This window comes from Neolamprologus brichardi, chromosome 7 (assembly GCF_056152115.1).
Source record: "Neolamprologus brichardi isolate AB-2024 chromosome 7, ASM5615211v1, whole genome shotgun sequence".
NCBI classification, from domain to species: domain Eukaryota; kingdom Metazoa; phylum Chordata; class Actinopteri; order Cichliformes; family Cichlidae; genus Neolamprologus; species Neolamprologus brichardi.
Window position 1 is genome coordinate 26,086,161 of NC_142110.1, and position 71,446 is coordinate 26,157,606.

The 71,446-nt window shown below is 38.8% G+C and overlaps 4 protein-coding genes across 11 annotated transcripts; 2 read left to right on the top strand and 2 right to left on the bottom strand.

Moving 5' to 3' along the window:
• Positions 1-782: 782 nt before the first annotated feature.
• ric8a (RIC8 guanine nucleotide exchange factor A) lies at positions 783-21,601 on the bottom strand. The gene is made up of 14 exons (XM_006782260.3): positions 21,221-21,601; positions 15,671-15,718; positions 12,684-12,897; positions 11,605-11,756; positions 11,420-11,500; positions 10,751-10,850; positions 10,244-10,431; positions 10,023-10,117; positions 9,768-9,918; positions 9,406-9,501; positions 9,166-9,310; positions 6,762-6,906; positions 5,860-5,979; positions 783-4,261 (listed from the first exon to the last, which is right to left on the bottom strand). Exons 1-14 carry the CDS (start codon positions 21,311-21,313, stop codon positions 4,120-4,122), a joined length of 1,770 nt encoding a protein of 589 aa, XP_006782323.1. The 5' UTR covers positions 21,314-21,601; the 3' UTR covers positions 783-4,119.
• A 1,299-nt stretch (positions 21,602-22,900) lies between these two features.
• ppp6r3 (protein phosphatase 6, regulatory subunit 3) lies at positions 22,901-45,566 on the top strand. 8 transcript variants are annotated; one of them, XM_087843373.1, is made up of 26 exons: positions 22,901-23,125; positions 25,804-25,975; positions 26,129-26,362; positions 27,117-27,303; positions 27,452-27,589; positions 27,824-27,889; positions 28,318-28,430; positions 29,574-29,687; positions 29,982-30,108; positions 30,318-30,470; positions 31,604-31,753; positions 31,879-31,943; positions 32,048-32,163; positions 32,604-32,689; positions 33,257-33,343; positions 33,902-33,999; positions 36,046-36,100; positions 36,482-36,612; positions 37,655-37,770; positions 38,368-38,560; positions 38,690-38,787; positions 39,002-39,197; positions 40,186-40,203; positions 42,381-42,488; positions 43,426-43,500; positions 43,640-45,566. In XM_087843373.1, exons 3-26 carry the CDS (start codon positions 26,136-26,138, stop codon positions 43,689-43,691), a joined length of 2,769 nt encoding a protein of 922 aa, XP_087699499.1. In that variant the 5' UTR covers positions 22,901-23,125; positions 25,804-25,975; positions 26,129-26,135; the 3' UTR covers positions 43,692-45,566. The 8 variants fall into 8 exon arrangements, with proteins under 8 accessions (XP_087699499.1, XP_087699503.1, XP_087699505.1 ...); XM_087843377.1 differs by having other exon boundaries at positions 33,920-33,999; XM_087843379.1 differs by having other exon boundaries at positions 33,953-33,999.
• A 2,040-nt stretch (positions 45,567-47,606) lies between these two features.
• Positions 47,607-51,788, top strand: tmem170a (transmembrane protein 170A). Its single transcript, XM_006782258.3, has 3 exons — positions 47,607-47,877; positions 48,496-48,666; positions 50,501-51,788. Exons 1-3 carry the CDS (start codon positions 47,763-47,765, stop codon positions 50,629-50,631), a joined length of 417 nt encoding a protein of 138 aa, XP_006782321.1. The 5' UTR covers positions 47,607-47,762; the 3' UTR covers positions 50,632-51,788.
• Positions 51,789-59,191: 7,403 nt separating this feature from the next.
• Positions 59,192-61,077, bottom strand: cox8b (cytochrome c oxidase subunit 8B). The gene is made up of 2 exons (XM_087843381.1): positions 60,868-61,077; positions 59,192-59,474 (listed from the first exon to the last, which is right to left on the bottom strand). The coding sequence occupies exons 1-2, from the start codon at positions 60,973-60,975 to the stop codon at positions 59,379-59,381; spliced, it is 204 nt and encodes a 67-aa protein (XP_087699507.1). The 5' UTR covers positions 60,976-61,077; the 3' UTR covers positions 59,192-59,378.
• Between the last annotated feature and the right edge of the window lie 10,369 nt (positions 61,078-71,446).

The window sequence follows — 71,446 nt, forward strand, 5'->3', positions numbered from 1 at the left end:
ATCCCTCCTGATGAAGAACGATCTCCAGATGACCAAAGGGAATTATTGACTGGCTTGCTCAAAGCCCTGATTTGAACCCTATTAAAAAATCTGTCAGGTGAAGTGAAGACCAAGGTTCATGCCAGGAGACCATCAAACCTGGAGGCAATTTGTCAAAGAAGAATGATCAGGTGACATGTGAGACTTGCTGAGAACTACAACAAATGACTGCAGACTGTTATCCAGCAAAAACAATACACAACTGACTATTAGCATCAGGAGGGCTAATCATTTTGACCCTGGCAGTTTTGTTTCTAAACTAATGTAAGCATCCATAATAAGACCTTTGAAAAAGTTGTGTTACAAATACCATGCTCTGTTTAACAGCTCTTGGGGAATACTTTTAAAATTTTCATAGTGCAACTAATAATTTTGTCCTCATCTGTAGCTGTTGGAACAAAAGCAGAATACAAACGAGGAAACAAAAACATCTGAAGAAATAAAAGGAAAACATCAGCAGCACATCAGTGTTTGCTTGACAGTGAACAAAGACTGGTTGTGTTGTTTGTTACTTACGATGAACCCTGGATGAAATCATAGTTCTATACTGTGTATAGCACACAGAGCCTCTCCCTGCCTGAGCCTGACACATGAAGACATACATCCAGGTTGGCACCCAGCATCATCTGCACCCTCTCTTTGCAGCCCTTCCACCATCTTCTTGAGCGGTCAATTCAATTATCTCCTCCCTCTTTTTACTTGAAATTATTACAATAACCACAAGAGAATGAAGATGTGGGAACTTTTGGTCATTTAAACACATTTAATGTAGTTTGCAGTCCACGATAAAATTATCAGCTATACAAGAACAATAGAAAGGAGTATACATATAGTGTTTCAGACTACACTCTGCATTAGAATATTTCACCTTTAATTGATAGGATGATGTCTGCAGTTCATTTCAAGTCTAAAAATAAAATATCTGGAGGACATTATTAAAACGAATGGGCATCTAAAAGTCATTCAGATTTTTTCAAAAATATAGCTGAGTCCACCATCAAAAATTGAACAGCTGCTCTTTTACTTTCATACATTGCTATTCTACTGCTCTAAAGAAAAAACTGATACATCATGTCCTCACAAAGAGCAAGAGCGTTCTGTAAAATTCTCCTACAATGTTCAACTTCAAATAAGAGAGACTAGTTTTAATTATGAAGACAGTTTTTCTGCAACAGGTCTCTTGATTGTCATGAGTAGCACTAACTTGGATGGAGGTTCTGGAAAATATGTGATACTTTTGAGTTTATATCAAATTCTTTGCACTTGTAGGAGACCTCACAATGTCAACAAATCAATTACAACAAATCACGGACCCTTTGTACATGTAGAGGTTCTAGCAGGTTCAGGGAAAGTCAGCAGTGGATGGGAATGAGACAAAAACTACCCTGTGCCCTGTAAACAACAGTCACAATGTGGAACCCAGTATTTGTCAGGAAAAAAACAAAACAATTTCAGCTTTATGAAATCTAAATAGACATCTTCATTCTTAACATTCAGAACTATTACAGGGAACCATGCGTTGTCATGACAGTAATATTTCTGATTTGCACAATGGTTACATTTTCTTTACCTGAAATCTGCAGGTTTTCAGTTTGGTTGAAACAAGCTTGTAATGACTGTATAGCTGAGATCTGTGTTTTTCAACCCTGAAGGTTTCATGTGGCTAGTTATTGTACTTATGGGCATTCAGAAATATATTTATGGCTGCATGTTGTATTTATGAAGGCTCAAAAAAGCTGGAAAATAATGAAGTAAAACATCCAACCATCTATATGTATTTTGAAGACTTATAATTTGAACATTTTTTTCATCACTTTTTTTCATATACAAAAGTCCACTGATTGTGATGGGTTCAGATGGGTCCTGGTGCAAATAAGAAGGAAGATCTCTGAGAGGAAGGAAGATCATTCTTTGATATTTAGGAGCCGACTAAGATAAATATAGTATCCTAAAAAAAATTGATCCCTAAAAAACATAAAACAGCAAAACCTACATATAACTTGAATCCAATCATTCCTCATTCCATATCCTTCCCACATATTTCTTCTTTTTCTCTGCTCCTCTACTTTGACGTCGTCACAGTCGCCATCTGCCTCCTTCTCACTTAGTATCCTCCTCTCTCACACCAACCCTCTGCATGTCCTCCTTCACTACATCCATGATTCTCCTCTCTGTCTTTTCTTCCTGCCTGGCAGCAGCATATTATACATCCTTTGTCCAATGTATCTACTGTCCTCCTCCTTAACATCTCTGACACCATCTCAGCCTACTTTGTTTCCAAAAGCTCAACCTAAGCTGTCCCTCTGATGTATTATTTTCTGTTCTTGTCCATGCTGGTCACTGATAATGAAAACAGCTGCACCTCCTGCTTTTTTTAGTAGGTGCCTCCCTCTACAAGTCATATATCATAAGAGGTCTCCTTACCATCTAAACCTTGCTCTCTTGCTGCCATGTGTCTCTCACAAATCACCCCTGACACTCATTTCCACTCACTCCACCCTGCCTTGACTCTCTTCTTCACCTCTCATACACTGTGGGGTGTTTATCCCAATTATTTAAACTCATTTACCTATAGTACCTCTGCTCCTTGCAGGATCACTTGTCTTCCTCACAATCTCTCTCTCTCTCTCTCTCTCTCTCTCTCTCTCTCTCTCTCTCTCTCTCTCTCTCTCTCTCTCTCTCTCATTCTTCTCTCCAGAGCATACCTCCACATCTCCAGGTTACCTTCCATCTGCTCTCCGTTCTCTCATAACATCATAGTCCACAGAGACTGCTGCCTGGCCTCTGTGGACTGTAGATCCCTAATGCAATCCCCACCTTGAACCCATCTTACACTAATACTGCACACCTTCCCTACCACTCCTGTGTGCCTCTTCACACTGCGTCTTATGCTTTCTTCAGAGCCACAAACACACAGTGCAGCTCCATCTTACCTGCTCTATACTTCTCCATCAAAACTCTAAAGAAATAAAATATGGCATCTGTAGTGCTCTCTGTATGAAGCTGAACTGGTCCTTGCTGCCACATCTCCTCTCAGCCTAGCTTCAACAACTCTCTTCCATATTTTCATGGTATTTTCAGCTTTACCAATCTGTACTTAGGACAGCTCTGCACATTACTCTTGTTATTGAAATCAGGACTTGTATGCTACTTGTCCATCCCTCAGGCATCCTACCACTATCCAGTCCACTGCCCTCTCTCCCTGACATCTCCAAACCTCCACAGGTATGTTATCTGGACCATCTGCCTTTCTATGCTTCATCCTCTTCATAGCTGCCCTTTCCTTCCTCCTTTCTAATCCTTTACACTTCCTGATTCACCAACTCACTTCTGTCCTTTCTCATTTTCTTCATTGATGAGCTTCTCCTTCCTGAACACATTCTCTTCATTACATTTCCATCACTATCTTTACTCACCCAAACCTGCTTCCTATCTTTTCTAACTCAATCTCTCCAAATACCCGTCTGCCAGTTTCCCTCACCACTACAGCTGTGCTTTCCCAGTCAACTACCAACACTTCCTACCACCTGTATCAACTCAGCCTTGAACACTGTACATCATTCTTCCTTCTTCAGCTTCCACCACCTAAACCTCTCCCCTGACTTCACTCACTTCCTGTTGATCATGCCCACAGCCATACTACAAACTACCATCTGATGCTGGCTAGCTACATTGTCCCCTGACATCTTTCCCTTATATAAAGTGTTTAAGGAATTTTCTCTTCCACTTGTTGGCAGTTAAGTGCTTCATAACACAACCTAGTAATTAAATTTTTATATTTTATTGAACATAAATAACTTGGATGAAAAAACTATTCCTATTAAAATAATCATCCTTGTAAAATTATCTGAATTCTGTAGTTGGTTTATGATCAGTTAAGTGGCTTCCTGTGTACCAGTTATGCCAAGCTGTGTTTTTGACTAAACAATACTTTTTTACTTGACTAAACAAATTAACATTTTCTTTCCTCTCCAATTAAAATGGGTAAAATGCAACAAAATTATACTTATGATATATGAATCGCTTAAATAGTGACACAGATTTTTTTAGGATTGTCATGGATGGAATTCGTTTCCTTCTTCAGTTTTCATCCTCACTGTCTAAATTAGGAGGGTCTTCTGACTGGAGCAGTGGCTTGTTGGTCACTTTATGGAGATCCTCTGTAGTCATCTCTGTCATTGTCCCATCCATACCGAGCTGCATGGGCTGTATTAAATGGTTTCTGCAGGATAAGTATTATAACAGAAATAAATATATACAGTGGGTAAACTAAGCACTGAAAACATTGCCAATTTTCTAAGTAAATATATTTCTAAAGGTGCTATGGACATGGAAAAAGTATTCAACACGTTTCCTAAAATTTATTTAATCTGTTCAAAAGCCTTTGATGATGATAACATCTTCAAGTGTGGAGCAACTAGTCATCTGTATTGCTCAGGTGTGATTTTGGCCCATTCTTCCACACAAACAGTCTGTGGGCCCCTTCTATACACTCTGAGCTTTAGTTCTTTCCATAGACCTTCACTTGGATTTGGGCATTTCTAGCAGCTTTTTTCTCCCTTTCTCTGAAGCAAATTGAAAGTTTCCTTGGCTGAGTGTTTGGGATCTTTGTCTTGCTGAAACATCTGCCCTTCATCATCTTCATCATCCTGGAAGATGTTTTTTTAAATCAAGAATGTCTTGGTACATTTTCCATTTATCCTTGATTCAATTATGTGAAGCGTGCCAGTGCTACACAATGTTGTTCCCACCTTCAAACTTCACTGTTAGTATATCTACAGTGCTTTACACCATATCTGGAGGTACACACCATACCTCCAGATATGGTGTGTATTATGGCATCCAAAGAGTTCAAATTTCTCCCAGTATTAAACAGCCTTGTCTAAATGTTCTTCTGCACTTCAACATGCTTTCTCTTCAGCTGCGGAGTCTTACATGGTGAGAGTGCATACAGGCCATGGCAGTTGAGTGCATTACTTATTGTTTTCTCTGAAACAATTGTACCTGCTGATTCCAGGTCTTTCTGTAGCTCTCTACAATTGCTCCATGGCTCTTGAACAACTCTTCTGATAATTGTTTTCATGCCTCTGTCTGAAATCTTGTGGGGAACACCTGGCTGATTATGGTAAAATGATGTTCTTTCCACTTCCCGATGTTGGCACCAGCAGTGCTCACTGGAGCCTTCAGTGAAATTCTTCTGTATCCAGTGTCATCAGTATGTTTCACAACAATAAGGCTGCAAAGGTCTTGAGAGAGCTCACTGGTTTATCCATAATGATAAACCAGTGAGGCATTTTTATAAGCCATCAGTTGGGACTAATTTGAACTAAGTGGCAGGATTGTTTTCAAGTTACTGATAATTTCAGCTGGTGTCAAGACTTTCTATGCCTTTTTGCACGTCCTTTTCTTCATGTGTTTAATACTTTTTTCGTGTGTCATTTCTCATTATCACACATAATTTAATTGATGGACATCTATGGTTTGGTTTCTTTGCATGTGTGAACTGGATGAGTTTTTACCAACATCTGGTGCAAATTTCACGTCAATAGCACCTTTAGTAAAATAATTACTTAGAAAATCGGTGACATGTTCACACTTATTTCACTGTGATGATATTAATGATTACTGCAAAATATTCTCAACAATCATATTTTAGATATAAGTGTTCATCTCAACCAAATATATTACATTAACCTGGTACTTTTTAGGCATTTCAGAGCTGAACTTTTACATATTACACCATAGCATTAAAGGCTTCTGTTGAAGACAACAACTTGACCAGTGCAGGTTATTTGTGTGATTGTGTGTGCTTTTAGTGACCTTGACAGTTTGTCAAACATGTGGACCAATTTCATGGCTTCATATTCCTTTTGCTCCTCTGTCATTCCTTCCATGGGATTGGGCTGCTCCTCTTCTACAACTCCTGTTATTGGGTTGATTCTGCAGGGAAACAGAAATATATTTTCTAAATGCGTATAACAAACAAACAAAGATGTAAAATGAATTCAGCTGAGGTAGGGGTGGGTTTGATTATCGATTTATCGATTAAAATCAATTCTGGCTTAGATAACGTCATATCGATTCATTAAAATCCTGAATTGATTTTAATCTCAGGTTAAACCTCACAAGATTTCTACAACCACCAAACAGCTAAAACAGTAAATGAGAGCAGGTACACGGATTCTGCACAAAGACGTAAACACAAAACGCGGACCCAACGCATCCGTATCAGTGAGATGTCGCCTTTCTCACACGACGGCACGTACGCGTACGCGGACACGCCGTCGGGGCTGAAAGCCGACAGCTCACTGATTTTGAAGCGTCGGTGAGCGCTTTGTGTTTACGTCCTTTTTGCGCTCGATTTTCGATATTCAGCTTCCATCATTTAATCCTCGCCTCTCTCTTCACATACTTCCTCTTCTTGATTTCATAGTCATCCTACAGACTACAATCTGGTGTTGCCTAGCTACATTCTGTTCCCTTCACCTGCATGTCCAATGAAGTCTGCTCTAATCACCACTCTCTCCCTCCCGTGGTACACTCTCTACCACTTCATCCAACTTCCTCCAGAATTCCCCGTGATGCACACACGCTGACAACATTCAATACCCCCCCCCCCCCCCTTCGATTTCCAGCTACAACTTATGATCCTCCTTAAGTTGTTAAAAATGCAAAGTAGAAATTTTGATAAGGAGTTGACATAGTGTTCTGTTGGTACTGACTGGGCTTTGGCCTCTCTGTACTCTTCTGTCTCAGAGTCCTCATCCTCGGAGTAGATTCCAGGGTCTTTACCTCCTCTAAGCAGTCCTCTGGCAGCCAGCAGGCCTGCAGCATTACCATATCCAGTATACTTAATGAACCTTGAAACTTGAAAGAGAGCATATTACTGTTAAAATGGCAGCATTCTAACACAATAAAAAGAGCAATGAAATTAGGATCATTTATGCACCTAACGACCTCAAAATAAGCTGATATTTTTTGTCTAAGAGATGCTTCATACTATAAAAACTGGCCTCCAAAGTCTATCGGAGCAGGTTCAAAGTTGGCTCTTTTTAAGTCACCTTAATTTTTCCAGCATTTATGAATTCTCATAACTTCATAAGTACAGCAAATAGCTACGTGACATTTTTATGGATGAACTTTAGTTTCTACTAAAAAATTCAACCAAATCAATTTTACATCTAAAAATGTCCAAGTCTTTAGAAACAAAACTTTTTATATATTTACAACAGTGCGAAAAATGTTTGCCCCCTTCCTGTTTTCCCGTATGTTTGTTACATTGAAATGTTTCAGATCATCAAACAAATTTAAATAGCAGACAAAGACAAGACAAGGAAACACAAAATGCAGTTTCTAAATGAAGGTGTTTATAATTAAGGGTTAAAAAAAATCCAGACCCACTTGGCCCTGAGTGAAAAAGTGAATCCTGAAAGAGGATGTCTGGCTATCTGTTCACCACCTCAAGCTGAAGTGCACTTGGGTTCTGCCTCAGCCTCAGTCTCATACCTCAGACGATTTATAATCTTATTGGGTGAAACACACCATGCAATATGGAAGGTCTCCCTTTACCTACATTCCTTTTAATTGAGAAACGTAGGGTGCTACAGAGGGTGGTGAAGGCTGCACAGAGAGTTGTCGGAGGCAGCCTCCCAACCATCACAGACATATACACCTCAAGATGCAGGAAGAGGGCCACCTGTATCATGAAGGACCCCACTCACCCAGCACACACACTCTTTGTCCCGCTCCCCTCAGGCAGGAGGCTGAGGAGCATTAAATGCGAAACCACCAGACTGAGAAACAGCTTCATTCCAGATGCTGTGAGACTTCTCAATGCATAAATGGACAAGAACTGAATATTGTAGCACCTTAATCACTACTGACACTTACTGACACTGTCATTTAATCAATGCTGGTCATCATGCCCTTTTGCTGCTAAAGTATTTATACCTACATTCTATATCCATACTCCATACTGGTACTCAGGTTGTTGCACTCTATTTATCAAATTATTTATCGTGTTATTCTATTATTCTAAAAAAACAACTATTTATTTATTACTTTTTTAAAAATTCTATTTCTTCGTTATTCTGTTTCTTTTCGCTCTAGGACCGTGTGTACATCATTTCGTTCCACCTCATGTAAACATGTGATGCAAATGACAATAAAGCTCCTTGAATCCTTGATTTGTGATTACTCTGTATTAAAAGAATCTTCCAAAATAACATTTTTATGTACAGCTATTTTGAGCGTTCAGTCCTTTGTTTGAGAATCTCTTAAATTTAGTTAGTGTCAGTTACTCGTTCTGTCTGTTTCCACTGTTTCCATCAGATGGCATGCAACTGTCCTTTCTATTGTTGAAAATTTAGCAAAAAAAATACTGTTTAACAAAGACTTTGTTCTTAACATCTAGAAATATTATAAGATGCCAACACTGTTCGTAGTTGTTAACGTATTCACGATCTTGAAGGTAGTTTTATTTTCTTTGCAGACAACCTGGTGGGTTTCAGCTTAATTTGAAACAGCTGTTTCCAGGGACGGTCTTGCTAGTTTAAAAAGTTCCATAAACCTTCTCTGTTGTCAGTAATGTTGCCGGCTCAGCTGGACCTTTCAAAGAGTTTCTGTGTAGTCAGGATATGATCACATTATGTTTGTTGCAAGCTAGTTCTTGCTGCAAGGTGTTTAATTATTACAGTTACATGTATATACTTTTGCCATGGCAGATCTCTGCAAAAAGTTGTCTTGTTGCACATATCCTCACAGACAGGCTATGACTCTTCCAATTATATTAATTTATATTAAATATACAAGCTTAACAAACTTGCTTTGATGCATTCTTGGTTATCATGACAGAACATGTTGATCATCAAAGATTTGCTAAAGTTAGTGCACAACAAAAAGTTAACTGAATTTTTTTTTTCTCATATTTGACTAATTTTAGATGAAATGACCCAGTACACTCACTCCAGGATTCAGGAGGAGCTACTCAGGAATTTGTGGTTTTAAAGGTTCAATGTGAACTTGTTTTTTTCTGGAGAGAAGATGGAGTGACTTTAACATCACCTGTGTACCTTAGTGATTGCTTCCCTCTCATCAAAAAAGTGAGTTTGCATCACTCTCTCTCACCACTTTCTTTGCAGAGAACAAAGAGGAATTCAGCCGCACAGTCCTTGACGTCAGTGTCAATGTGGGTCATAAGGCGGACTATTTTATTCCTCAGCGTGTTGCCCACCTCTGGCCTGTTTTTCACATCACGTAGTGGTGGCAGCACCTAAAACACAACCCACACATAAACATATAAACATATAAGAGCAATCGCAATAGCTAAAATGTTCAGAGATAATCTCTGTAAGATGAATAACTGACTTTTGACCTGAGGAACTTCCTGGTCTCTCTGTGGATACGGGCACTCTCGGTCAACAAGTTCAGTGATGGAAGAAGGGTCTCCTTCAGCTTATGACCCTTTGAGACAGACAGACAAGCAAACTTGTCAGTTGTAGGAAAGCAGCTAAAATGTGGATTATTAGAGCACATTTTAAACAACCGGTTTGAGACTTTTCAAATGTAATGATCTACAATGTGGATCTGAGGACAGCAAATGAGACACGCTCAGCCTGGTTTGTTATGAATTTATGTCAGATATACTTTAGTGCACCTCACCTTTTATTTCATATTACCTGTTTAGAGGTAATGAACCACCAACAGCATGTACTTGTGGCTCGTCTTACCCGGTCAAGTCTTTTCTCCATGAATTTTAGCAGCATGTTCACAGCATCCATGTTGACACCCATATATTCAATGGAACCTTGCTGCACCTTGGGCATCAATAATACATCCAAACAAGGCAGAGGGAGGTTACCTAGTAAATTCACAATATGGCTGAAAAAAGAAAGCACAAAGGAATGAAGGGCGTGGCGTCACAGGGGATCAATGACTATATAAATCAAGTTACCAGAGAACAGAGAATCAGACTGTTGTGTTACCTGTGAAACTCTTCAGTCCGCTCCTCTCCATCAGCATGGCTCATTAGACAGTGCCTCAGTATGGCTCCCAAATGTCTGTACACAGCTGCCTCTTCCTTCACATATACATCAGACACAAGTTGTTCACCAGTCATGAAGAGAACTCTCATCTTTGTTTGAATTTACAACAAAATGTTTAAATCTTGTGAATCGCTCCTAATTAATCTAATTTGCTTCGTTACCTCATCAACTTTGCGTCTGTTTATGTCAAACGTGATGTTGAATAGTATTTTCAGTATCTCCATAGCTAGTTCTGTCTGCTGCCGGCTCAGTGGGGGCAGCTCTTCGGTCGGGATGCCTTCAAATCCTGCTCTTGCTGTCTCCAGGGTCCCTGAGCAGCATAGACCCAGTGTGGCTTCCAAGTGGTTTCCTTGAATTACAGACAAGACACAAGTTATCAACAGGTTCTTTAGGTTTGCTTAATTGTACCATGTCTTTACAAAATTTACTTCATCTGGATGCTTTTCTGATAATGTTTGTTTGTTTTGTTTTGTTTTACCTTTTTTTTTTTTTTTTAATGAAATGAAAATAAAATGAATGGGCTTTTGAACTTTAGTCAGCTTCAGATCTGACTCCATCTTTTGAGCTAAGGTCCACCTCTCATATATTTTTTTTCCATATTCATCCAACAAAGAAACAACCAAAGCTAAACCAATCACACAACATCCTTGGAAAAGGTAACAAATCACCTAGAAGGCTGACACCATGAAGCTCCTGAGCCAGCTGTGCCCTGACATCCACTCTTAGGGCAGTCAGCAGGAAGGTTAGGCGCAAGTCAAAGAAACGTACCTGGGAAGAGAAACCTTATTTTGAAATCAGCTAGAATGCATATGTTGCATTCTAGCAAATATTCAGTAACAAATACGCTTCAAAAACTACATCTGCCAGCTATAGTACTCCTTTAAAAACACAATAAAGAAACATTTACATTACAGTTGTCATAGTGCTTGGTCTCTGACCCAGAGACTAAATTTTGACTTATCATGATTACTCTGGTTTGGTCTTGATGTTCTTAGTCTCTGCTTTAGAGCTTCTCTGTGTCTTTCCTCAGTTTGCCTTCAAGCTTCATTTTACTTATTGTGCTTTTGTATTCCAGGTTTTGTAGTGATTGTTTGTTTTGATTCCTGGAGCTTCTGGCTACCTCTGCTTTCCCTGTATTTCCCATTAAGTCTGTGTTGGTGTAACATGGCCCTTGTTAGCTACTTCCTGTTTATTCTGATAGTGTCTTCATGGTGCTGTGTTTTTTCTTTGATTCCCAGTGCTGCCATTTTTGTTTGACTCTACAGTGAACACAACAAATAATTCTACATTTGGAAAATCTCACATTAAACAGCTATCTGTCTGAGTAATGGTCATACCTCATAGTTCCAAGTAGGATCATGACACTGTTTCAATCTCTCTGCCACACCTTTAATCAGCTGCAGATCTGCTGCTACCATCTGACATCAACCCAGTGACAGAAATCCATCAGTCAGATTTTATAGATTATCACCAACCACATAAAATGTGTTAATCTGAGGAATGCAATGCACAGCAGACTGACCTGTCCTGTCTCATTGTGCAGCAGGATGTTGCAGATGGACTTGAGTGCCTCAACAATCACTTCCTGGTCAGGATTTTCTGAAGGAGGGGAAGATTCCTTCAGTACTTTACTACATAGTCCCGTCTCTTCCTCGTCTCCTCCCGCATCCTCTTCTAAGAAAAGAAAGATTTGCAATTTTGTTTAGCTTGGTCTGCCAACAACATAAACTCCCTTTAGCTAATCCATGATGTTTATTGACGGAGGAGAAAGATTATAAAGTATATGTCATGATCCTGGGTCTTTTGACCCAGCGTTTTGTGTTTTCTATTATTGTGATGTATTTTGGTTCTGGTTTTCTTGCTCTTTGGTTTTTGGTTCTGTTCTTCCTCAGTTTAGTGTTTAGTCATTTCTGCCTGCGTATTCCTCTGTGTCAAGTCCGTGTTTCTTACTCTGTGTCTTTGCAAGTGTGAGTTCTTTTTTTATTTTGTAGGTCTGTGTCTCTCGTCAGTGTTTCTAGTTTCGCTTCCTCTTGTCTTGTTATGTCCAATTACTCCCAGCCGTGTCTCCCTCCTGTTTCTCATGTGCATTGCTGGTTCATCTGCGTAATCTCCATCCGTCATTCTGTGTTCTTCTTACTTTAATTAAAAAATTCACTCTCTAACCATCAGTTTTTCGTGGTTGCACAGAGGTGCCAATCTATTTGTCCTCTTGTGTGACTGAGGCCCCTAAGCTACAGAGGGTCTGTCTGTTCATATACTGTATGTATTGAAGCATATTCATGGAAAGTTGATGGCAAAAAAGGGTGGTAGAATATGCAAGCAACAAGGATGAGAGCCTTGACAGAACTGTCACAAAAAGCTAATTCAGGAACAGTAGTTATTATACCTACGTAGGTTTCCTAAGTAAAGTCTATGTTTCTGAATTGATGAAACTGAGAGTGAAAATGGAATTTAACTGTTAGATCTTCAAAATCAAAACAAGTCTTCATAACAATATATTTGGAATTACATCTTTGAATTCTCAAAACCTAAAATATAATCCTTTCTTGCTCTGGAAAGATGATGCAAAAAAAAGGATTGATACCTAGCAATATTAATTACCTTGGCCATCCACTGACTGGCTGTGGGCAGGTGTGGTAGCACTGTCCACAGCAATGCTAGCATAGCGGGCAAGAGTGGACATGGCGAATTGGTTGGTGAATGGGTCCAGGCAATTTTTATCTCTGGACAGGATTCGAACCGTTTCCAGACAGGCCAGCAGACAGGAAGGCTGCAACTCCCGGTCCAGGAAACCGAGCACTAACTCCCCCAGATGCTGCGTTGCACATATACATATATATATATTCATGGAGGAACAGTAAAAACAGAACAGAACAGAAAAGCCATGCAACAGAACTTTAGCTTCACCTTAAATAAACCTAAACCTTTAGCACTGAACAAACTCACCTTTCTTTTCCACCTTAACAATCAACTACAGTTCCTGTTTGGGTCTGTTTCCTACTGGATGAAAATCTTCCTTTTATAGGAATAAAGCTGTTCTTCTATTTATCAGAGAGGAAAACACTTTGGAAAACAAAGTGTGGTTTCCAAAACCAGACACATAAGTATTTTCTCAAACAGAATCTAAATCATGCTGTTTAAAAACATTTTCAGATGCTTTTTTAAAGGATAAAGCTGCTAAATGCAGAAATATTGGTTTGTTTAAGTACATTTTTAGATATTTACTGCTTTCTGAATGAATTGCAGGTGCATTAGATACAAAATCACAATAAAACTAATCAATAAATGTTCTAACTTAATCAGTTCAAAGATTGACTTTCATCAATACTGAATAAACTGTATGAGGTTTAGGCCATGAATGAATTTGCAGCAATATATTTAATGATAAACCAGATTTCTTTTTTCTAATCTTCAGAACTGCTTCTTTCTCAGTAGTTTTTGTTCTTGTGTTATGTATCATCAGAATATCTTCTTAGAATCAAAACTAATATGCCAGCATGATTAGTGTTCAAGCAAATGAATAAATCAAATGTCTTCATTTCATAATTCCCATTGGATTCCATTAAACTATTGCCATTGTGATCTCACACCTCTTTATAGTTTTCTTTAAACCTTTGAACTGATTAAGTTATCCTGGATTTACTCCAACATTATATAATACATCACTTACTCGAGTATTCTAATATAACATTAAGAAAATGTTAGAACAGGTAAACATTTAACTATTCATTTTACAACAGAATCAACCTATAAGAGCTGGTTTTCCATTTCCTATTCTGTTTATCCTGAGCTTACTGCAGGGAAAAGGCCATGTGATTCATCCCCTGTTGAGCACTAGTGGCAATAATCTTAATATTAATTGCCAGACAGATTTATTTGACAGACAGACAAAAATCCCCATTCCCAAGAATTCTGTTATAAATAGTTCAGTACGTGTAAGAAATTTCCAACAAATTTTCACCAGACGTGTGTGAGCTGAGGAAACAGCAGCCTTCGGGGTTGAAAAATGAATCCGGCATGTTTGTACCTTAAATTAAAAATGACTGCTATGCTAAAACAACAGACTGTAAGCCTTCCACTTGGATTCTGTTTGTATTTATTTCTGTATGTGCTGTAGGTGTTATTGTGCTAAGTAGTCGAGTCAGAGATGGAAAAAAACACTAACAGTCTGTGACTAGTCTGCAGCTCTCATTTGACAGGAAGGTAAACTGGCTTAAATGATGGAGTAATACCAGGGTTTGGGGGTTTTGTTGGGTTTTTTTTTTTTTTTTGACATGTTACTCATTTTTAAGTGTTTTACAACAAGTAAAACTGTTGTGTATAGACCTGTGTATATACATGTACATATTATGAGGCCTGGCTCTCCTGAAACAGTATGGTGGAAGCACTGATATATTCTTCCTGTGAACAGCAGCAAACAAACAAGAATATGTTTCTTTGTAACTTTGGCAAACAATATATAGAAAATCACATTTAGCATTTTAGCATATCTTGTCTGGCAAATAATTCTGGAAATATTTATTACATCGTACATACTGGTTTGGACACAAAGTGTATGCCCCTTCAGTAATGTACCTGTGACAGCCAGTGAGCTTGCCTTGGTTTTTTGGTTTCTTGTTGCCTGTCTCTTTCCGGTATCAGGTAGGTGGAGCTGACCCAATTATAGATGCAGCACACCTGAGAAGGCCAGTCCCCTTGCATTATAAAGCCACTTTGACTGAATCTCCAGCTCTCCCTGTCTTTTGAACACTGAAACAAGCTCCAACTCCCTCAGCCTCCCCGACACCAGCAAACAGTGTGTACAGATCATAGATGAAACACAATGACTTCAGTCACAGTTACCTTGAGAAATCAAAGAGCAGTGAATACTGTCCAAATCTGACAGCATTTTGTTAGGCCAGTGTTTATGAACCTTCAACTGACGTAACAAGAGCAACCCTATCAACTTCACAATTCTGGGATGTAATCTATTCACAGCTGGCCAATCACTGCAATTTAAGAGCAGATCATTACTTTTCCTCTGGTTAAACACACAGATCCTTACAAGCATTTGACAATCCCTGAGAAGTAAATCACTCCCACTGTCCTTTTCATCTCATGAATTATTTATATCCTATAATGAATTCTTAACAGGACCCCATCCAGAAAGAGTCACAAGTTGAAGATAAACTGTGGGTTCAAGGTTTCTAATGGAAAAGCACAACATGGTGTTCATTGGTTATTCATACCTTTTGTAACTTTCCTTCCTAAAACAGGCGAGTATACAAAGGAAAGCATAAAGCATGTTGGTACAGCCAAAGAAATGATTAGTCTCTAATTTTTATGGTCGTTTAATTTTAATGGAAAGGGAGAAATATTAACCAAAAACAGCACAGTGTTATTTTATATCCTTAGCCATTTTTTTTTTCAGATGAAACTGAATTACACAGAAGAGCAAAGCTCAGAACATAAAAAAAAAAATGTAAACAGACTGAAAAGGACAAGCTGAAGTATTTCGATCCAGATGATCCCCTGCTGAACTGATCAGTTCAGCAGGGGATCAATTAATTATTTGCCCTATGTGTATAAATAGGAAATGTTATAAATACCTCTCTGTCCTTCTGCTCATCCCTGTTGAATGTAAAGCACTGGTTCATCTGAAGAAAAGAGAAATACAAAGCACAAAAAAAGGAGTCAGTGGATAGAAAAAGCAGACAGGTTTACGTTATTTGTACCAATAAGTAGTTGTGTTTGCAGTAATTGAGCCATCCATTCTCCTATGTACATCTCTCAGCTACAAGTAAGAAGATATGTCTTAGGGTCTTCTAATATTGTTTAATCTTGATCTTGCAATGTAAAGTGACTTGAGTTAACTTTTGTTTTGAACTGGCAATATATCAACAGAAATGAACTGAATAATCATAATACAAAATAGAGTGAAAAAACAAAATTATCCACATCGCATCATTTGAAATGTGACAGCCAGTGTGCTTGCCTTGTTTTCTTGTTGCTTGTTTCTTTCAGGTATCTAGTAGGTGGAGCTGACCCAATTTCAGCACACCTGAGAAATCCAGTCCCCGGTGTATTATAAAGGAACTCTGACTGAACCTCTGGGTCGTTTCATTATCTGAATCTTAATGAACACCGTTTTCTGTATGAGAGCTTTCTAACGTTAGTAATCATATTTTGTCTTAGATATTTTAATTGAAGATAGGCTTCAAATGACAAAAACAGCATGCTATCATCCATCCATCAATGCATGCAGAACATTAACGCATGCATAAGCCTTCCAAAAGACATCTCTCCAGTGTGTCATATCTCTGTGTAGCTCTTCAGTCATGCAGGTCACGGTAGTCTTAAATGCTTGAAAAAAATAGGCAGATCGACTTCAGTTTGTAAAGACACCTCTCATCAAAGACGTGTCTTCAGTTACAAAGTTACAAAGGTCCTTTCTATTGATTTGTTGTCTGAATTTACACAATTATCACAGATTACAAATGAGAATGTGAGCAACTTCCTTTCAGATGTTGTTAGTTTATATACAAATAGCCTCAGTACCAGATAAGCTGAGTCTCACCGTAGCTGTCTTTTGATGCTGACATCAAAAGAAACATGTCCATCACACATGCTGAAGTAGTCTGACCATTTACTAAAAATTAATCCACATCATTCACTTAATTCAAATACCGAGTTCTGAATTAAGGAAAATAAACATAAGTTATACCCATTATTTCATTAATGTCCCTACTAATATTTATGGTAATGCAAATTCCCACAACTCCCAGAAGGCTGGATAAACTAGAGCAGACTAACTCAAGTCTACAACTCAGAATATGGCAGTGTCCTGTAACAACCACTAAGCTTCTGATCTGTACGAGCTCTTTGGTGAAGTAGGATTTAACTGGCCTGTCGCTAACTCTATTTGTGTATAAGAAAATCTAATCCTATTGCCTTTGAGATTAACTCCTACACAGTCTCCGTGCTGAGGAAGCCATGAAGCATGGTGCACCTGGGGTTTGCAGAATGTAACAAAACTCATGTGACTTCATATACATATAACATGTAGTTTCAACTATCATTTCTAACATTAACTGACCTGGATAGACACCAAGCTCAGTTACATGGTAACACTGATACTCTTGTGTTTGTGACAGTGTGGTTAGCTTCAGCTGGCTCAGGAGAGCTGAGATCAAGCTGGAAGCCACTGTAGTCTGCATATATATGAGTATATATATAAATATGTGTGTATATATATATACATATATATACACACACACATATATATACATGATGTGCTTTGACTTTGTAATGCTCAAAATTAATAAAATCAAGTTAAAACTGAGGATTATCTAAAAACTTCAGCTAGGGTTTGAACGTTTGCAACCATTGTGCCAAAAACAAAAGAAATTAGTGTATACTTGTTGACACTCAAACAGCAGGAGATAGATATACAAAGTTATTATAGTATTTCCAAGGATAAAGAACTGGACTGACAAGTATCATAAAGAAATGTAAAGAGAGCTGCACAGTACAGAGCAAGTTTTGCAGAGGTAGGAAGAAAAAGATTTCAAAGACTCTGGAAACAAAACTAGTGAGAGATGTTTTTAAAAACCACAGAACAACTTTCAAAACACTGGTGAGTGATTGACCAAAACCATGAATTGTAGTATCAAAGAAGACCATCACAGGAACGAACTGTGAGACTGCAAACTAAGAAAAACTCCACTTCTGCAGAAGTGTCAACTTCAAGGCAGACTGATGTATGCTAAGGACAACCTGGAGAAAGATTATGCATCTGAAGGTGTGCCTTTTGGTCAGATGAGACTAAAGTAGAGCTCTTTGGCCATAAAGATGCTGCTTATGTTTGGAGAAATAAGGGTGAGGTGTACAACCCAAAGAACACGCAGTGGTGGAAGTATCATTCTTTGGGGATGCATCAGTTCGTCTGGACCTGGGAATGTTACGAAGGCAGAATCATGAAGAAAGAAGGATATTTGAAGATTTTGAAAGAAGTATTCAGCAGCAAAATTGGTTCTGGGTCATTGTTTTATCTTCCAGCATGACAACAACCCCAAACATGCATCACTCTTGGTGAAGAACAATCTCCAGAAGACCAAAATGAACACTGACTCAGGAATTCAAGCCCTCAGTGGTAAATCAGAGTGGCTGTAGCTCAGGAGGTAGAGTGGGTCATCTACTGATAGGTGTGAATGGGTGAATAAGGCATGTTGTGTAAAGCACCGAGTGCTCTGGGAGAATAGAAAAGCACTATACATGAATCAGTCCACCTGTTCAGTCCAATCCCATTGACAAAATCAGTGGGGTGACCTGAAGACCAAAGACCATGCCAACAAACAAATCTGGAGAGCCTGACAGATTTGCCAAAGAAGAATGGGCTGGGATTGATCAGTGTGCAAAGTAAAATATTGTAAGCATGCCAAATAAAAACAAGGATGTTTGGAAAAGCTATGTTATAAATTAATTACACTGAACAGTATACACTGGGCTATGACTGTGTGTACTTTAGGTCCTTTAGCTTGTACTCTTTTTGTGCTTCCATACAATTAGAGGCTAACAAAACACTATATCTTCGAACAGTGGTAGGGAACTCCAGGCCTCGAGAGCCAGTGTCCTGCAGGTTTTAGATATCACCCTGGGTCAACACACCTAAATCAAATGATTAGTTCATTACCAGGCCTCTGAAGAACTTCAAGACATTTTGATCAGGTAATTTAGCCATTTAAACTCTAACTTAATAATGTACGTAGAGTACAAAGTAGTTACCTAAAATAACTAATCTAAAAAGTAATGATAATCCTGAAAGTTATAGATAAAATATGAATTCATATCATCAGTCTTAGAGTAACCTTATGGTTTATGGGAAGTAGTATAATATGTTATGATAAGCTTGAATTTAAAATGGAAATAAAATATCTGTAATATCACTAAACATTGCAGCTGAAATCTTTGACATTTTACTGGATGTACCTCAGCACTGATCTTAAACATGATCTCATTATCTTCGAGTAACTGCTTCTGCTTCTCTGTCCTCTTTTTTTCTCTGTATCTAAGCGATGAATCCATTAATTACATTAATTTAAAAACTCCCACAGCGCTCTTTCCCATTACTCTTCAGTGTCCTGACACTGACTCCTTTCCAAGGTGTATCAGAGTTACAAGGAAATCACACATGTTAGAAAAACTGAAAGAGCACAGTGAAATAAAGAAACCTCTCTAGATGGCTTGAGTTACGACATATGTACATGTCAGATTCTGCAAGAAATTAGGATTTAATCTCAGAACAAACACCCTGGAAATTCTGGAGAGATTATATGCCTTGACTGGCTAAGGAAAGCTTTGGTGTCCCCCTGGAAAATTATGGCTGGCTGAGGAGAGGGATGTCTGGGCTTTTTTTCTTAGACTGCTGGCCTAGTGACACAAACCTGGATTAGTGGCAGAAAATGGATGCAATGGATGTAGATATTTGTGACAAAACTAACTTGCATTTCCCATTTCTATTTTTACAATCAGTGGCTCACATTAATTAAAAAAAAATATTTTCAACAAATATTCCTTTCTTTTCTTTTTACATTTCTTTCTGATTTTCTACCACATTATGAAACTGACTTGCCTGCAATTCAAACTGTGTCAGGCTCATCTCTTTGCATGTTGGTGATCACATAATAAAACTTGGAACTAAACTACCACAGAAGTTCAAAGGGTTAAGAGGGAATTAATAGGCAGCTAAATAAATTACACTTACTGTCAACTTATGCCACATCGTCATTATTATTGAAATTATTATTTTGGTGCAATGAATGTCTCAACTTTGGGATAAATAAAGCATGTTTTATCCTATCTAATATTCATTTATTATTTATTAAGTAATTTAGGTAATTTATGATATGGGTGGTTCTACCAATTTCCCAGCAACAACAGCAGATCCCACAATACTTGAATAATGTTGAGGTCCGGGCTCTGGGGAGGCCAATCCACATCCAGTGGAATTTGTGACGGCATTTCAGTGTGTCTTATATCCAGGTATGCCTTTAATGCATTGTCAGCACATTCACTTTATCATTGAAAAAGTGAAAAATTAAGCCACTAGCACACACTTTCCAGATGCTGTTGCACTGTGGATCCAAATCTGATGGCACTCCTTTTATTGCATTCATAAATGAATTCATAAATGAATTTTGACAAGATCGCAGCACCACTGGCTGAAATCAGCCCGAAACCATAACATGCCTCCTCCACATTTTACCAGTGACTATAGACACTCACTGTACCTTTGTTGCAGCTCTCTCCTGACATCCTCTATACACACTGGCAATGTTTTGAACCAAAGATATCTACTTTGGATTCATCACTCAATAAGACCTGTTGCTACTGATTTTCAGTCCAGTTTTTGTGTAGTTTGGTGTAAGAATGCGTTGTTGACAGCGATTGAGACTAAAATGGCATATCTGAGACCATTTCTTTGGTAAACAGTAGATGGATCAAGGGTCAGATGCATCTCTCAGGTATGTGTCATGTTTATAGAATCAGCTAAAGAAACGGGAATGTGTTTTTACAACAGGCTATTTGTAACAAAGTTCCCAGTGATACAATTTATATTTCGATCTTTAAGTTCTCGTTTATTCCAGACACAGTACTGGTTCATCCCTTAAGTTAGATTTTTTGAATGACTTGAATGACTCATGGGTCAGTGCTCAGCTTGAATGACTCATGGGTCAGTGCTCAGTTGCTTAACCATCAAAAACACATTGCTGTCAGGTCAAAAATCTGTCAGGTACAAGGACTGGGCTGAAAATGAGTGAAAAGCAGCGAATTCCAAAGAAGAACTTTGAAAGACCCAGAGAAAGCCTTGAGAACTGTTGCTTAACATCCCTTTAAAATTACGAGGAAATCTGGCTCCGTGAAAGCAAAACATGAAGAAGAAGAAGGGGTGGCTCAATACACAATATCGTATAGGCTATTTATAAGGTGTACAATGCAGCGTTAAACCCCATTTAATATAGTAAAGGTTCTACTTTTGAAGACAGTTCTGATTTGGCAATTATTTCAGGATCATCATCTGAATGGAAAGCATTTCATAAACTCAAACAGCTGTTCTACAACGAACTGATTCCTCCCGATGTTGCAGGGCTGGTGTTTACCTGCTTGTTGTAGCTCTGTAAAGCCGTCAGAGCCGAGTCTTGGTCGCCCGTCTCCATCTCCTCTATAACGGCACTTAAATCCATGTTCATCATCACTGAGCTAGCTGCTGCTGCTGCTGATGATGATGATGAGGATGTCTGTATGTTTGTTCCCCGGACTGCGGATTCACGTTATGCTCCGTTACCTCTGACGGATGAAAGCATGACGTCTGAATCCCGACGATCCGATGAGAAGCGATTAGCGAAAGGGGATTTGTGCCAGCCAAGTGCTGCGTTTAGAGTCCCAAGAAAAGTCGGGAGAAATAAAATTTGTGATTATTACTATGCATACATCACTATATATGCATAGTCTAACGACTGTAAAAGAACGCTCCTCTCTCAGACTGCGGGCTGCTTGTGGTGTTCATCAGAGTTTCTAAAAGCAGTTTTGGAGGCAGATCCTTCAGCTTGAAGTGAAACTGTGAAGTGCGGCACACGTTAGACAAATGCGGGTCGGTGAGACTGAAACATCTTTCAGTAACTATTCTTTCATCAAATCGAAGCTCAATGTGCTGGCTCAAAATTGTTGCAATTAATTGCAACATAAAGTAAGCCATCAACGACACTGTTGGATGCCCCCATAGTTAGTAGCGTTTCAATAAAAAGAATAGAAAGAAAGGAGTGAAAATAAAATTTGAACTAGTGATATTTATTATTATTCTATACATGAGCAGTGAAATTGAGGAATTTGCAGTGCTTCAATAACGTAGACCTTTTTGAAGCCACAAAACAACTGAGAATGAATTCCACATACATTGTATTTTGAATTGATGTATCACTGATGCCATTTTAAAAAGCCCAAAAGTTTCGATTATCCTTTAAAAGGACAAACGGCCTTTGTGTGCAAGATTTTCCAATCGGTAACCTGAGCGATAGTGAGCAAGTCAGTGCAAACATGTGAGAAAAAAAACTCAATATCAAACCGACTCTGAGCTGTTCCACAGTCCTCACTAATGTGGCAGTAACAAGCAACTTGAGAAGTTCGGTGCTCTCTCCTGTAGCCAGTCCAGTGAATTGAAAGTTGAGCAGAATCTTCTTTTTACTGATAATTCAATTTAATAACACACGATAATAGCACATTAATAAGTGCTGCTCATATGCCATTCTCTGATATACTATTTAAACTGACATCATAAAGTGTTTTGAGGTTACTGTTGTTGTTGTTGTTAACTGTCGCCATGTAAATAAAATTACACTAATTACACATACCTAAAAGATAAACACACGTTCGCTTTAGGTAACGAGGGTCTGCGCTCTTTACACTACCGCCATCAACTGGGCGTTTCTCGAACGAGACGTGGGCGTGCGTGTACGCGACTTAGTGTGCTCGATTTAAAATTCAAAGCAAACGCGCGTGCGGAGTGAAGGTTTTATGTTACCCGTAGTTTACCAAAATACAGTTGTCAAGTAGATGAATTACACTACATTAAACCTTCAATTTGTTGTGTTACCACATGAGTCTAACTGTTTTGCTTAAAATTTGATAAACAGTATAAACCCCGTTCTTCCGGGACAGTATACATATACTCTGTGTAAATGACGTCTTGACGAGACACGCACCTTGTCCAATAAAAGCTTACGACCTTGTTTGAGCGACAGGATTCGCAACCAATAGTTTTGCGGAAATTGTTTGATTGACAAACATTGCAGCTGGAGTGGGGGAAGGGGTCGATGAAGTTGACGGAACCGCCATCTTGAAAAGTGCTCTCCGAAGATCTACATTTTCGCGCCTGTTAGAAACAGTTTTAAACGCTTTATTTTCCTTGCCAAAATTTCATCTTAGCTCTGTCTTAGTATCGCTAAGGTCCGAGGCTAATGTTAAGATAAGCTACATGCTGGAGAGTCGGTGTTTACCCTTGTCTATTGGTAGGTACAATTGCAAGCTCATACACTTGGTGCTGAAGAGACGATTAGCCAGCAGTCTTTAGATAGCCGGCTAACGTTAGCTGGCTAGCAAAGAGCATACTTGGCCATCTTATCACTGCGCTGTCAGGCTGTGGTTTTTCAAGCTAAGAGGAGGCTAACGTTAACATGGCACATTAGTGTTTTAAGGTACCTCGGAATCATATTTTGATTTTATTGTCAAACCTGTCAGCCAGTTAATATTACCCTCATATGTGACATATATTAGGGTAATTGATTGAGTTCGATAATACGGGGTTAGCTAACAATAGCTAGTGACGTTCCTTGTACCGGTGTGTTGTCTTTAACGCCTGCACTGTTAGTGGTAGATAGGTTTGGGCCTTAGGATGTAAACGAACTGGTAATGACGTGAATTAAAAAGGCTGCTGTTTTGATTCGTTTTTAGCCGAAATTAAAGCTAACCGTTAACTTTGCCTTCGAAGGTTGGTTAGCTGAAATTAAATACAGCTAATAACGATTGCGTTAAATGACTGCCTTTACACATACTTAAGGATATAATAGTTGTTTTTTTTTTAAAGTGCTCAGTCTGTTGGTTCGGAACACATAGTCAAGCCCAGATGAACCAGGTGATTCTGGGTGAATACTATGTATTACCACCCAGCTAAAATGTGATATCTTATTGCATGTGTATAGTTGCACTACATAGGCCTGAAATGTAGGTAGAGTTGGTATTTAGATTGATTTTATTACGGGCTCGTAATGTTTATGTGCCTACGGTATTTTTATTATTTTCGCTCTATGGCGTGTTTTCAGCTGTTTTTGGGAGTGATCGTTTTATCAAAATATAGGCGTTTTATAGTGTGAATGTAGTGCAGTTTTTGTGTCAGTTACATTGCTGAGTTAACACAAAATTCATAATAGCAGAAATATAATCGGCATCCAGATGTCTAGCCGCACTTAATTTGTCAAAGTAGTTTGGGGAGTCACAGCAGCCGGTATCCTGTATGTTTATTACACGCAGTTGCTACAGTCTCTTGGTAACAAGTCACTGTTCTGAATATAAGTAGGAAGGTGTTTTGTACAGTGGGTGAGCTTGTGATTATAGGTCGTCTGTGGTACAGAACAGGTAATTAGAAGACCTTTTAGGTGGGAAATTAATGAATAGGTCAAATGATGAGAGACTGTTAATCACAAAGTGTTTAAAGATGCATGCAATTTAAATCAGGTCTTTGCTAAGCAATTTATCTGGAGAAGTACTGCTCAAGTTGGTTTAAAAATTAAAAGGTTTACCTCCTTGAAAGCAAAATAAAAAGAAATGGGAATGGATTAATATCTCTCTACAGTAATGTACCGAACTGGCACACATCTCAAGAGTGTCAACAACAAATATTCAGAATAGTTGCTAACAAGAAGCTTTAGTTTAATGTAACTTCAAACTTATGTGAATATAGATGAAATCACAGAAAAGCTAAGATTTTAACAAATTTTCACAGGGATTTAATCAGACATCATAATCATATCATTAAGTCAGGGCTCTAGCATTGAAGAGAAGTGGACTGAAAGATGGCTTGAAAGCCAATAGCAGCACTTCAGGCATTGTCATTGGCTTTTCATATTGTCTGTCAAAACATGGATTGAATGAGCTGTCACCTTTATAATGACCATGTTTTATATTGCTATTAAAACGTTTTTGCACGATAATTAATTGGTTTTATTGCCTAGTTCTAATTATGAGGCACAGATGAAGTAGTAGAGTCATGTTAGCCCAGATGCAAGTCTTCATACCCAGTTGGTGATGAGAAAGAGACTGGGGAGTTTATTTTATTTTTTTATAAGATGAACGGTTAAAATAGTAATAATTGAGAATTTGTGCCTTTTTGTTCTTTAAAGAAAGGTCACTCTTTGAGCTCTTTGTATGTGTGAGATTTCTAAATGCATGTAAGTTATTGTAGGTTTCTTTTTATTGGTGTTTAATGCCAGCTGGTTAGCCCCAGCTGGCAGTCATCTTGGGCCTTAGGTGGGCTACTGATATGATATGAAAACATCTATCGTTTCATATTACGTTATCGCTTGTTTTGTGATGTTGCAAAATAAGCTGTTTACTGCAATATTTTTCATCGTTTTGATGGTCCCTGTAGAATTTCTTAAAGTTCTCTCTTTCTTTTATATTTAGTATAACCACACTACAGACAGACAAGTGACTGTTTTTATGCGTTGTCGTTAGCAACAACGATGACCATCACGTGGCTCCTCCATCCACTTGTTTATTTTCCACATAAACCTTTTGGAATAAAGCTGAAGATCCTGTTGAGATTTATCAAAATAAACTGAATCACGTGAAGTAGTATGCAGAGTGTTTACAGATGAGAAGCTAGAAAGAGCAGTCAGGTGCTAAAAAATAAACCTTAGAACAGGCTTTTCCCCGCAGCACGCCATGTAATAAACACTCACAAAGAAAACTGTGGCTGTTTCAACTTATGTAACACTGGACTCCACGTACACGACGCCCAGCTGAAAACGGTTCACTCAAGTCGAGTTGCCCGAGATTCACAGAAAATGTAAAATTTTTGTGATATATATATCGTTGTCGGGACGATAAATGTCTTATATCGGGATATGAGACTTTGGTCATATCGCACAGCCCTAATATATGCCCATCTGCTTCTGTCTTTCTCCCACAGGTGTGTTCGTGTTGAACTGCTGTATGTGCGCTTTTTGTGAGTGTGTCCGTTACCACTATCTGCCTGCTTGCCCATCCGTCTGGTCAGCCTGGAATGGGCCACAACTCCCAAAGACTAGAACAAACCTCTTTTTAACCTGAGCTTTGCTGTGAGGACTCCAACATACTCACAGGTGAGCTGAAATAAGAACTTAGTAAATCATTGCCCCTTAGATGAATCTCGATTGATAATGTTTCATTTTTGCACTCATTTTAATGACTCACTTTTGCCCATAATCTGTTTTAACATATTTGTGTCCTTTTTTCCATATATGTGTGTATTAAAGAACCAACATGTTTTGGAAATTTGACCTCCACACCACATCCCACATTGACACATTGCTGGAGAAGGAGGATGTGACGCTTACAGAGGTAATGGATGAGGATGATGTCCTGCAGGAGTGCAAGGCCCAGAATCACAAACTTGTGGACTTCCTGCTGAGACCACAGTGTATGGAGGACCTGGTTACCTTTATCACACAGGAACCCAGTACTGATGTTGAGGAAAAGGTTAAATACAAGTAAGGAAATGGTTATTTTACAGTTTGACAAAGATGTATGTTGACATCAGGAACATTTAACCTACAGGATGCAGTTTTTCTGTAAACTTATCTGTGGTGCTAAATCAAAGTTGCGTAACTCCAGTGTCTAGCAAACTGCTGACATGTCCACAAAAGTTGAAATGTTAGCAAGTTTGTTCACAAGGCCAGAAGAAATTGGTCAAACTGAGATTTGGGAGCTTTTCCCCAAACTTCTGATTATGTGGGAAAATCCAGTTGGGAAAGCTTCACATCCAGTAGTCTGCTTTAAAATCACTCATTGCTTTAAATACTATGGAAGTACTTGGACATATGGCTCCCACTTGAGCTATATGAATTCACAGGAGAATTATCTACACTTGTTTTGATCTGTTGTTCAAATTGTTTTTTGAAATATGGAAATCTGAAGAAAAAAGAAAACTTTTTCAAAAAAGTTTGATTCTGTCTGGTGTACCAGTATAACTGAGGTTTGTAGAAAATTCCTGTTACACTACTTACAGAACCAATGGTGGCAGTGCTGCTGTAATTTAGTGTTTTCTCAAAATAAACTGGTGAAATGAAGCAACTAAATTTAAACTCTTGATATCTGGTTGGATATAACTTTGAGAAGAACTCATACCTCTAGAATTTCCTGCATTTAAATATTTATCTGCTTTGTAATGAGCAGTGCTGTAACTATTGGAAAAACTCTAAAAGGGCCTTTTTTTTTTTCTTTTTTCTTTTTTTAACCCCTCAGGTATCCCAACATATCATGTGAGCTGCTTACATCAGATGTGAGCCAGATCAATGACAGACTAGGAGAAGATGAAAAACTGCTGATGAAATTGTACAGTTTCCTCCAAAATGAGCCGCCCCTCAACCCCCTCCTGGCCAGCTTCTTCTCCAAAGTTCTTTCTATTCTTATAGGACGCAAGCCTGAACAGGTAGGATTTTTTTTTATTTATTTATTTATTTTCACCAATGATGCCAACATGTAAAAATACTGAGAGGATAAAATGCTATGCTACTTATAGGTGTAACAAAGTCTGTTTAAATCAGTATGACAAAACCTTGTCTTGTTTTTATTTAAAGATAGTTGATTTTCTGAGGAAGCAGGAAGACTTTGTAGACTTGATGATAAAACACATCGGGACCTCTGCGATCATGGACTTGCTGCTCAGGATGCTCACCTGCATCGAACCACAGCAGCTACGACAAGATGTTCTCAATGTGGGTAACAACAAAATGCTTCCCCTCCTTTGCTAAAAATGATATCCTCTCAGGCAGTTTACACTAGAATATTACAGTCCACATTAAATTATATTGCCATCTGGTATAGTTTATTAACAGTTCTAAGTTGATGTTAAGGATTGAAGTGGACAGCAAAGGGTGAAACGTTGTGAAGCCTTTTTATTTAATAATGAAATTTTATGATTTCCTGACAAAGTTCTTTGTTTCTATTAGTGGCTGAATGAGGAGAAAGTGATTCAGAGACTGGTGGAGATGATACAACCTTCTCAAGATGAAGATGTGAGTTTCTTACATATTTTGCTCTGTACTTGCGGTATTTACCAGGGTATTCGTCAGGGAGTATACTGGTACTTATTTAATCATTGAAGACATTCAGATGTAATATTTACCAATATTAAACAATACTATATAAAGTGCAGAAAGTCACCTGGAGGGGTGCTGGGCTCTGTACCTATGTGCCCTCAGTGAGAGGCGGGGTTGGGGTGGGGGTTTCTCCCGATGGGATTTTCTTCCCTGCACTTTCAGTCATTCTATTTGACTGTGGGATGAGAGCCTCATTGGAGAGTTGGCTCACTGATCGAGGGCTGCGACAAATAGCCTCCTGGTCAGCTAGCAGGAGGGAAATACAAGACTGGAGGGCTTTTTTAAAATTATTTTTAAGCTGGTTAGCAGTGTTTTATTTATTTATTTATTCTTCTTGAAAACAGAGACACTCCAATGCATCACAGTCACTCTGTGAGATCATTAGACTGAGCAGAGACCAGATGTTCCAGGTGCAGGGCTCTTCAGAACCTGATCCACTTCTGGCCACACTTGAAAAGTATGTATTTGCTTCTTTACGAGAACTTGTCAGTATTGTACAGAATAAAACTATCTATGAGTACGTCGTTGTTCAGTTTGTTTGTTTGTCTTCCTGTTTGTTAGCAGTCTGGGTTCCGAAATCTCATTTTCAGTTGTGTGCAATGATACCAAAAACAGCTCGAGCTGATTTAATTTTGGTGAAATTGGGTCAGGGTCACACCAAATGTTAATATATCATTGAAAACTTTATACGAGCCAGTAATTTTTATGGATGGTGTTCAAACTTCACAACAATATCCTAGTCCTTGGGGGACATGGGTTGGTGAAGTATTAGACCTTGATCTTCATTGTTAGTGCCCAAGGTCAAAGTTGATGCTGTAAAAAAACAAAACAAAAAACCCCCGTATCATATGAAAGGGCATGCAGAGAGCTGTACAACACACTTTTTATTTTTTCAGTACAACACCCTATGGCAGGGGTGTCAAACTCAAATACACAGTGGGCCAAAATTCAAAACTGGAACAATGTTGCGGGCTAACATTAATATTTATTGAAAAAAAAAAATCTTCCTCCAGATATGAGAATCAATCTTTTCTTATTAATAAAACATGTTTTGCTGAAAAACTGAATATGGAACAATCAAGGCTTAATACTAAAAAAAAAAATAAATATATATATATATATATATATATATATATATATATATATATATATATAGATAGATAGATAGATAGATATAGAGATAGAGATAGAGAGATATAGAGATATAGATAGATATTAGCTGTATAATACCAGTAGGCCAGCAATAGTAATTTGGTATGGCTTCGCGGGCCAAATGTGGCCCACGGGCCAGAGTTTGACACCTATGCCCTATGGCATTGCAGTGACCCAATAAGAGGAAATGTATTGTAATAAAAGTGTCATTTAGTATAGCCCTCGTCCTTTTGGGGAGTTACGCTCTGAGTGCTCTTGTTTTACTGTGACGTAACCTTTGAACTCAGATATAAGATAATTGGTGTGAATTTTGATAACGATCAACCAGATCAAACTTTAATTCATTCTCTTGTGTCCATCTTTGTTTTTGTTCGATTTCATTGTCATTTTCTGCCATGCAAAAAAACCTGCTTTTCCTCATTTAAGTGTCTGTTATCTTCCTCTTCAGGCAGGAGACAGTAGAGCAGCTGCTCTCTAATATCTTCGACAAGGAAAAGAACGAGTCTGCAATTGTCAGCGTTATCCAGATCCTGCTCACGTTGTTTGAGACGAGGAGACCAGCGTATGTCTTGTCCTTTCATCTGCCAGTTGATATTTTTAATTTGACATGGGTAGAGATTTTAAAATAAATAAATTTTTAAACAATTTTTAAGCAACACAATACCTCTTGAAATGGGGAACTAAATACTGCAAACATTCTTTCTGTTTTTATTGCAGTATACAAAGTTTACTTCTCCTATTTGGATCCTTAAATCATATAGTCCCAGTCTGAATCATGGTCCAAACTGTACTGGCAAGGCAACATTGTTTTATTTTCTTTTTTGCACTAGTTCATGTGACTGGACATGTGTTGTAGGTTTGAGGGTCATATGGAGTGCCCCCCAGGGATGTCTCATCCATCATTCTCAGTGAACCACAGCATCCTCGAGGCTGTGAGACCCAGACTCAAAGATTTTCACCAGCTGCTACTGGAACCTCCAAAGGTAAAGACTATTTACAGCTGTGACTATTGCTGTCTTTGCAGATTGTAGGTTGAAGATAGGTGGACTATGTTATATTTTTCAGGCTGTGTGTGTGTGTATATATATATATATATATATATATATATATATATATATATATATATATATATATATATATATTATATATAGACATTTGTAGTTAAGATAAACACTTTGCTTTCCACCATCAGAAGAATATGATGAAGACAACATGGGGGGTTCTGGACCCTCCAGTGGGCAACACCAGGCTCAATGTCGTCAGACTGGTCGCCAGTCTGTTGCAGAGCAACACACACAGCATCAATACAGAACTAATTAACCTCAACACACTTGGAGTTATACTAGTAAGTACTATCTTGTTTTTAGGGTGTGTGGTGTGGGGGCGGAGACTACAATCAATGCAATGAATTTTGATCTTAGACAAGTTCAAAAGTTTTCTGAAAATTTTTTGGGGCATAAATTTTCCACAGAAGTCCAGTTCAGAGTTTTTGGTCTAAATCTGAAAATCCTAACTTGCGCAATTAACATAAACTTTTATCCCTACACTGCAAACTTCCACACCATTCAAGTCAACGTCCAATCCCAGTAAATTGTTGCATCCCGATGTTATGCAGCCATCTGCCACCAGATGGAGCATTGTTGGTGAGAAACGCCACAAATCCATTAATCTTGGACTTTTATAAACACTATTATTGTTACTTCTTTTAATGGGGAAAAAAAAAAATTAGGTTGGGTATACAAATTGCCTTTCTCCAAGGGGTGGATATGCTTTCCCTTAGCAATAGGGTGAGGAGTTTAGTCATTCGAGAGGGTCTCCTCCACATTCGGCGGGTGGGGGGATGGAATTTCCTGTGGCAGGCACCTCCTGCATAAGGTGTTCAGACCAGGCATGTCCTACTGGGAGGAACCCTGGAGTAGTGCCGGGAGCTGCTGGAGAGAATATATCGTATTGGCTGGCCTGGGAACACCTTGACGTTTCCCCAGATAAGGTGGCTGATAAGAGAGCTGTCTGGACTTCCCCGCTGCCCAAACCCAGATAAGCAGAAGAAAATGGATGATTTAACTTTTTGTTGTTTTGGATTTTATTTTTTAAAATGTTGGCCTGAATTTTCAAACGGCCTGCATCATTCATAATGCACGACACACAACACATCGCTTTTCAGTCTTCTGTGTTTTTGTTTTGTTTTTTGTTTTAATAATAAAAAAAATACTTACACCATTCATAACTGGATGGCCAGATTTAAGCTATCACTTGTCATGTATAGTGGCAATGCACAGGGAGCCTATATGTCCACCATGATCCTGATATAAGATCTCAGCCTGTGAGGAGACATGACAGATTTTTTTCCTTCATAGCTTGTGTCAGCTATGTCAGCAAAAAAAACTTAACTTTTGGTTGTGGTTCCCCCTTGTTTTAAACTGTCAGTCAGTTTACTAATGTGTCTCACTTTGTACTTGTTTTTGTTTTACTCAACAGGATATGTATTTCAAATACATCTGGAACAACTTCCTCCACATTCAGGTGGAAATCTGCACAGCCATGATACTGGCTATGCCTCCTGCCCCCATAGACATCCAACCAGACACAGAGGCAGAACACGTGAAGGAAAGCATCCTCATCAAACATGTAAGATTGAACCTGTTTATACAGGCCTATACGAGCAACAGACTTGGAAGTTAACTATACGTCACGTGAGCTGTCTGTCAGATATTTCTTTGGTGTATTTAGTATCTTGTATTTTTCTCCACCAGCTGTTTCAAAAGTGCCAATTTATACAGAGAATCATTGATGCCTGGAGCTCCAATGAGAAAGAACAGTAAGTATTCTTGTTTGCACTAAAAGCACAATGCTTGTGTTTTATTGGTCATGGTGCTAGCACCCTATGAAATATGCTAATACTACTATTGAACCTTGTTTTAGGGCAGAAGGTGGGCGGCGACGAGGCTACATGGGTCACCTGACCAGAATAGCCAACTCTATAGTTCATAACTGCGACAAAGGCCCTAATGGGCCGCAAATACAACAGCTCATCTCTGGTGAGGAATTACATTTCTTTGAGTGCTCATCTAGCACCATCATGTGTTGTTACTTTCCTGTAAAGTGTAGGTTTATCATCGATAGGTTGTCGAATACACTCGTATTTTAGGAAGGACAAAAAGCACTTCCATGTGAGGGGAAAGAGAAGAGCTGGCTTTAAAACACAAGAAACTGTGGAATAGAATTTGCAGCATGAATGTTTTGTTTATTATCTGGGTTTTATAATTATTGGACACTAAAATCATAACTGAAAATAAAGTGAGAGATGTGCTTACCCATAATTTGAGAATAACATTTTTTTTTTTTTACTACTTCGCTGTAAAGGGACTTACGGGGTAGCACTGTCTTCTGCCAGTAGTTTTGATAGCTGTGCTCTTTATGTTGATGTAGTGTGTGTGTGTGTGTGTGTGTGTCTATATAAATTTCATGTCTGTGACAGAGCTCCCTGCAGAGGATCGAGAAAAATGGGAATCTTTTATTTCTGGACAGCTGGCTGACACAAACAAAAGAAACACTGTTGACTTGGTGAGTAACAACACGAACATGAAAACTAGTAACGCTTTCAGGTTTGCTTTCATGCTGAACCATTTAACAGCTAAAGTGTTTCGGCATAGCATTAAAATTTTTTTAATGTAAATTTTAATTGAATATAAACTGCTAGGACACACAAGGAAAAGATGAGCCAATGATTCAGTTTAAAATATACTGTCCAGCAAGACATTAAACGTCAGTAAAACTATTATGAAGTTGAACTTTAATATCAGCCAGACTGATTTCCCTGGGAACAAATGAAATGAACCAAGCATCACCTGTATATAGCACTTAAGTAAATTCTATCCAATGTTTATCCTCCAGTCAAAGGCGAGGTCAGATGTTGGGGTCTGTTGACAACCTGCTGTGGCAGTTTCAGTATTTCATGATGCACTGTAGCACAGGAACCATGAGATGATAAAATGGTGAAATAATTATGTTTTTAATAAAAGTGTACTTCTAATTTTAATGTAAGCAGAAATTATAGTTTAACGATTGTTATTTAATTTTGGCACTCCATAAGCAGGAGATCCTTTTGTATTAAATGTCATGTTTTCTCAGGTAAATACACACCACATCCATTCTTCCAGTGATGATGAGGTGGACTTTAAAGAGAGTGGTTTTCACCAAGACTCGTCTCTTCAACAAGTAAGATTTAAACGCAGATGCAAATGAATGAAGGCACACAAAGCAGACCCATGGGCACATAAACCCAGCTCATGTAGAGGTAACCTTTCTGCCTAGGGGGCCAAATCAAAATATTCTATATATTAAAAGTTATTGTCAAAAGTGTTTTTGATGTTTGGGGGGGGAAAAACCCTCAGAAATTTAAATGTGCAGTACATACATGTCAACTTATTTTTAAATTTTCTTCAAATCTTCATGCTTCACAAGAGAAATTGAAGTCCTCCAAAGTGCATCAGGTTACTTTATTTGTTTTGGGGGTTTTTTTTTTCTTCTTCCCCCTTGACTTGGCCAGCTGTTGATTTCAGTGGGTACTCTGTGTCCATGGGTCCTGCACAATAACTCTGTCATCAGTGTAGCAGTAGAAAATTCAAAAATTAATGTACTTTAAACATCTATCTAATGTATGTTATGTGTGTGTGAATATAGTATGTGTATACATGTACTTTGTACTGCAAGTAATGACATTTTTTGGTGTAGAGCCAAGAGTATATCATTATCGTTGGTCCTGGGTTTTGCCAGGCCTTTTCTGATTATCAGATGCAACAAATGACGTCCAATTTTATTGAGCAGTTTGGCTTCAATGACGAAGAGTTTGCTGATCAGGACGATGTGGTGGAGTGAGTACTTTTCCTACATTTGCTATTTAAGTATTACCATGTAACACAAAAGGTACAGCATACTACACTACAAGCTGGTGGGTCATTTTTTTCACTGTTAATTCATTCAGTTATAGAATATTTGCATATGACTTTTAAAATAAAGTTCTTCAATTTAATTTCTTAATTTTGAGTCATTCATTGGCTAGTGAAGGATTTCCATTCTAGGCCTAAACTCAATTTAAAAAGCATAAAGGTTTTTTTTCCTGAGTAATTTAGATTGTAGTTTTTATATAGAAAGAAATGTCATCACCAGCGACACCATTTTATTCTTTATCATTAGCCTGGTACAATGATCACGTCAAAGGCAAAAATTGGCTCAAAGAAGAAATGATATCCACCTTTTTCTGCTGTCGTGGGCTGCCTCTTTTCTGTCTTTCTTAGGGTGAGCTGGAATGGGCACGCTTATGGTTTTGCCTTTTATGTCGCTTGTTTTTCAAAATGCCTGGGAGTGGATCAGTGAAGTACAGATTTATTACATAATCTTAGGCTTCTGGTGACCTAAAGTTATTCTTGTAACTAAAAGTTACAAGAATAAGTTTTCTTTTTACTTTCTTTTCTTCCGCTTTAATTAAAAAAAAAAAAAAAATGGCATCAGTAAAGCGCTTAGGAAGAAAAGATCTGCTCTGAGTAGGTAGCTATATGAACACCTGTCGAAAAGCATGCTTGTTAGAAACATAAGACTCATGCATAAATACAATGGACCCATAGCATTGACAAACCTACCTCAGTGATTGAATGTTTCCCAGAAAGGCTGAAAATGCACATTGACCACAGATATGACCGCTACAAATTCTGTTAAGCATAATATTATTTAATGTTAGTGATTTATATGTAATGAAAATTTGGCAAGATCTCTTTTAGAAAATAAAGCTGTTATTCACTGAGGTCTTTAACTGATGTACCTGATAATGCTTCTGCTCTAGCTAATCTAAAGTGTCTAAAGTGGTGTGCCTCCTGTGCCATCATGATGCCTGGAACATACCTGATGTAGCCTAAAAAAAGAGAGGACTTGACTTTCCTGTAGAGATGTACACAGCATAAAACCTCTGCTTCTTTGCTGTAAAAGAACAGTGCATTGTATACAGGGCAGATGTTGGCAAGTTATTATAAGTGGTCACACAGGTGAAAAACATCGATAATTTCTTCATTATTAGTTGTTTCAATAGTGTATATCCAACTGCAATATGCATGATGAGTTTTATATTTATTGTATTTTCATCTTTGTTAGAATTAGGCTAACAATAAAATAAAAAAAAAACATGCTTGGGCAAAAAATGATTGCTTAGTGGATGGTAAATTTTCAGCAAAATCTTATGTGACTACATCAGAATATTAAAGTAGAGACTAACAATGTTGGGTTCCTTGTCTGCATTGTTTCCTCTACCTGGAAATGTAGCTTTTCTTAGCTTGGTCAGTTTAAAACATGGAACGAGGACATAAAGAATAAGGTGGTGATTAAAAGGTGTTTATTTTGTACTGGCTGCCTGAAATATTAAACAAACTTTTGCTATGTCCTAGAATTTGTCTGTGTGGGGTCATTTGGAGACGGGTTAAAGGAAAAACAAGTGTCTTGATAAGGTGTTGTGCCAGCAGTGTGACTTGGCATTGTTTGTCCAAGTGTCCAAGTCTATAAAATTCTACACAGTGGTTAAGCAGCACAAATGATATCCCTCGTTTTGATGACGCCAAAAGTTCAGCTGGCTTTTGAATCTGGCAACTAAAGGTCATGGTGTTTGAGTCACATCAGTCATACTTATTAAAGCCATTCTTTCCCTATGGATGGGAGCATTAACATCTCGGCAACAACTTGCATCATTGGGAGTGCTTCATCATTGGTTAAAAAAAGATCACTCTACAACTAAAATGTCTCCCACAACATAACGGCCAAAAGATTCCCCCATTGTAGGAGGGAATCTGGGGTTTTTCCTTTAATTTGTTGCTTGTCTGTATGTGGATGCCTAACAAATCTAACTCAATAAAACTCTGTTCTCTTTAACCTTGCAGTATTCCCTTTGATAGAATATCAGACATCAATTTTTCACTGAATACAAATGAAAGTGTAAGTACTTTGATTATTAATCTAAAATTCATAATGTTGAGAGTAAAACTCCTGGAATTAGTTAAAATATTTTTAAAGGCATGTTGTGCATATCCTGATGTTGATATTAATTTGGAAGCAGATGACAAGAAAGTGAGAAAATAAAACTGCTGTAGAATACAAACCTTGAAGTAATTTTTTTCATACTTCAAACAAGCCTCTAGGTATGCTTCAGGAAAAGAAATGACAGCATAATGCTGTGAAAGATGCCTGAGGCCTGCTTTCTAAGTGAATGCTTCACAGCCTAGGGTTTTGTTCTGGAAGACTTTACTTTGTATGTGCATGTGCTTTAAGCACAACCGATGACGCTCTAATTTTGACATGTGTGTAAATTTTCTCCAGGCAAATATTGCTTTGTTTGAGGCACGCTGTAAGGAGAAAATCCAGCAGTTTGAAGATGCTGGTTCAGATGAAGACGATATCTGGGATGAAAAAGATGTCACCTTTGCACCAGAGGCACAGAGACGCCCCAGGTCAGTCAGACACACATGCACCAAGAAACTGAACATTTTTTTTTTTTGCAATCTCATACTGAATTAACCTTTGGTTATTATCTTAATGGCGTCATTATACTATCTTTCCACTTGTTTTTAAATTATTTATTACTTAATGTTTTCATTAAGGGGACAGGGTTGCCTTTATTTGATAGCATTAAACAGGACTATCAAGTCAAACATGGGCATAGTTGTAGTGCTGTGAGAGCAAGCTGGTACTGATGTGAACCATGTGCCACCAGATTTTGAACAGCTAAAACATTCAAGTGGTAGGAATGATATAGCAGGTTTTCTCATGTATATATGGACACTGTATTTGATCTTATAGTGATCTTATAGTGATTCATTTTTATTAACATCAACGTCAGAAGCTATTTGTAAAACTCTTTTTAGTCTTGTTTAAGTATAATTTGTTGTGTTTAGAGTTTTTTGCTTTTTGTGTGACTGCTTTAGAAAAGTGGTAGTTGTATCACCATTGCTGTAGTCATCAAAAAATGTTTGTAGTATCAGCTTGTGTTACTTCAGTATTTTTAATACAATGGTAATAATAACCGTTATAATATTTATAATCAACATATGAATAATGTCATCGGTACTTAGACAAGAAACATCTATAGGTTTGTCAGTGTTAGTTGTAAATCACACACAAATTAATTCACAATGGAAAGATGGGGGAAATGAGAAAGGTAAAGGTCGTATGGCTCTGAATACATATTTTAGTGGTCAACAAGGCCAGCATTACATACTTATTATGCAAAAATACAAAAAAAGGATGTATTTATGTGAACTGTAAGTTCCATGTAGGAGCATATATACAGATAAATTGTTTTACAAAATGCCACCAGAGCAGCCTGTTTATTTAAGCTGTATCAATAAAACCCTGATATCAATTCCTGCTGAATTGTATATTCTGTTATTTATTTATTTATTTATTTATTTATCTATTTATTTTTTAATCTCACTCACAGTATAAAGAGGACAGCTCAGATCTTTATTCTAATACTTGATCTGTCCATCACAGGAGTTCAGGCAGCACAGACAGCGAGGAGAGCACAGACTCAGAGGAGGAGGACGTGAAGAGGGATCAGTTTGAAGCTTCCAACCCCAGCAACGATGACAGAATGGAAGTTGACACAGGTTAGTGGTTTTGAGACGACCACATGTAAGACTCAAGTACAGAGTGGTAGCCTAATGACAAATTGTCACAAGAGTTTGTATTTATTTTATTTTTTGCCTCAACTTGATTTTAGGATCAAGATTAAACTAGGATTAATTTAAAGTTATAGAGTGTAAAATCTCACTGCTGGTCAGTAGATTGCTGTCAGCTGAGTTTTAACGCCTCCCAGTTCGACTGAATAATCAAATCAACTCCTTTAGATCAACCCAGAAGAATCAGTAACGGTTGCTTTCATTTTCTCCACAATGGCTGCTTCCAACTGGCGTGTTTTTATGACCATTTGTCATTTTTTCACATACTAAAGCATATTTGAATAATATCAACAATAAATTAAGCAATAAATTATGATTTTTTTTTTTGTATTTATTTATTTTAAAAAACACTGAGCCAGTAAAAATATTTTGGCAGTTTTTTTTTTTTTTTTTTTTTAAAACCCCTCACTATGTAGGCATTGCATTGTGTAAGCACAATAATTAATTGGAGTTATTTTCAGTTTATGCGTGAATTAAAACGTAATTATTTGGGGTTGTTTTCGTTGTTTTTGTTTGTTTGTTTAGGCCCAGTGTGGACGGCAAATTTTGATGATATCCCCATGGACACGGGTACATCCACAGCTTCAAACTCCAACCCCAGCAACCCAGCTCCATCCTCTCCCTCCACCTCCCCTGATACAGCATGGAGCTCCTCTCCTGCAGCTAACTCAAACTCAGAAACTGGCTGGGCTGATTTCTCCAACTTCACTCCTGTCAGGTAAGATGTCCTGACTTACTGTGGGTCTGTTTTTCTGTCTGCAGTGTTGCAGTTTCTGCAATAAATAATTTGTGTTTAAGATAGTGTTGAAACTTTAAAGTGCTTTATAAATTTATATTTATCTTTCAGCCCCAAAGACCCCCTGAGATGCAACTCTCCTGTTGCTATGGAAACCAGTATAGAAACAATTGACCCTTTAGGGGTTAACGCACCCATGCAGTCTGAAGGTGAGATATGCACAAATGCATGTCCTTGAGTATCTGACAAGGGAAGTATCCAGAATTTCCTGAACTTGATGATGTTTCTTATATTTCTTATATCTTTCTTATATTAGGGGTGAATGTAACCCATGTTGGGGTAGCTGTTGATGGTAAAACAGTCTAATTGACGTTGATTTGATTAGACCTGACACCTAATGTCACATTTCTTAACATCCCTCAGACTGTGATGGCTGGTTGGGCACGAGTGTGGCTTCTCCAGCTGCCTCTGCACCTAGTGATTGTGGGAGCTCTAAGGCAGAGGAGGAAGCATCTAGCTCTGAGCACCGCAGCATCACAGAAACGGTCATCAATGGCTCCATGAAAGAAACAGTCAGTCTCACTGTTGATGCCAAGACTGAGACCGCCGTTTTCAAGAGGTTCGAGAATCACTTGCACACAAAAGAATTACGCTTCAGACTTATGGTGATGAGAGTGATGCCAGTGCCAGTTGGAATTCTGTGATTATAGGCATGGGTTGGCTGGTTTTAACTGGTGTGTCTTATGGGAGGGGGGGCTGGCTCATTGTAGCTTCATGCCAGAAGAAAAACTCTTAAGCTACTGAGGTAGTCCTGCTTTGTGAATAACTCATCTTAACTAGGCTGTAGTCAGTGTAAATTCTTAAAAATTGTTATCACTTTAAGAATTTACTTATTTATGAATTAACTTATGTATTTATGAATACAATCCCAGTTTAGTTATCTGTGCCTCAATGAGAATCAGAGGCTGATCTGATAAATGATTCCTACTTGACCTGGTCCATTGCACTGCCATAAAGAAAGGGGCCTATAAACTGATTCAGTTTTTAACACTGACTGTTCTTTCTTCCACTGTCTAGACTGTAGTGACTGTAGCTAATATAAGTTCTTTACACTATTGGTGTTTTGAGACTTTAGATACAACCACTATAGATCCTGTGACATTTAATTTGTGTGCCCTGTCATGGGTTAGTGTAATGTGACATGATAATGTGGACAGCAGAAAATAGGATTTTGGGGGGGGGGGTTGATATTTGAACACTAGTTTGTTTGTGTTTTACTCCTTGATAGCCATTTGATGTTCAAAAATCCAAAGTAACTGAGGTCTTGCCTTATACAAACATGGGATACCAAGTTTTGAAAGCTGCTTTTCTGTCCTACAAGCTTGAAAAGTGCCTCATAAAAAGTCCCTTTCATGGTGAAATCCTTGTTTCCTGAACAGTCAGGTTTTAAAGTTGGTTGTCCTCTGTCCTTCCGTCCCTTTGTTGATGCTGCATCATATTGTCTGTCTGTCTGAGTTGATAACAGCAGTGTAATGAACTGAGCGACACTTACAATCTGAGCTTCCCCTCTCTCTCTTGCTGTGCGTTGTGGGTGTGGTCTTCTTCAGAGTGTTGAAATCTTATCGGTATGTACAGCCAATCAGAGATCAGCCTGCAGCCGTGATGTAGTCTTGTTGTCACGTCAACCACCAACTTTTCTTTCGGAATTTTGATCTTCTTTGGTTTCAACTCCTTGTTTGTTTATTTCATTATCTCCATTCTGCATGTGTTTTTACCAAAGGTGTGTTTTTCTTCTTTTTTTTCTTTCTTTCTTTTTTTTAAGTGCAGTTTTTTTTTTTTTTTTTTTTTCCTTTTTTAATTTTGCCTTGATCTTATTCAGATTACTCTTATTCTAACACTGCAACACAATCTCATTCTTGGCTGAAATCTTCCAGATGAAATTGGCCCAAAGTAGAAACCAGTTCTCTGAAGTGGCCTCAGTTGGATTTTTATTGGTTACATACAGCTTTCTAAATATATTTCTCCATATGCTTGTTTCATTGGTGTGCTTTTCCCATAGCTGCCTTCTTTTTTTGGTTTTGGCAAATAGACAGTGTGTCCATCCTGCGATTGTGACTTATTAGAGGGAAAAACATTACTACTTTTGATCATTACTGATGAGCTAAAATACAAAAGCAAAATGTGGTGATTGTATTCTGACTGAAAAACTACTTTAATACGGAATAAAAACATGTACACGTCACAGCTCACTCTTCACCTAATAAAACAAAATTTGATATTGGCTGTAATACAACTAGGGCTGTTCGATATAACGATATATATCGGATGACAATATAAAAACGTCTATCGTTTCATTTTACGCTATCGTTTGTTTTGTGGTGTCGTAAAATAAACTGTTTACAGCAATATTTTTTTCATCGTTTTGATTGTCACTGTAGTGGCTATATTAATTTCTTAAAGTTCTCTCTTTCTCTTACATTTAATATAACCACACTACGGACGGACAAGCGCCTGTTTTTATGTGTTGTTGTTGTTAGCAACAACGACGGTAAAACCATCGAGTGGCTCCGCTGTCCGCTTTTTTGATCCTGTTGAGACTTTTCAAAATAAACTGAATCACGTGAAAGGGTATGCAGAGAGTTTACGGATGAGAAGCAAAAAAGAGCCGTCAGGTGCTAAAAAATAAACCTTCGACTCAAACTTCGAAAGAAAACGGCGGCCATTACAACTTATGTCTAAAAATGTATAGTTTCATGCATGGGTTAAAACACTGGACTCCAGGTAAAGGACGCCCAGCTGGAAACACTTCACGCAAGTTGAGTTGCCCGAGATTCACTGAATTTACATAAAATGTTACATTTTTGTGATTTATATTGTTGTCAGGACAATAAATGTCTTATATCGGTATATGAGATTTTGGTCATATCGCACAGCCCTAAATACAACCATTCTAAATATAACAATAACTGAGGTAGATTCAAATAGAAAGATTTGTGCTTTAATGTGCTGCTAATTGAATCAGATTTCAAAACAACATGTACAAAGGACTGCTATTAATTAAAATATCTTAAAACTTTCAGAATTATAATTGACAAAATATTCAGACGTAGAAATCCTGTGTAAATACAATTCATAAAGTTTCAGTTAGTTTTCTTTTTCTGTACTTTAAATACCAGAAAGTAACGTTTTCTCTTTTTTGGTACTTGACTAAAATTACATTTACACAAGCATGACTATATGAGTTTGAATGTTTTTGTGAAATTGTAAAATTCTGTTTTTAAACATGTAACTGACTGCAGATTTTTAACAGGAGACCATAAACATTTGTTTTCGAATTTTACACATTCTGGGTACCCGTTATATAGCACCTTTTTAAATGTTTGAATAGATTTGGATGTTTGTGAGTGTTTTTAGTTTGATTGAGGCCTCATCAAGATGATTGGTGGTTCTCTGAGACAAAGCAAGACTGACGGCTGGTACAAACAATTTTGGTCTAATCAGTCTCTAGGCCTGTTTACTGTTTGCTTGCTAGCAACAAAGTAAAGACTATCATAGCTAAACAATCCAATCTGTTGACTTTCTCCATTTGCTGTACATTTTGATGCTTTTCCTACATAGACATCAGAGGTGTTCCATTTCGACATGACCATCCTTTGTTTTACTGTTCTTTCTGTCAGTCAGTTCAGCATGCTTCACTGTTGACATCTCACTGTTGTAATGGTTGGTGTGTTTCTGTGGAAAAAGTGACTAATTAGAAGGGATTCATGTATTAATGCATATGCTGTGTACTTGTGTGTTCCAGTGAGGAAGAGAAGATTGCTTCTTCAGAGAAGTACTCAGTAGTGGAGTATGTGGAGTCAGAGAGAGCAGGCATCAACAGCTCAGCCACAGCCTGCTGTCCTAAAACTGGGTCAGATATAGCACACACAGTCTCACAGTCACCACTTAAGTTTGTTTTTGTCTGTCTTATAAAAAGCCAGAGTCAGCACGTGCTCTGCAGTGTTCAGCGGTCATCCGTCACACATTTGTCCCTGAAATGTGCAGGACTTTGCAGTATTCGTTGCTACTATTAGATGTGCTTGCAGAATCTGATAGTCGGATTATGTTTCTTCGTAACTTCAAGTGCATTAATAGTAATGAATCATCACAATCGTCATTTCTGTTATATCGCCATCCAGATGCATCTAGCAGCTATGTCAGTGCCCCGTGTTTCTCTGTGCTGTGTGAATAATTGCAGGCCTTTCCATTTTGGTTAAATATGAGCCTGGAAAATAAAAGATGTGATTTAAAAATTAGTAAATTGCTTATGATTAAAAAATAGTTAGCCTAACAACAAAGTAAACAACTTCATTCCTTCCCTTTTCAATTGGATTAGACCTTTTCCAGAAAGCAGGTCATTTAAAGTCTAGGAATAGTTCCAGATTACCTTCAAAGTCTGCTTTACATCAGCTCAGTGAATGAGGTATTAAAACTGCATGGCAGACAGCTCCTTTGGGCTTTATGCCAACAGTTAGAGATAGTCGCGGTTTGGGGGAGAAATCCTGACTGAGTGATCTACTCGTGTGACTAAACCTCTTAAGTCGAGTTGAGCATCGCACCCAGGAAATAAGTTCAGTATAACTCCTGGCCAATCAGAGCTTGGTCAGTTGCTCTATTCACTGGAATTTATTTATTTTTAAGAAATTATAGGTGTAGGAATTGATAAATGACAAAACAAAACTATCTTGCTGCAAGATACAAATTATCTTGAGCTGATTTCCATTACAGCCTTTTCTAAACCATTTCTCATGTTCTGGTATTGTAAACTGAATATATTGTGTTTCTCTCCTTATTCGTGTCCTGGTAAGTAGTGAGAAATGTCGGCCCATTGTGGAGCTGCCCAATGGTCCTCTGGAAGAAATGTCCCCCACAGAGGAGGCCAAGTAAGTCTTGACTGCCTTTGTGATTCAAGTTTGAATTTCATTAGAATATAATCAGTCTCTTCATAGTCTTCATTTATGCAGTGATATTTCCTTCTGTCTTCAAAAGGTTCCATATCTATATCTCATTCCTCTTTTCTAGGCTCGACAGAAGTTCTGTGTCCTCTGAGCCAGCTGTAAACGGGCCAGCATGAGAGTCACTTAATGCCTGCCAATGGCCAGCCTGTTCTGCCATGCAGAGCCTTTCTCCTGGTCAGCCAGCAGAGGCTGCTGCTCACAGCTGTTCCAACCACATGCCCCATCAGGACCAGCAATACTCCCATCGTCTCATCACTGAAAGACAAATGGGCAGACAGGTGTACAGACACAAGATGGACTAAGAAGTAAAATGAGAGACACTCAAATGGATACGGAATAATTTTTTTTCTGCATTTGTTTATATACTATTGTACTTAGGAGGTGATGTGTGACTGATATCCTGACTCCCAAAATTAAATAGTAATGTTGCGATGGTTAAGGAAATGATTGTATGAATAAAATATTTTATAAAAGGAAAATGTATACAGAAGCATAAGTTGAATTACCACAGAGAGGAATAGTTGATTCATGATCCAACCAATCACCATGTTGTTGTTATTGGCTGCATAACAGGCTGACACTTCAAGTTAGAGCTATATTTAAAATTTCTCCCCCACCGTTGATCTGTCTCTGAGCAGAGCTGCTCTGACCAATTGAAACAGTTTTATTTTTGTTGCAGCTAATTGCAAATGATTTTTCTCTTGTGATCTTCTGCATTGAATAACATTTGATGAGCTGTTTTGGTATGTTTCTTTCTAATTTATTATGGAGTTGAGATTGTAGTAACAAAAAGGGGGGGAAAATGACCATAGAGATATACCTACACTGTCTCTTTCTTACTGGCTGCTTTCATGCTAACTAGGTTCTTACCTCACAGCTGGAAGGCTAAAGAGGAGATGTTTGTCACCACAACCTAAACTAGCTATAAATGCATTAAGAATATGTTCGTTTTTTGTTTTTATCGCAAGTGCTCTTCAGACAACTGGTTTTCAGTTTGCTGGGTCTCCCTTTAGATTGCATTATATTTTTAAAAAATGTCGTTCCAAGTTGAAAATTCATCTCCAGTGTGCAGAACTGTCAATTCAGCCTGCTACTATAGTAAAATTGAAAGGCATTTAATTGCCAAACTATACACAGAAGTAGAGGATAAATTTATTTAAAAAAAATAAATAAATACATTTTGCCAAAACACACAGCTGCCACATGGGGTAGGCCCAAACAGCTACACAATCTCACCACTACAGTCCGTAACTCTGTCAGCTGTAGCGGGCGAGCAGATGGAGCTACTGTGTGTAGTCCCACCATCTCGGCATTAGAAAGATATTGACTGGCAAGGCTTGGTTCTGGAGGTTTCCTCTATAGGTAAGAAAGTGTTGGCTTTCAAAATATGATTTTTTTTTTTTCTTTTTCTCAAAGTCAATATCTGTATTGTTCAGCTCAAGCGCACATAGTCTATAAAAGGGTTTGAGTTTGTGATTTCCCATTGAGTGCAATACATCATTTCTAATGTGTACTAGGGACAGCACTTTGCATGCCTCATACATCATGTGGAAGCTGTGTGTTTTCTGCATTACCTTTTACAAGATTGTCTTGTGTCCACCCTCATGGGCTTACATGTGACAATCAGGTGAAATTGTTTCAGCCAATGACTGTGTGCCAACAGGTGACACTGTTTAGACCGTACAGTGGGTGTGGTGGAGGTACTGATGTACAAAGTTTGGGCAAAAAAAATTTAATGGTGACTTCAAATGATGTACTGTGTCAGCCAGTCTAATCAATGAAAGCAAACATTCCTGCTAGATTACTTTGTAATATGAATGGTGACATTTTACTTTTTACCTGCAAGTTTTTAAGATAAAATGATAAGGATTACTTTTACAGTTATCACATCAGACGCTCTGCAGTGTTTTAGCGTCTGGTATGTGTTCATGTGTAAGTTATTCCTGCAGAGCAGGAGGTCCAGCTTGAGTAAAGCACCCAAGTTTGAAACATTTTTATTTCTATTTTTATTGACTTCATTCTTGTTCATCAATGTTTTGTTGGGAATCGCTCTTCACTTTAAAACCACATTCATAAAGCATTATTTGGAAAATGGTTTGATTTATTTTGGTTTCCAGTTTTAGAGGTGGCAGCTGGATCCTGAGGTGTATGTTTTGTTTTTGGGAGGGTTCTTAACATTATAAGTGTCTAACTTTTTTTGTTTGTTTTTTTTTTTAAATTTACCAACCGTTGGTGCCCTGGGCAAAAACAAACACTGGCTTATCTTGATTGGCACTATTACTGCAGAATGTGCCCACACAGGTTTGACTTTTGTATTGAGCACTAAATGCACCGATCACCAATACTTGTAGGATTTTAAAGTGGACTTGCCATGCTAGTTTCCAGCTCTGTTCTTTCTCTTGGACACCTGGACAACCTAAACTGCTGTGTAACCACCTGACTTAGAATAAGGAGCTGCAGATAATATGATGGTAAAAAACAGACTTCAACTTGCCTTCTCTTCTTTGCTTTAACCCCTTACTTTGCTCTCACCAAATTAGTTGAAACGTGGTTCCTAAGAAAGATGGTTTTGTGACTTGGTTTTCTGTACCAGGATTGGAGATGAAATGAGAGGTTTACAGGTAATGGTTCACATTCACTGCTCTGTTCAGTTGTGCATATTTCTAGACTGTCAAAGGCACAAACCATTTTCTGTTAGATTAAAGGTGTCAGTGGAAACTCGAGTCGGTTTAATATACTGATGTATATTAAATGGTGGTAATCGCATCCATTTTCCTGTCCTCTTGGGCTTTGCTTTGAAACCCAGCACCACATTTTGCACAAAACTTCTAGTATCACCGACACCTAATTAGCAGCGTTACGGTAAATGTGAGAAATAATTGTGTGAAAGTTAACTGAGGTTTTAAGATATTTCTCCATTAGAATTTTTGGAGTTGGCGCATCAGGGGTTGCAGTGTTTAATCGCTCATGTCAGACCACATGACACACTTGTGCTTCCAGTGTAAATGATAAACACGCCTTTGACATTGTGCCTGTTTTAAAACCGAAAACTGAGTTTTCCTACGCGGCTTCAAACCATCCTCCTAACGGTTTTTTTTTTTTTTTTTTTTTTTGAATACGTTTTATTGACAAAGCACAAAATACAGATATACAAATACAAACTAGCAAACACAATGTCAGGGGGTTCATATAAAAAAACAAAATAGACAGTCTATCAAAGAATCACATGATATTGAACTGGGAACATAAGTTTATGGTTTTGACAGCTTTTTAATTTTGAGAATGTTGTATGGTTTTAACATATTGTTTGGTTTCATTTAAAAAGCACCGAAAGGATGGTTTTGCGTTAAAAAATTTCGACTTATGTATATGAAATTTAGCCAATAATATCAATAAATTAATCAAATAAAATTCGTTTGCCCTGTGCATGGGGTACTTAAAGAAACCAAACAATATTTTCTCGTAACAAAGAGAGAACTCCGAAAAGATAAAGGAAACAACAAAAACACAAAATTCTTGCCAGAAAAGATTTGTGTATAAGCATGACCCTCCTAACGGTTATTTCCCTCCGGAAGTTGTGGTGTGTGCGTCATATACACAAACGATGAGGATGAGAGGAGCCTCCATGGTTGTTTCTCTGCTGCATTATTTGAACACTGCCCCCAAGCGACACACACGTGGAAGAAACTACACTAAACCTGCTTACACACAAGAACTTATAATCAACAGATGAAATGTTAACATTGAAATAGCATAAGATTTAAAAGTCATCTATTACAAACTACTCAAAAATGCTCTATGCTGCCAAAGAATATAAAAAATTATTGTGGCCTTAATGTGCCTTCCTATCATTCCTATCATCACAGAATCTATGTCCGAATAAAAGCTGCTATAACGACACCCCCCAATCCATAAAGACGAATATCGATTGAACATTAAATTGTTATTATTAGTTTAATTGTTAGTTGTATAATTGCTCGATCTTCGCACTCTGTCAGGAGCGCGTTGCCTGACAGACTGCACTCTGGGTGAAATACTCCCATATACGTCAAAACAACAGCTTGGTTAGCTCTTGCTAGCTAACCTGACGCTAGTTAGTGGTGCGTCAGGTTCACCAACCAACTTTAATGGTTTTTCGCGTCTGTAGGCCATCTTTGCTGTATGCAGTGTCTATTTTGTTATGAGACATGCAGGATAGGTACAACGAAATAGGCTTTGTCCAGCAAATACTCGGTTTGAATTTGGTGCCGAGAAAAAATAGTACAAACCGAGGCAATGACACATCTCTCAGCGACTTCTCAGGTGGGCTAATGTTTGGTAGCTTTTCAGCTAGTCTTTATATATTTGCTGTCTACCTATGCTGAAGTATTTGACTTAAAAAGAAGCCATTTAAAATGTACTACGAACAGAACCTGTCACTATGGGTCATTAGCTAGAGGCTAGTTTATACGCAATGTTGTTGGAGTAGTTGGTGAAGCTAGCTAACTTCTAGTCTAAGCGATTGTTGGGTAGTCAGAAGTCTGCATATTTTGTAATTTGAGAGTCTCTAATGTTGAAGACCTGTGTAAATGATACTGTTAAATTCCACTGGTCATGGCTCTTAGGGTATGACCATTCAGTAGTGTCTTCAGTCTCTGTGTAGAATCCAATGAAATGTGCGCTGGTGTTCAGTGTCACAGCACAGCAATGATTTTGCGTTGGTGTGTTACTAGTTGTTAAACAATGAAGATCTAGAGTTCTCCTTAATATCTAGTCAAGTCACAAACTGGTCCTCATTAAGGATTCAACATCATTGTCATGCTCTTTCAGTGAACCACTGTCACCCTATGGAAATAAATCAAATAAATACATTCGTGGTTATGTAATATGTTCACTGATTGGCATGAAGAGATGCATAACTGTATAATTGTGTTTTCCCAGAGATGTGGTATGGCGTGTTTCTGTGGGCAGCGGTCTCCTCACTTGTGTTCCACCTGCCTGCAGCTTTACTGTCCCTAGCCTCACTGCGCCAGCACAAATTTGCCCGGTTCATGCCCATTGCGATCCTCCTCATGGGCATTGTGGGACCAGTGTTTGGGGGAGTCCTAACTAGTAAGCCTTCTACCTGCATGTGCTGTGTTGTTGTTGTTGTTGTTGTTTGTTTTTTTTAATGTATGTATTTTTGAATTTTTTAAAATGAATGATATAGCTATTTGTGATTACATTTATTTCAGCATTTATTAAAAAGATTTGTATACCTGCATATTATAAAATAGAAGGTATTTTCAGATGCTTCCTCGTTTCCTAAGTATCACCACAGCAGATTAGTCCACACAGGAGGACATGAACTTGTGTCCGTCTGAGCCTGATCCCTCAAACGAGGGATGTATTGCATGCTAGGCAGATGCCTTTGTGTTTTCCTCAATGTAAAAGAACTGAATGAATTGGACCATCACTGAGCAGTGCTGCTGGAAACCTGTTCAGTATGCAGCCAGTTCATTTAAGTTTCCACAGTGTGTGGGTCTACTAGTCTCAATCTCAAGTGTTTACAAATAGGACTCAATGTGTAAATTAGTATCGCTGTAGCTGAATTGGGTTGTGAGCACACCACAATGGTTCTTAATGAAATACTGAATCTTAAGTTGGATCAAAACATCCAGAAATTTTGCAGTTTTTAAGATTCATAATAAATAGATGACGAGTTCTGTATTTTCTCCTGAACTTTTATTTAATTTTTCCCAAGTCAGTCACTTAAGCTCGAGTTAGTTTCCAGAGTGCATTTGCTTGTTTCACTGTAGTTTTTGTTCATGTTTAGTTGTTGTTAAGTCTTCAATATTTTCAGTGCTACTTGTAGTGTCTTATTTTAATGACTTCAGAGGTGTCTGATAGCCATATGTTATTCTGAAGTTCAAAATGGATATTACAGTACAACTGCAATGTTTATTCATTTAATTTTGAAGGCAGGTGATTCACGACAAAATCCCGAGTCTCAATAAGCAAACGCACAAAATCCTGATTGGACAAGTTGTGATAACAAATTTAAACATAAAGTAAATGCATATTCTTAAAAAGTGTATTATTATTATTACAGTATTATTTCAGACATTGTTTCTTTTCAAATTTCTATTTTTAATTGGGTTAACAATGTCTGTTACACACCCACTTAGTTTTTAGTTTATTTAAAATTTGAATCATATTTGCACAAATGGGGACGGCTTGAAAAGATTAAGAGAACTAGGGATATTCTTTTTATTATTATTATTATTATTATTATTATTATTAATTGAGTAAAAATCTAATTAGATTGTCTTTAAGAAGTGACACAGTCTACATTCAGTTGCAAATTTGATATTAATCCACCTGTTTCCCCTGGTGATGGTAGGCTAAATCATCCCCACTTTCTCTCACATCTGACAGTAACATAACGTGTTGTCGTCCGTACCTTCCCCTCTCTGGTCTGCTCACCTGACAGCAGAAATGGAACAAACTAGGACTATTTTATGACATCAAAGAATCTTACACTGAGACACACACAGACTGCCCTTACGAGACAACGTTTATGGTTACAAACATCCCCTAATCAGGGCATGAGCTGTACCAGGCAACCCTGAATACCCAACAACCCACAACTCTTTCTATTTAAAGCTCAGAAAACCCCAAAAGAAAACATGATTGTAAGTACAATACCTGCTTGAAATTTTAGATAATGAATAATAACGATATGTAGTGAATACATTGACCGAACTAATGGTTATTATGATTTTTGCAGTAGTCAAGCCTTGCATTCAGACCCCCAAGTGTGAGGTTCTGATTAGTTGTTGCTTATATCAGGAGGTCAGCAGGCCAAAAGGTGGTTTGTCGGCAGAGCTCTGCTTATCAGTAAGTCAGAAGCCAAACTGGAAAACACACACGCTTAATAATTTTCTTTCTTTCTTTTCTTTTTTAGGTGCAGCCATAGCAGGTGTGTACAAGGCAGCAGGGAAGACGATGATATCTTTGGAGGCGCTGGTGTTTGGTGTCGGGCAGTCGTTTTGTGTTCTCCTCATCTCCTTCCTCAGGATACTTGCCACCCTTTAGCAGTGCTAAGTTTGATGTGGACTTTCTGCTGAATACTGGCATGAACAGTCCAGTCTGGGTTGTGATGTCATTTTCTATGATGCCCCAGGGTGGATTTTTTTTTCTCAACTATCAAGAGAAAGGCAGTGTGTAAATTGATGGAGTGTACGCTATACAGCACTGAATGCTCTAGGTGTTAAATCATTTGTATGATATTGACTGTAGGACAGCATGTTGCTACATTCACATCCAGGCCTCCCCATACTACATCCAATGAAAGTTACTTAGCATTGTGTCCCAAGTTTTTTCTAAAGTCAGGTGTCGAGCTGAAATCCTCAGTTTAGGAGTCTGCGCTTTCAAACGTAATGTGAAAGCAGCAATATGCTGTTCTCTCGAGTTAACAGAGCTTACAGTTCAGCAGCAGGATGACACTAACCTCTCTCAGGGGCTGTGTGAGAGTGTGTGTACGTTTGTGCGCACACGTGTGTGTGTGAGAGAGAGCGTGCGTGCATGTGCGCATGCATGCACATTTCTCTGCCAGAGTGACTGCATAGAGATAGAACAGCAGACGGGCTGTTGTACTGTTAAAATGGGGAGATAATGGTTATATGCAAGGTTAATGCTTTTTCTCTTGAGGCCTTAATTTCTATTTTCTACTTTCCAAAGTGGCGTTTATCTTCAGGGCTATATTTCCTTAATTCTTTGTCCTGCTGCTCCTTGGGTTCTCTCTGGTGTTTTTGGTTGACATTTTTTTGACTGCCTGTGTGTTAATAATAATAATTCCAGGTTGGTTAGAAGCACCTATATGTCTCCCTCTATTCCTCTCAGCTTATGTCTTTCACACAGGGATACAGTGAAGATGCTGTTATAAAGCTGATTGTTTAGTTCATAGCCCTGAAAATGCAGCCTGTGTCTTCAGAGCTTCTCTGTTCACCTTGATTGTTCTGTCTGTAGGCTTGATGAAGGAGGGCGAAGATGATCAGATTGCTTAATCAACAGAAAGTTATATAAGTTTTTAATCTTTTAGCTCTTTGAATGATAGTGTGTTTTTAAGGGTTATTTTGTAACAATGAACTGATTTGTATATATTCAAAATTGTTTCCAGGTCTTTGTACATTTTCAGTCTTTATGATTAAATATAAATAATTTTCTGCACTAAATGTGCATGTATAAGTTTCCACATTGTGACAGCTTTTTGGTTGATTTTGGTATCTGAGAGGTGCATTTTCAGTAAACTCTACAAGTAAAACACAAGTCCTTATGTTTGCTGTGTATATATAAGTAACTATGTCACAAGTAATTAAGATAGAAGAAATGCATTTGTTTTTACAGGAATGAGGTGTGATATGGTCAGAAGCTTCTTCAACCTCTGTACACTATATAGGGCTCTAGGGGCTCAGACCAGTAAATGAGCTGTGGACCCTACAGGTCCATCAAATTGGTCCTAATATAACATTAATTGCATAAAGCAAAAAAAAAAAAAAAAATTGAAGACTGACTCACAATCCTGTACAAAAAAAAAAAAAAGAAAGATTCAAAGGTCTCCTCAAGCAGGCAGGAAAAGGTCAAGAAAGCCACTAAGATGTCTAAGCCTTTTCCAGAGGATAACTCACTCTTAATTTACTTTCTGTTTATCTATAGTTTTGGCTGGAGTCGACACAAGGTTTAACTATTATTGACATTTAGCATATCTGCACCTTGCTATAGACTGTATATGATGTTATACGTTTTCAAAATGAAGCCAAGCCATGAAAGTGCCTTAAAGATGTAGTCTGTCTCCTTAAATTGTTAGCAGGAGCCTTTTCCACTGGTTCCAAGAAGTCTGGTTCTGTCCACTCTGAGAAAATGCATGAATTCCTTCAGGTTCTCAGTCACATCCACCTCGTGCTTATCACATCCCAGTTACAAAAACCAAGGGTGACTGCTGAATGCCTGACTCGAGTCATAATGTTTATACTCACACGTTCAAGGTTTTTAGCTTGTACAGGTAAAACAGTGCAATGTATTACTGGGCATAACTCCAATCTTATAACGCATTTTACTATTTTTAATAACTGACTGTTTGGTAAGTCTGGCTTTTTTTTTTTTTTGGATAATTACTTGCTGTACAGTAAAGATGACAGCTAAAGTATCCTGTTACATATTAAATAATTTCTGCTTGTCCTGCAAGACCTCAGTGGATAGTTTAATACTGTTGACCATAATATATTTTATTTTTTATTACAACATTTAGAGCATGATGTAGGTATTAAAGGTACTGTGTTGTGGTGGTTTGAATCATACTCCCATTTGATCATGTAAGTGGAGTCTTCTTCTCACACTAAGGTTAATTATGGAGTTCCACAGGGTTCCATGCTAGAACCACTTCTGTTTACATTATACATGTATGCTTACTCTGGATGGCATTACCTTTTCCTCCAGTAACACTGTGAGAAATCTGTGAGTCATTTTTGACTAGTATAGATCCTTAAATGTGCACATTAAACAAATATATAGGACGGCTTTCTTTCCATATCCTGTTTCATAGGGTTCAGGTTTCTTTTCTGTGAAAACAGCTCTGTTTTGGAGCCCTCTCTACTTTTAAAATTAATCTTAAATTTTCCTTTTTAAAAAAGCATATAGTTGGGGGGGAATCTGAATCCTTCCTTAGTTATGTTTCAATATTCCTAGGCTGCTGCCGGCTTCCCATGATGCATTTTTTTCCTTTGTTTGTTTCTTCTTCACTCACCTTATTATTCTGTTTATGCACCAATCTGCATTTAATCCTTAGTTATTATTAATCTCTGGCTGTCTTTTACAGCATGTCCTCATTTTGTTTTCCTCCCCTCACCCCAACTGGTTGTGAGCATGTTTCTGACAGATTTTTCTTCCTGTTAAAGGGGAATTTTTCCTCCCCATTATCACCAAACCACTTGCTCAAAGAGGGTCCTACGATTGTTGGGGTGTTCTGTGTTTGTTTGTTTGTTTGTTTGTTTTTAATTATTGTAGGGTGTTTCGTTTACTGTAGAATGTGCCGTGAGGAGCTATATAAATAAAATTGAACTGATGTCCAGCAGGGGCATTTCCATCTGAAATCATTATAGGCCTTCTGCTCAACCATCATGCTTGGTTGAAACTTGGTCATGAAAAAAAACAATGGTAAAAAGCACAGCAACAGAATGGCAAAAAACAAAAGAATCAATGTACAGACCTCAACTCAGTTGAAATAATGTGGCACTCTTAAGAGAGTGGTATATAAATGAACACCTGAAAACCTCAATGAACTGAAGCAACATTGTAAAGGAGGATAGGCCAAATTTCTCCACAATGATGTAAGAGGCTAATATTCAGAAACAAAACAATTACTTTCAGTCATTGCTGCTGGATGTGGTTCTACAAGCTATGGGACCGTGGGGTGTACTTAGCTTTTCATCCAATGTTCCACAATGTGGAAGAAAATAATAGTGACACTGTATAATATGTCATATTTTGCTAGTTAATCAGTGGCTGTATTTACCTAATTTTAAAGCCTGGTATGTACCTGCTAATTATTTGTTTCTTAGAATTAAGAGGGTGTACTTTCTTTTTCATGGTTGTAGACATTTGTTTTCCCTTGAATATTTTTGCATTTAATAGTTTCCACTTGGGTGTGATTTTAGATATTTTAGTTATTTATTTTTAATTATTCCTCACGTTTTAGTATTTTGTTTTTTTTCCTGCCAGAAACACGCCTGCATACAGGCCTTAATGCAGGTTGGTCGAACACTTTAACCACTTGACTGCTGGGATGGTTTTTTACAATAAGGAGATGTGGTGTCAGAATGCCAGATCTGATGGACAGTCACACTGTCAGAAACACCAGGCAAACTCGATGACGGGATACAATTAGAGATGTCAAGTTAATGCTAGAACAGAGCAAGATATTTCACACATTCATGAGCTGTATATGTTCTGATTTAAAGGGTTTAAAGCTTACATTTATTAGAGGAAATAAGGAACCCGTGGTTAATAGTTTCATGATATAAGATGTTTCAACTAAATTGTTAGTGTATCTTAACGTTTTTTTGTCCTTTGTAGGTTGGGGCACAACCTACTAAGCATTGTTGCTGCATTGTTCCCTTTGTGGCCACAGTTTATCCATCTTTTGATGACCGCTTCCAGTGTAATAATACACCATGTTATAAAGCACAGATTATCTCAAACTGGCTTCTTGAACATGACAATGAGTTCATTGTGTTAGATGGTCTCCACAATCACCAGATTTCAATTTAATTGCACCTTTGGATGCAATGGAGCGACAGATTCAGGACATGGATGTGTATCTGACAAAACTGCAGCAACTGCAGGATGCTATCAGTTTGGGTCAATATGGACCAAAATCTCTGAGGAATGTTTCCATGGCATAGATTCAGTGTTTGTTTGATCTGTACCATGAAGAATTAAGGCAATTAAATTCAAATTCAAATTTTATTTGTCACATACACAGTCATACACAGTCATACACAGTACGACATGCAGTGGAATGCTTAGACAACTGCTCGTGACCTAAAGAAAAAAAAAGAAAAGGCTAAGATAGGAAATAAATATGAAAATTAAAAAGGGTCAATTTAACTATGAAGGAATAAAATATAAAAATTAAAGTTAAAAATGAAATAACTGTACAACAAAATACACAATACACAGTATAGAAATATATAAGAATGTATGAAGAAATATAAATATATATATATATACACAATAACAGCAGCTGTACAAGTATTAACTGGAAATGAAGAATATAATGTCCAGTGTTGTGCAATCCACATTATTTAGTGTCTTGTGCAGTGCAAATATGCTTAAAGTGATTTAAGTGATGAAGTGAAAACAATGTCCAGTGTGTGTGTAAGAACTATATGTGTGGGTCAGTACTGTGTGGTGGTGTGATTGAGAGACCGTATCGCCTGCGGGAAGAAGCTCCTCCTCAGTCTCTCTGTGTTGGTCTTCAGGGAGCGGAATCGCTTTCCTGACCTCAACAGAGAGAACAATCCGTTGTTGGGATGGCTGAGGTCCAGCACCGCCTGCTGTAGATTGAGTGCAGGTCAGGGAGCTCGGAGCGGATGGTGCGCTCAGCTGATCGCACAACCCTCTGTAGAGCTCGTCTGTCCTGCATGGTGCTGTTCCCGAACCAGGTTAAGATGTTTCCCGTCAGGATGCTCTCTATGGTGCAGGAGTAAAAGTTCCTGAGCACCTTGGAGGGCAGTTGGAAGTCTCTCAAGTGTCTGAGGTTGTAGAGACGCCGTCGGGCCTTTTTCACCACAGTGTTGATGTGACAGGACCATGACAGGTCCTGCGTGATGTGAACTCCGAGGTATTTGAAGCTGTCCACTCTCTCCACTGGGCACTCGTTGATGACGGGGGTCTGGTAGTTCCTCTCCTGCTTAGTGCTGAAGTCCACTATCAACTCCTTTGTCTTACTGACGTTTAGAAGGAGGTTGTTCCTCTGGCACCAGTTCTCCAGATTCCTAATCTCCTTCAGGTAGGCCGTCTCGTTGTTATCAGAGATCAGGCCCACCACGACGGTGTCGTCAGCAAACTTGATGATGGTGGTGGAGCTGGTAGTGGCCACACAGACATATGTGTACAAAGAGTACAGCAGGGGGCTCAGAACACACCCCTGGGGGGCTCCAGTGCTGAGAAGTCTAAAGAGACATAAAGGAGGTTCAACTCAATCCTGGCAAGGTCTTCATGACTCTTTAAAACCAAGTGTATTTGATACCTGAGCTTTTGTGACTTCTACAGTGTAAAAGTCTGACCCCCACCCAAAACAAAATAAATTGCATTCTACATCTTTAAGGAATAAATTGCCTGATGTAGCAAACATGATGCAAATTCACACTCCTATATGCAAGTTAATATTTAATTTGTTTTTAAAAATTTGTCAGAAGGTTCAGTCCAAATGCATGCAGTTAGTGGGGTTAGGTGAATTGGGAACTCTAAATTGCCCATAGGTGTGAATATAAGTGTGAATAGTTGTCTGTCTCTGTGTTAGCCTTGCAACAGACTGGCGACCTGCCCAGGGTGTACCCTGCCTCTGGCCCTATAGGTGAATCCAATAGATCATCTTGTTCCAATGCAATGTTTTGCTTGAAAATCTTTGGTCATTTATGTGGATTATAGCACATCCAGAGTTCGTGCTCATAGAGCTTCACTTCTTCCACATTTTGTCATGTTACATGTCATGCTTATTCAAAAATGGATTCAATTAATTTTTCACCTCAAAATTCTACACACAAAATTAGTAAATGACCCTCCCAAAAACCAAAATGGAAATACACACAAGTATTTCTAGTCCTTGCAAAATAGAACTGGGAGACCAGTAAGGGTCAAGGGAAAGATGAATGTCGCCATGTACAGAGATATCCTTAATGATAACCTGCTCCAGAGCACTCTGGACCTCAGATTGTGGTGAAGATCTAGCTTCCAACAGAAAAACAACCCTTAACACAGCCAAGATAACAAAGAATGGCTTTGGGACCACTCTGTGAATGTCCTTTAGTGCCTTAGCCTAAAGGACATTAGGCTAAGTGCCTCAGCCAGAGCTCAGACTTGAATCCAGTCAACCTGAAAATGGCCATGCACCGATGCTCCCCATCCAACGTGATAGATCTTGAGAGGTTCTGCGAAGAAGAATGGGAGAAACTCCCCCAAAATACATGTGCCTGCCTATATATATATGCATATATAATATTTGTAAGTATGAGTGTAAGTTTTTAGTAATACATTTGCAACAATTTCAAGCAAGCTTTTTTCACTTTGTCGTTGCTGTGTGTACAATTTTTAAGGTGAAAAATGATTTAAATCCATTTTGGAATAAGATTGTAACATGAAAAAATGTGGAGCAAGCGAAGATCCATGAATACTTTCTGGATGCACTCTATGTTTAAGATTTACTCTCCCCACGCTCCACAGCAGGGCACTGGACCTCTCCCAGTTCAAAAACTATTAAAACTGCATGAACATGATAAAGATCCATAGCCATTAACCCAGTATCCAAAACACCCAGATTCCAGTTTGATCAAGTATCCACTGGGTTGGTGGAGGCATAGTTTATTTACAAAAGCTACTCAAAGCTGACTTTGAACCTAACAGACGGAGGCAATGATGTGTTGAACAGAGAGAATTTATAACTGAAAGGTATATTTTTTACAAAGAGTTAAATTGCCTTAAGATAATTTTAATATGTAGTAATAAGTTCATAAAGTATCTGTAATATTGTCTAAATATTGAACATTATTTTGTAAAATGACTTCTACCTTTTACTTCAGTAAAGAGATGGTATATTACTTTCGCCACTTTGTAATACAGTTATTCAGCTCAGGACACTATTAACAGCACACTGTTAATGTCATTTAACAATAACACAGTTTTACTGCTGTAGACATATGGGGTATTCAAACATACACTAAGTGCGGCTCCTTCTGGTCACACTGAAGTACTGCTGGTGTTTTGAGAACAGCCGTCTGAAAGAGCAGCGTTCACTCCACCTACACGTTGGGAAAGCTGATGTTTTTTAAACACATTTCATTTATGCTTCGATGGTATTGTGCATGTAAAAAAATCAGCATAAAAAAGAGATAAAATGTACACCCAGTCTCCTCTACACTGCAGAATGACGACTGATGGTGAAGCCTATACAAGCTTGTCGTAGGTCGCTTGCTAACCTTGCTGAACCTTGTGTGGTTTCTCATTTAATAATAAAAACGTGTTCGCTTTGAGTGTGACTACACAGGATTTATATCATGAAGTAAGTAAAACCTGCATCCTATAATTCATACAACTGGAACATTTTGGTGGCTTTCATTGAAATATACAAACTTAATAAAAAGGGTCAAAAGTGCTTAATTAGTATCCTGGGACGCACATAATGACAAATGTAACAGTGAAAATAATTGTTTGCATTGGAAATGTCAGGTTTTTTTGGTGTTGTTTTTTTTAGATTTGTTCCACAAGTGCTGCATCTGCAATGTCATTATGTGGATCTAAAACCAAATGAAAACAGACTGGATCTATGTGACTGTTTTATTTTAACAATTGCTCTGAATTTCTTCAATCCCTCCTCAGACAAAAGAGAATAAAAGTGAAACTAATAAAAACTTCACTCAAATTAAACATTTCAAACAAGTAACTAAACAAAATTTAGAAAAAGGCACTCTGAAAACTAAACTGGGACTACAGTCAAATTAAAATCTAAATGCAGAAATAAAAACTGATGAACACCACATTATAACACCTGTGTTCTTCTGGGCCCACCTTCCATCAGTGATATGTGGGAGAAATGGAAATCCAGTGTCTCCAAAATACAAATTTTAAGCATGTTTTTTATTTGTACTAGTTCAAATCCCCCCAAAATGAGCCATTAAACTTGGACTATAGCAGAAGTTTCACCATTCTCAGTTTCATGTCATTCGTGTGAACAGAATATGGTTATCTGTCAGAGAAATCAACAAATCAGGACATGCAACCTTGACTTGGAGTATTTTCTGACATTCTGCAAGCAAATGGTTATTCTGATTAAAATGTGTGGCTTATGTCATTTCTGTCACTAGAAAAACACATTCACCCATTTTCTGTGGACTGAACATGCATTTATTGATAATGTTTGTATGCGGACATGTGAACATATTATCGCAAGTCAGTGCAAAAACCATTTGGAAAGAGAAGATCAACATGTCATCTCAACAGCTGGTGAAGGACAGGGAAGAGAGTGCTGACTGGTCTTCATGTGAGCGTTTGGTCTTCCACCTCTTCTTCTATTCCTTCTTCTTGTAGTCCTCCAGGTGAGCCAGTACCCAGCCAGAGGGACCCAAGATGGCCACAAAAAGGGCCGTCATAGCGATTACCTGCTCCTGAGGGGTACACAAAACCACACCGACAGAGTTATTACAGCTTTGTTTTCTTTAGGTTTTGAATGTTTGTTTACACCACCGTTTTACTTCATTGATTAAAAAAGAAGAAGAAAATGGAAGTGTTAAAAAAGAATTGTAGACTTAGTTTAAGTAGTTACTTAGATTTAATAAAATAGAAACACTTGACTCAAAATCACACAGAAATCCCAGTCATTAATTATATTTACCTTGTGTTGGTTATGTTAAAAAAAAAAATGTGACCAATTTGACAAAAACTAAAGACATAAATTGTAAGAGTCTTTTGGTTTTTGGAAAGTCTATTTGTTATTTCTATTTCAGGTATTTATTGTTTCACACTTAGCTTTAGCCTTTTACCCAGGCTCAAATGATCGCTGTCTAATCCCCCTAAAAATGAATTGTAATGTGGTATTAAGAGGAAATATATTTGCTGTAGAAAAGTATCAGTTTCATCGGTCCACAAGAGCTAAAACACATCTAATATATCTAAATATGTGAAAACGTTGTTGTTTTACATGTTGTGAGATATCAACATAGTTGTCCCTCGCGTGGGCAGTGTGTAACTATGCAACCATTGTCCCAGTTAATGATTAAGCCCTTCCTGGAGACGAAATGAAACCAAACATTTCATTGTCAATAACTTCATGCTGATTGTGTCGCTGCGACTTTAAAAGCGTCACAGTGAGCTAAAATAGGCTGTTCTTCCCTAAATGCAGTTATTTCTTTAAGTATTGTGTGCTTTTCTGAAAAGCATGCTTCTCTGTGTCTGACCTTTCCTACATCAAGGTTAGTCACCCGTTCAGCGCGGCTGCGAGTGTTTCTGTCGCTACTGCTGTTAGACTACTTTATCAAACTTACGTCTAAATGTGGAAAAATACCAAAACGCTTGTTCGGCTTCACTTTCATTTATTAAACGACCGTGCGCGGTCTCCAAATGTAGTGCGCTGCGCACTTGGCCCACATATTCGCAGCTGTCACAGGTCTACGTGTTGGAATTAGGCGGAATAATGGCGAGATAGTGGCGCACTTATCAAAGTCTTAAAAATAAACTGGACTTGCAAGTCACCGTGAAACAATGGCGCGAGGAAACGAAAGATATCCCACATTTGCTATTTTTAATTATTCGATATTTTATATACAATATTCAGTATATAAGCAAAAGAAATTTCTTATTTGTAAGAGCAAGGCAGGTTGCCCATCATATCATGTTAATATGTGTATGTGATGCGGAAGAACTGCTATTAAGGTTTAATAAAGCGAATGAGCGGGCGATGAAGTTGAGCCTGTTGCTATTAATTAAGAACCTCTGCGACTTCAGCCGGGACAAGACCCCTGCTTCAGGCATGTAAAGCTCACAGAGCGAATATGAACTCACCCCTGCAGTTACAGTGTGTTTAGCAGGTTTGGTCGTCACATTAGCCACAGAGACCAGCTGAGTCCTCAGCGCGCTCCTGAACAGTCGGGAGATGGTGGGTAGAGGCATAGCGTTGCTTCACTGCTGCCAGAAAGCTGGAAGAGAGCCTGTACTCTGTAACTGACACTCAGCCTGGTGCAGCTTATCTGAGGGGTATGCGCAGTAGCCGCATGACAGGGAGAGAGCGTGTGCGTGCACGCGAGCCCCCAAGCAGCGTCGAAATTTAATTGGCCGTCTCGCCTCCGGGTTTGAACCGTGACCGATGAGCGCGGGGTCGTGTCCTCGCGTCACCGCGCGCAGTGTCGAGGCTGTTTGTGTAGCCGTCCAGGAGACATTACAGTGAAACACAGTTCACAGATGTAAAAAGTTTAGCCTCGTCAACAACGAAATTCACGCTCCAGGTGAAGTCAGAGGTGTGTGTTTGTAGATGGAGGGAATGTGCTGGAGGAAAGGCACAAGTGCTTTGCTCTCTCTGTAAAGGAGAGCGGGCAAAACGAATAAAACGACAACATCCAGTTTTGATTTCTCTGTTACCCCGTGATAAAATGATCACCTTTCTCAATCGTATCTTTGCATTTATGATACCACATGACACCTTCGTGAACTTGAGAGGAAGAAAACCCGGGTTTGGCTCAGAGCGCAGAGCTGAGAGCGCAACGGGCCAGGCAGCAGTGCCTGTATAAGGACGTTTGTATCAAGCATGGAGCGCACACACCGGCTCCATGCTGCTTTTATTTGGAGAAAATGGTCCTCAAAAAGATTTTAAGAAGAAAAAAATATGATGTGTACATGATCCACAGGCGTAAAAATTTACAAATGTGGACAACAGTGAGTGTGATTGATTTGAGTACTTACAACTCCGCAGTCCAGCCAACACACATTCATCAAACCATCCTTCAAATGTGTATATAAAAACCCAAATAAGTAATAAAGAATGATTATTCGCACACGCAAATATGTACTTCACAAATCTGACCGTTTTCACTTTCAGAGAGCTGCCCGTGATTCTGCAAAGTGTTGGTCACATTCTTTTTTCTCACTTACAAATCGTTCATGAATCGCTCGTACACAGCATGAAGACACACAGATAACGGCACGTGACCACTTCGGGTTTTGAGACCCTTCACGCGGACAGCTTCGCACAGATCCATAACAGTGACAGTATAAAAGATTTGTTTTCTACAGTCACTGATTCACAAATGGAAGCTGCGTTCAAGTGCTAGTCGAAAACTGCGACATCCGGACTACTTGTGGTAGGTTATTTCAAATGAAACAGATTTTTCCCCCTAAACAAACAGTTTTTGACTTTTTACTAGAACACATACATTTACCAGTTTGCAGTACACTGGCAGTGTGACCCAAGTTGGTTAAAAAAGTTCAGACCGATTACATTATGCATCAGTTTAAAAGTATTTATAACAGCAAAAGTTTGATTTTAGTGTGTTTACTGGCACATGTGATGAATAGAATACGATGTGGTAACCCGCCACAACGAGATGGGTTGCCATTGTGTTTGTTTTAAGTAGCAAGCTTGGAGCATAGTGACAGCCTGCCCATCTCATGTTGGTGTTCTTCCATCATAATAATGTTGCTCAGATGTCATGAGTGAAGTTTGTTGGCCCTGCAGTGGAAGAAGTGTGGAATGTCGAAGTCCACATGAAGATGAGGTCTTAGTAGATGAAAGCATGGGCCTAAGCTTCGTTTGATCATCCATCCACTGTCATGGTCCCGGGTGTTGAACTCACCTGAGTTCTAAGTTGTGCGAGCTCCTTTTGGATTTTGTGTTATGTATTTTGAATTCTTGCTACTATTTAACATTCTGTTAGTTCTCAGTTTGATCACTTTTTACTGTTGTTTGCCACTTTGCTAAACATCTAAAGTTTTATTTCTTTGTATCAGTTTCTGGTTAATTCCATGTGTACTCTCCTTTAAGGTCATTGTGTATTGTTGTTGTTGTCTTCTTAAATCGGATTCTTCTTCAGTTTTTGTTTGCAAATTGTAGAAAAAGAAAAAAAACTTGGTTTAAGAAGATGTCAAGGCCAAACTCAGTATGATATTGCCCAGTACAGACACATGCACAGTGGTTACAGCTTCACAGTCATTTATTCAGTTTGCTTTTTAAGGCTGTCATTGCCGGCTAGCGCACACAGTTGCTTTAGTGGGGTTTGCTCTCATGCAGCTGGCCACTCTCCCTCCTTCTAGGTCCCAGCATGCTACTGAAACAGGGGAGGCATGATTAGATGATGACAACCAGCTGTATTGGCCACTTCCCCTATCGCTGCCCCCTGAACCCACTACACCACCCCTTCCCTGCAGCTGAGCTACAGACCACACCCCGTCACACACAGTTTCCCTTAAATGGGTAACTAAACTTTTCTGGACGGGCTTTCAAGCAAAAATTCAGACTGCTCTGTTATCAGAATCAGAGAAACTTTATTAGTCCCAGAGGGGAATTGAGTTGTCATAGCAGCAAATATACAACAAACAACAAGCACTCATATAAAGTGAGTGTAGAAACAAAGATGATAAAGAGAGAGATAAAGATAATAGATAAATACAGAGCTATAGGTATAAATATACATATATTGGTGGTGGTGTACAAAAGTGACAGGGTGCACTGAGATGTAATTAATTCTGTTCCACGTGTGTAGGTCTGACTAAGTGGATGAATTAAAGAGCCTAATAGCAGCGAGGTTAAAGGAACCTGTTGCTCAAACCTATCTAGACTTATTTTAGTCGCTGGTGACATAAAAAACTAATTATTGGAACAACATCTAAATCCCCCAAAATTAGATAATGACTGAAACTAGCACCACTGATGAACAATGGGCTGTGAGGTCAGTTTCTTGATCATTAATATGCAAATTAAAATGACCATTGATCAACTGATCAGTGGATGACACAATACAACACAGGCCAGTGGACAGTCTTTCAATGATGAGGATGTAGACATCCTGGAAAGGGAGGAACGCTGGTTTGAGCGCAGAGTCAAGGAGGCCATTTACATGAAAAGGGAAAGACCATCTGTGAATCGAGGAGGGGACCTAAGGGTACATCTTTCGCCATCTTACAGCCATTCCCGAACTCTCTGTGAATGATACTCATGGTCATTGATCAATGGGTGTTGATCAGTGGTCATGACAATTTGCATATTAATGATCAAGAAACTGACCTCACATTGTTTGTCAGTGGTTCTAGTTTCAGTCATTGTGCAAATGTACTTTTTATAAGGTTGGGGAAACCTGCAGTCAGATGAGACTGAAAAAGTCCCTTGGATGATGATGAAACATTTCTCTCACTGAAAATGCTACGTCCAGATGAACAGAATCAACTGTTGAGCTAGTTAATAGGTATGCCCTCATTGTCATCTGTTGGGATTTTATTTTGAAAGGATGCTTCCTGTTATGCTGCGGAGTATACAGGAGAGTTCAATAAATAAAGACACATTGGTGTGAATGTTCCGGTAAAAAAGCCGATGCCCCACGTGTGATTATTCCTCCCTAAGTGTCTTCAGTATTCATGCAGATTCTGCTGGAAGACCCGTCTCTGCTAACAGGTTATGGGCCTAGGAAAATATTGAAGCTACGCCAGGGGAAAGTTTACCACCAGAAAAGTCACGAAGTACAGCGTGTTCGGTGAGGACTAGCATGCTAAGTTAGCACCATGAGTAAGCGTGCTGGTGAACCCAGTGGCCGATGGGCAAGGTTGGTTTTTGACGGAGATGAGAAGAATTATGAACTGTGGGAGACAACATTTTTGAGACATCTTAGATTACAAGGTCTAAAAGACACAATATTGAAGAGTAATGACGAAGATGAGGACGACAAAGATAATGCCCAGGCCTATGCAGAGTTAATACAGATCCTGGATGATAAGAGTTTATCACTTGTGATGAGAGAAGCTGCCGATGATGGACGCGAGGCACTGAAAATTTTAAGAGACTATTATGCGGGAAAAGGTAAACCAAGAATTATCAGCCTTTATACTGAACTGACTTCTCTGAAGAAAGCAAGCAGTGAGAGCGTCACGGAGTACATCATACGCGCAGAGACATTTATTACAGCCCTGAGAAATGCTGGAGAGACACTTAGTGATGGTCTGCTTGTAGCGATGGTGTTAAAAAGTTTACCAGAAGCATTTAAACCTTTTGTGAAGGTCCAGACTGGGAATAGAAACCCTGACAGAAGAGCTGAGAAACCTCTTGAGCTGGTACATACGGATCTAGCAGGGCCGATAGATCCAGAATCACGAGATGGACACAGATATGCATTATTGTTTACTGATGATTTTTCCGGTGCAGTATTTGTATACTTTCTCAAAAACAAAAATGAAACAATGCAAGCAACTGAAATCTTTTTGGCCAATACAGCCCCACACGGGAAGGTAAAGTGTATCAGGTCAGAGAACGGCACAGAGTTCATGGCAGAGAGTTACCAGGCATTGTTAAACAAACATGGAATAAGACATGAAACTTCAGCCCCATATTCCCCTCACCATAATGGTACAGCAGAACGTGGCTGGAGAACACTTTTTGATATGGGAAGGTGCATGCTTATTGAGAGTGCCGTACCAGAGGAATTATGGACATATGCAGTTCAAACAGCGGCTATTGTGAGAAACGGGTGCTTTAACAACCGGACAGGACAGACACCTTACTTTTTGCTGACTGGGCAGAAGCCCAATCTATCCAGAATGCGAAAGTTTGGGTGTGAGTGTTATGCTTACAAGCAAGACAAGGGTAAGCTGGATTCTAGGTGTACAAAAGGGATTTTTGTAGGCTACGACAAAAACAGACCAGCATACAAGGTTTATTTCCCAGACAGCGCTAAAGTGCAAAAGTTTAGGCTGGTTAAGTTTGTAACCAAACACAATGAGGAAAAGCAAACACAAACTGATACGACATCTGAGGATGAGGACATACAGGTGAGCGAGAGACCAAACATGAACAGGGAAAGCCCCAGTACCAGTTCACAGGAACCAGGTACTGACAACCAACCAGAAGTGAACAGTCAGATGCCACTTAGTGATGAGACTGAAAACTCCAGAAGCTATCCTTCTAGAACAAGAAAGAAAGCAGATTATCTAAATGAATATGAGTCAGGAGAAGACATTGATGATCAAGTGCTGACCAACATAGACTACTGTTACAGACTGATAAGTAACTCACCCGTGACATTCAGTGAAGCTGTAAAGTCACCCAACTCTAAAGAGTGGAAAGCAGCTATGGATGAGGAAATGCAATCCTTAAAAGAGAACAACACCTTTACCCTAACAAGCTTACCTGAGGGAAAGAAAGCAGTGGGGGGTAGATGGGTATATGTGAAGAAAAACAGTGGTGATGGATCAGAAAAATATAAAGCACGGTACGTAGCTCAAGGTTACAACCAGTGTTTTGGGATAGACTATGATGAAACTTTTTCTCCGACTGCTAACCTGACAAGCATAAGAGTATTGATGCAGTGTGCCATACAAGAAAACCTGATTTTGCATCTGATGGATGTAAAAACTTTATACATGCATGGACCAATAGACTTTGAAGTTTACGTTGAGCAGCCGGAAGGCTATGAAGTAAAACAGATGAGAAATTGGTCTATAAGCTGGAAAAGTCACTTTATGGGCTTAAACAGTCAGGCCGAAACTGGAACAGGACATTACAGGACTATTTGATAGAGAACGGTTTCATGCAGAGTCCTGTAGATCATTATGTTTACACAAGGAAAACAAGAAAAGACAAAGTGAACGTGATCATATGGGTTGATATTATTATCGCAGTCAGTGATGAAAGTGTTTTGAAAACTGAAGGGAATGCTAACTGCAATGGGAAACTCAAACATTTTCTTGTTATTGATTTTGAGAAAACCAAAGATTGTGTAAAAATGTCACAAGAGAGATATGTAGAAAACATACTGGAAAGATTTCAAATGCAAGACTGTAAACCAAGATCAATCTTTATAAAGCACTTTTCATACAGAAATGTAGCACAAAGTGCTTTACATGGTTAAAAGCAGCCCACCCCATCCCGCCCTCCAATTCACTCCCCACACTCTCATAAGCGGTCGTGGATACACACACGAAAAGTAAAATTGGGCAAAATTGGGCTGGTCACACATGAGCCAGGTGAGGGAACACTATCACACGGAGCCGTCTGCACTGGGAGCTGGTCACGGGCCGCAGCCTCCAGGCCGGGCACACAGCTGGAGGGAGCCAAAGAAGCCCCCCAGCCTGGCTGAGAAGACCCACAGCAGCCACGATCGATCACAACCCCGGTGCAGAGAGCCCCCTCCGAGGAAACACTGGAGGTATGACCTAATAAGAGTATATACAGAATAAAAAGATAAAATACAATAAATATTTGTTACGTTCCCCTGAGGGGGTCTAGACGGTGAGGGGGAAGTAACAAAAAGTGTCCAGGTCAGGAAAAGGAGTCAAGGAGGCAAAAGGGTTGAATTAAATAGTTTTATTAAAGTAGCTCAACTAAAAGAGACTGACAAGCTGCTATCACCATTTAACCTCTTAAGCCCCAAGCCTACCTGATCTCCTGCCTTTTGCCCCCGTATCAGGGGGCGTTGGGGCTTAAGAGGTTAAGGAAAACAAACAAAACTCAAGCGTTGGTCAATAAAGTAAAAGTCAAAAAGAGAGAGCAGCTCACTAGCTGCAACCACACAAACACAGCTCATTAGCTGTAACCACTCACATGGCACTCTGGCCCAGAGCTCACCTTTCCCTGGATTAAATCCTTATTAATTACCGACGAGAGTCAGTTGTGTAAAAGGGAAAGGTGGCACCTCAGGCAGAAGAGGTGGTGGGACACGCCCACACAGGCACCTTCAGGAGGAGGCCCTGCTAGGGCTGTAACACCCCCTCCCATAAATACAAACCTGTGGTTTGTCAAATGATTATGATAAACAAAAAAATTAATCAAGTCCATAACCGTTTCAACACCAAAACTGTAGGCTTTCCACCTACCAAACCCCATAGCAACAGTTAGGCATTTCCTGCAGAAGCTGCCAGCCCCATCTCAGTGGGTTCACAACATTGACAGAGGGTGGCCCCAGACCCTCGAAACCGTGTCCCTGTGATAGCCAGGGCTTCGAACTATCACATGTGGAGAACCCAGCAGGCAGCTGGCAGGTTTTACTGAAACACAGACATGTTTGTTAGCAAGGGGTGCAGGTCTGAGTGGTGGTGTTATACATGATCTGTCCACCTGCAGGTCATTTTGAGGAACCGGGACACTGTCAACCAGCAGCAGCAGCTCAGGGCTAGTTGACCTCTTACACTGATTACAGGGTGCTACTGAGCAATTGTGCTCCAAGTTTAGCCTTTTAGTAGGCCTGGCAACCTTGTCAGTTTGAGAACCACGACTGACTTTTCTCAAAGCAGGCCCTTTTTGCTTCGAGTGTGCTTTCTGTTTGAGTTTCAGCTTCAAACAGTTAGCAACAAGATGTCTAGGTTTGTGGCAGAAGAAACAAAGCTTCCTTTTGGGTCTCGAAACCACAACTTTTTCAGCCTTGTTAGATGGCCCACTCTTACCTCTCCAAGATGTACTATGGCATAGAGGGGTATCACATTCTACAGCATTTATTTTATGACTTCGGGTGAACTCCTCTGCCAGTGTGGCAGCCTGCTGTAATGTGGAAACCCTTTGTTCACTTAAATAAAAAGCAATACACTCAGGAACCGTTTTTAAAATCCTCCACAAGCATGAGCTCACGTAACGACCCTAAATTGTTAACCTGGCTTGCAGAGCGCCACCTATCAAAAAACTTTGCCTTCTCCCAAGCAAAGTCAAGGTAGGACTGACCCTGTGCCAACTACAAACCTCGAAAATGCTGCCTATAGGCCTCAGGTACAAGTTCATAGGCCTGGAGGACAGCACTTTTAATCTTTTCATAAGCTAAGCAGTCATCCATAAACAGACTGGAACAAGCTTCTTGAGCCTTAACTGTCAACTTACACAGCAAAAATAGAGCGCAGCTCACTAGATACAAACCCAGACACGCAGCTCACTAGCTGTAACCACACTCTGGCCCAGACCTCACCTTTCCCTGGGCTTAAATCTCCTTAAGTACTGATGAGAGTCAGCTGCACAAAAAGAAGGTGGCACCTCAAGCAGAAGAGGTGGTGGGACACGCCCACACAGGTACCTTCAGGAGGAGGCCCTGCTAGGGCCGTAACAATATTATGTAGGACCTAATTTAATAATATAAATAGAATAACAGAATAACATAGAATAAATAAACGTTAAGTAAAAGCTAAATTAAAAAGGTGGGTCTTGAGCCTGTTCTTAAAAACATGTACGTTCTCTGCGGCCCTGAGCTCCTCCGGCAGGCTGTTCCACAGACGAGGACCATACCATTGAAAAGCTGCCTCTCCGTGAGTATGTGTCCTGACTTTAGGAACGATCAAAAGGCCAGTACCAGAGGACCACAGGGTCCACGTGGGTTCATATGGTAGAAGAAGATCTGAAAGATAAGAAGGCCCAAGACCATTAAGACATTTAAAAACCAATAAAAGAACTTTAAAATCGATCCTGAAACACACGGGGAGCCAATGCAGCGATTCTAAAACCGGTGTAATATGAGCCCGCCCTCTGGTCTTTGTCAGCACACGGGCTGCAGAGTTTTGTAAAAGTTGTAAAGGTGAAATATTGTTTTTGGGGAGACCAGAGAGCAGGGCATTACAGTAATCAATGCGACTGGTAATAAAAGCATGCATCAACATCTCCGTGTTGGCCCGAGAGAGAATAGGGCAGACTCTGGCTATATTTTTTAGATGATAGAATCCAATTTTAGTTACATGTTTAATATGTGGGATAAAACCAAGCTCAGAGTCGAAAATAACACCCAGGTTTTTGTGGCACACCACATGTCATTTCATGGATCTTAGAGGAGCATGCATCCATACTCACCATAAAAGTTCTGTCTGAGAGATAGGAAGTGAACCAGTTGTGTACAGCACCAGAGAGGCCCACCATGTGTTTCAGTCTGTTTAAAAGAATAGCGTGGTCTACTGTATCAAAGGCTGCGCTTAGATCCAGTAGCACCAGGACTGAGAACTTTTCGGAGTCCCAGTTACATCTAAGATCATTTAAAACCTTTAGGAGAGCAGTCTCTGTGCTGTGGTTCACCCTAAATCCAGACTGGAATAACTCCGGGATCTGTCTATCATTCAAAAAATCATTAATCTGAATAAAAAAGGTTTTTCTAAAATTTTACTTAAAAATGGTAAGTTGGATACAGGTCTGTAGTTATTAAAATCATTACAATCCAAATTGCTCTTCTTCAGAAGATTAACTCCTTGTGAGCAAAAGTTGAACTACAATGATGATGCTGAGACAATGAACAATGTCAGGATGTACAGAGAGGCAGTAGATAGCCTTATTTACTTGACCTCTTGCACACGACCAGATTTAAGTTTTGTTGTAAGTAAGCTGTCACAGCACTTCAAAGAACCAACTTTAGAACATTGGACTGCTGTGAAACATGTTCTGAGGTATTTGAAACAATCAAAAGACAAGACATTGTGCTACAGGAAAAGTGACAAAGATTTGAGAGTACAAGGTCACAGTGACTCAGACTGGGCTGCAGATGTGACTGACAGGAGGAGTACTACAGGCTACTGCATAAGCCTGAATGAAGAAGGTACTTTGGTGAACAAAGAAGCAGCCAACTGTTGCCTTATCAACTTGTGAAGCAGAGTACATAGCTTTGGCAGCAACAACACAAGAATGTTTGTACTTGACACAACTGTTGCAAAGCATGTATGAGCATCAAAAGGGACCACCAAAGATTTTTGAGGACAATCAAGGGACTATTGCATTGGCAAAGAATCCTGTTAACAGACAGAGGTGTAAGCATTTCGATATCAAGTATCGTTTTGTGAGATCAACAGTTAATGTTGGAAATTTGATATTGGAATATTGTTTGACAGGTCTGATGGTGGCCGATGTTATGACAAAGCCAGCAACAAAGGGGAAGTTATTGAAGTTTGCAAAATATATGTTTGGAGTGTAAACAAATAGTAAAGAAAAACTGTTTCTTTTGAAATGCATGTAAAGCTGACAACGTGAGTGCAAGTGGTGTGTTGAGCTAGTTAATAGGTATGCCCTCACTGTCATCTGTTGGGATTTTATTTTGAAAGGATGCTTCCTGTTATGCTGCGGAGTATACGCGAGAGTTCAATAAATAAAGACACATTGGTGTGAATGTTCCGTGAAAAAGTCGATGCCCCACGTGTGATTATTCCTCCGTGTAGATAATAAGTATCTTCAGTATTCATGCAGATTCTGCTGGACCCGTCTCTGCTAACATCAACCTTTTGGGATTTACTTACCTGGATGATTGAGCATGCATTGAGACAACTACATCTAAAGTTCTTTGTGTGAGAAATGGACACAAAATACCAAAAGAAAAAAAGGGGGGAAAAAAGAAATGCAGAGCAATGCAAAGAAAAACAAACAAGCTCAGCAGCCACTGTCATTCCTAAATGCAGTCTGCAAACACAAAAACTTTTTATGTCCAGTGGATGCATGGTCTGA

Coding starts and splice junctions, on each gene's coding strand:
- ric8a (XM_006782260.3), bottom strand. CDS start 21,313: ATGATGAACATGGATTTAAGTGCCGTTATAGAGGAGATGGAGACGGGC. Junction 10,432..10,750: donor TCATGGTGTCAGCCTTCTAG/GTGATTTGTTAC, acceptor CTGTAATTCAAG/GAAACCACTTGGAAGCCACA. Junction 10,118..10,243: donor ACAGACGCAAAGTTGATGAG/GTAACGAAGCAA, acceptor GTATATGTGAAG/GAAGAGGCAGCTGTGTACAG.
- ppp6r3 (XM_087843373.1), top strand. CDS start 26,136: ATGTTTTGGAAATTTGACCTCCACACCACATCCCACATTGACACATTG. Junction 31,754..31,878: donor AAAGCATCCTCATCAAACAT/GTAAGATTGAAC, acceptor TTTCTCCACCAG/CTGTTTCAAAAGTGCCAATT. Junction 32,164..32,603: donor AATACAACAGCTCATCTCTG/GTGAGGAATTAC, acceptor TGTCTGTGACAG/AGCTCCCTGCAGAGGATCGA.
- tmem170a (XM_006782258.3), top strand. CDS start 47,763: ATGCAGGATAGGTACAACGAAATAGGCTTTGTCCAGCAAATACTCGGT. Junction 47,878..48,495: donor ATCTCTCAGCGACTTCTCAG/GTGGGCTAATGT, acceptor GTGTTTTCCCAG/AGATGTGGTATGGCGTGTTT. Junction 48,667..50,500: donor GTTTGGGGGAGTCCTAACTA/GTAAGCCTTCTA, acceptor TTTCTTTTTTAG/GTGCAGCCATAGCAGGTGTG.
- cox8b (XM_087843381.1), bottom strand. CDS start 60,975: ATGCCTCTACCCACCATCTCCCGACTGTTCAGGAGCGCGCTGAGGACT. Junction 59,475..60,867: donor AACACACTGTAACTGCAGGG/GTGAGTTCATAT, acceptor TGTACCCCTCAG/GAGCAGGTAATCGCTATGAC.